The sequence below is a fragment of the Rutidosis leptorrhynchoides genome, chromosome 1 (assembly GCF_046630445.1).
Source record: "Rutidosis leptorrhynchoides isolate AG116_Rl617_1_P2 chromosome 1, CSIRO_AGI_Rlap_v1, whole genome shotgun sequence".
Classification (NCBI taxonomy): domain Eukaryota; kingdom Viridiplantae; phylum Streptophyta; class Magnoliopsida; order Asterales; family Asteraceae; genus Rutidosis; species Rutidosis leptorrhynchoides.
In genome coordinates, this window is record NC_092333.1 from 36,604,129 (window position 1) to 36,676,217 (window position 72,089).

At 32.7% G+C, this 72,089-nt stretch overlaps 1 protein-coding gene across 1 annotated transcript; it reads left to right on the forward strand.

Annotated features, from left to right (window-relative positions):
- The first annotated feature begins 31,613 nt into the window (after positions 1-31,613).
- On the forward strand, positions 31,614-42,984 carry LOC139859013 (outer envelope pore protein 21B, chloroplastic-like). Its single transcript, XM_071847835.1, has 6 exons — positions 31,614-31,633; positions 31,714-31,879; positions 41,707-41,781; positions 42,049-42,201; positions 42,325-42,423; positions 42,616-42,984. Exons 2-6 carry the CDS (start codon positions 31,724-31,726, stop codon positions 42,697-42,699), a joined length of 567 nt encoding a protein of 188 aa, XP_071703936.1. The 5' UTR covers positions 31,614-31,633; positions 31,714-31,723; the 3' UTR covers positions 42,700-42,984.
- The last annotated feature ends 29,105 nt before the right edge of the window (positions 42,985-72,089 follow it).

The window sequence follows — 72,089 nt, forward strand, 5'->3', positions numbered from 1 at the left end:
TAGTAATAGTAACAATTAACTTAATCAATAATAATAATAATAATACTTGTTACTAATAATAATAATAATAATAATAATAATAATAATAATAATAATAATAATAATAATAGAAAACTACCTCAAAGAATAAGTCTAAAAAAAAAATAAGTGCTCTTGCCCGGGCTCGAACCCGTGACCTCCCGCTAACCCATCAACACTCTTACACCACTCCTCTATTCCAATTTTTCTGCTTTATGATGCAACTTAAATTCATTTCAACCGAACCATTGACCCAATATTACAATCGGCCCAACAGACGAATGTTAGTTTTTGGCCCAGCAGCTTCGTTTGATATTAAAAAAAAGTACTATAGCCTGGGTTCGAACCCAGGACCTTCTGTTTCCCAAGCACATTTGCAAACCATCCCTCTGATTGTGTATTTCTGATTTAATTGTTGGATTAAATCCTTTTAACCCATGACTGACCTCTTCTTCTTCTTTCTAAACTAGAACCCAAATCATCATCATCATCATCTTCACGGTTCACATCATCATTCTCATCATCATCTATTTTCGAATTATTTATGAATCATCACCATATGTTACAACTCATCATTATCATCACGTCATAACATAATCATAACAGACAGTTTCGGTAATTAGATAATGATACTTTGTGTAAATAAATCAATTGTTAAGTATGATCATAAATAGCATCTTCTACTTTACAACTCATCATCCACCATGAAATATTTTCTAATATCCATTTCGTTATCTTTATTTTCATGAGGCCATCATAATCATTTCATCTATCTCGTCATAAACTTCAAACATAATATTCATCATCTTCTTTATAACCGAATACCATCATCATCATTTATATCGCATGTTCATCTTCATTCATCAAAAGAAAGAAGAAAGAAAAAAAAATATAAAACTATATCGAAGGTGTTTGATTGTGATAATTGAAACAGACACCAACGCTGCAGTAATCGAACAGGAACTAATGGTTTTGATTGTTGGTAAAAAAATTTTGGAGCAGCAGTGGTGATGGTAGTGAACGGTTACAGGTTGTTCGATGGTATATGAAAAGAAAGGGAAAAAAATAAATAAATTAAAAAAAATAAAAATAATGGGTTAGCGATGGTTGAAGGGGTGATTCAAGATATTAGGTGTCATGGGGTTTAGGTTGTATGATAGAAGAATGATGTGGTATTGGAGATGATAGCCGGTGGTTGAAGAAAGAAAGACAAGGTGGTAGTGGTGATCATAGGTGATGGTGGTGATTGCGATGAAGGTGAGGTGGTTTGTGGCGACCAAGACAGCAGCATCAATGGCTACAGGTGGTGTTTCCCAGCTGCAAAGCGGCAGCAACATTGTGGAGGTGATGTTTGTTATGGTTGATGCTCGACCGACATGAAAGAGAAAGAAAAAAAATAATCGTTGCATATGATGAAAACGGTTTAGGTTGGCGGTGTTGGTTTGATCTTGTAATGGTAGTGGGTGATATGGTGATTGATGTTAATCAAAAAGAAGTAAAGTGAAGTAGTAAGAACATGAAGGAAGATGGTGATAGTAATTATCGTTTGTAGGTGTCGATTTTTCCTTGATCAGACAACAAGGATAGGGTAAAAAAATAAAAAATAAATAAAGGCATGAATGTGATAGCTAACAAATTTGTTTGTACTCAATTTAGATTCAAATAAGCTCAATCAATTTAAGAGAAAATAGCTGGCAACATGATATATTCTATTTGGAAGGAATCAAAAGGAGAAAAGATGATATTGACATTAACCGTTTGTTTGCATATATATGACTTTATCATTCAGTATTATTAACTAAAAAATTATAAATATTAATATTAATAAAAATACTAATAATAATAATAATAATAATACTAAATAATAATAATAATAATTATATTAATAATTAAAATTGTAATTGCAATAATGATAACAATATTAATAATAATTGATAGTTTTATATAAATATTGATATTGAATAAATAATATTACTAATAAGGGAAATGATAGTTATTAATAAAAATGTTATTAATGCTATTTTTAATAATAATTTTAACTAATAATATTTAAATTATAATTTGAGTCATTCTTATAATAATATTTGTATTTAAAAAATCTTTATTATGATAATCATGGCCTTAAAATTATATTAATAATAATAACATTAATAATAATATAATACTAATGTTTATATTAATGCCAATAATAATAATAATAGAAGAAATAATAATATTGTTATAACTATATTTTGGTTTGTGATTAAGTGTAATTTATTATTATTACCTATTATTAATTATGTAACACATACTAATTATATAATATATGTTATATAATACTTATATTGATTAATTACTGTTTATATATCTTAATATATCATAGTATCCATACAATTTATAATTTTGTATAGAGGATATATATAAACACAGATTCATTTTTATAACAGCTTAATTACTTTGTATATTACTTTATATTTTCAATTCAAATGATCCTTTTGTATTTTATTAATTTAAATTAATATATACACTTATATTCATATATATATATATATATATATATGTATATATATATATATATATATATATATATATATATATATATATATATATATATATATTGTTCGTGAATCGTCGGGAATAGTCGAAAGGTCAATTGAATGTATGAACATAGTTTCAAAGTTTTCGAGACTCCACATTACAGACTTTGCTTATCTTATCGGAAACATATAAAGATTAAGCTTAAATTTAGTCGGAAATTCCCGGGTCATCACAAATACCACGGCACCTAACTCAAGGTCGTGTGTGGTATAGTTCTCCTAGTGTTTCTTCAACTGTCTAGATGCGTAGGCAATAACCTTTTCACGTTGCATTAAAACACAACCAAAGCCTTGCTTTGAGGCATCGCAGTAAACAACAAAATTGTCAGTACCTTCAGGTAAAGATAGAAACGAGGCTGTGACGATCGCTCCAAATCCATATGGACGAACACATCATTCATTGATTTCATTGCGAGGTATTTGACCTCTATATGATACATTTTGTAAACATTGCATTCTTTTGAAAAGGCACACCATAAATGAATATTTAAATCAAAGGTTTTCGACATCTGATGATTTCTACATATAGACAATCACCATAAATAATAGTTTACAACAGTACTTCCGTTGACAATGCAGTCAAAATAAGATACATGGTGATGATTTGGTGAATGCAACGTTTCCTTGAAAAATATGTCATGTAAGATTCCATGCACATTGCTTGTCTAACATCTAAGCAAACAGCGGAAGACTTCTAGGAAACCTGAGAATAAACATGCTAACAAGTGTCAACACAAAGGTTGGTGAGTTCATAGTTTTAATGTTTCGTATAATCTGTATATAAAGGTGGATCACAAGATTTCAGTTGTTTCATCCAGAAACGTTTATCAAAATATTCTACAAAATTGAGCACCCTGGTAACTAAACTTAACGTATATATAATTTGTACTCTTTGTATAATCATCTTAATAATACACGCAAACCAACGTGTACGCTTCTCAAATAGCATACGCCCGTTAAAAGGCTAGTACTCTAGCTCAGACGGGGATATCAAGCCCTATGGATCCATATACAACTACTCGCGCCCACCAGTTCTTATAACTGGCAGTTACTAGTTACCAAAGCTAAGGGATTTTCGGTTCAAACTCAGTGTAGAATTAAGTATGTACTTGTATTCATTGCGTTTAAAATAAAGTGCATGTATTCTCAGCCCAAAAATATAGATTGGAAAAGCAATTAAAAAGGGAGCATATGAAACTCACCTTAGCAGCATATAAAGTCGTTCACCAAAATGTGATCGAAACACGGATTACCAAATAACCGTAGATCTCAACGTATCAATATTGAGATTCAATATTGTAGGAAAGTACGTAGACGTAACGGAGATGATAAACACTAGGTTTGATTCATAAATATACCCCCGAACATTACCCATAATTTCCTTAGCTCTATCCCGCATGAAAACCATTTTTGAAATCGTTTGGACATAACCTCGTCGTAGTATTTTATGTATATACTAATAATAATAATAAGATTAATAATAATATTAATAATAATAATAATAATAATAATAATAATAATATTAATAATAATAATAATATTAATAATAATAATAATAATAATAATATATAGAGAGAGATATCGATATAGATTAGAAAATGAAACAGAAATCGATCAATTTATAGGAACATTTCTGTCCCAGCACCTCATGCGATCGCATGAGGTTTGTATGGGATTCTCATGCGATCGCATGAGCCCCTCAGCCAGCTCACAATCGTTTGTATTTTTGCTTGTCGACATGATTATTTAATATAAATATAAATATAATATATTTAATTTATATAATTAATTATATATTATATTATATTCACGTGCATAGTTAACTTGTAATTTTTGTTCCGATAAGTCGTACGTCGTCACTCGACTTATGTCCCGGTTTCGGTTTTTCGAACGTCCTATCGTATACTGAGAAAACTTGTACTTTACGTTTCGTGAATCGTACCTTTGTCAAAATATAGTCTTAAATCATCCATAAACTATACCACTCGAGGTATAACTTATACATTTGAGTGTTTTGGTCATTTACTTCTATAAATCATCGTCTCGCTATTTGTTAATATATATATATATATATATATATATATATATAATACATACAGTTTCATTTTGAAATAGTGTTTTACTGTAGCAAAGTTACTGCAGCAAAGTCAATTTTTACTGTAGCAATTCAATGTAACAAAGTCAATTTCACTGTAGCAAATAGTGATTTTCGAAAACACTGTAGCATTTTGGGTACTGTAGCAATTTGAAAATACTGTAGCAAATTAGTGTTTTACTGGTTTGATGATGTAGCGTGAGGGTACGAAATAGTATTATTTTTAATACAAAATACTACAAAATATGACACAAGTTTTATTAATTTACGGATGGGATATACCTAAACCTTGCTACAACACTATAGGCAGTGTACCTAATCGTAGAGTAGTGTAGTTTTTAGTAAGTCCGGTTCGTTCCACAGGGAGCTGGTGAAACTTACTATATTTTTAACTATATTTATACAAAATATATATAATTATATAAGTAGTAATATTATTATAAAAGGGGGGTTTTACCGTTTAATGACCGGTTTGTCGATTCTATATTTTAAGCGTAAAGATAAATGATGATAATTAAAGTGCGTAAAATAATGACAATAAATAAAATGACAGTAAATAAAATTGCGAGTAATAAAATGACAGTAAATAAAGATACGATGAGAAATATAATAAAAGAATTATGCTTATTTAAACTTCCGTAATCATGATGTTTGACGTGTTGATTTTAATTTATTACCATGGGTTAATTGTCCTTTGTCCTGGTTTATTTGATACGTCTATCTGGTTTTTGTCCATAATAGTTCATCGGTCATAAATATAAAGTGCGAGTATCCTCGTCAAATTACCCTTATACCCGAAGTCAAATATTCCAACTGATTAAGGATTTAAACTGTGACGCAGTTATCACTTCTGTCAACAATTACACCAGTTATCACTGTATGTAATCCACCCCTGTTTTAATTAGTTTATGAATATTAATTCATCCACTTGATCAGAATGAATAATCAATTACCCAACCCAATTGATTAATTAAATGATTATAACAGATTCCATATGAACATCACTAAATAGGACAACCATAATCATTATTAATTATTAGGTTAATTAATTTGAAGATAGGTTCGACAGACTCCAATGAGTTGTCACTCAATTAGACAATACCCCCCATCTATTAATAGTCAATAGTTCAATTTCCACAAGTGTCGGTCTTTTGCCCAAACCTTAATTATGGTACAAAGTTCAATAACCCCGTCTTAATATTTTAGCCCAACATTACGATTACTTCGGCTCAAATAAGCATAATAATAACTTAGCTACGAGACATTAATGTAAAAAGGTTGAACATAACTTACAATGATTAAAAATAGCGTAGCGTTACACGGACAGAATTTCGACTTACACACTCAAATGATCTCTATCATAAATCTTATTATTATCATAATTTAAACTTAAAATTAAGATTATTGTTATATCTTATTACATTAACATTATGATAGAGATATAGAATATAGATATTGATAATTGATATTGATAATTGATCGAAGAAAAAAAAGATCGGAGAAAAATTCTCCTCCTCTCATTCATCGAACATAGATCCCTTTTATAGCGAAATATGAAAATTGAATTTTCATTTACGACCCCTGAACTATGCTCAATTAACAACTTTTTATTATTTAATATTATTCTTATTATGAATTATTTAAATATTATATTTTATTCTTGTGCATAGTTGACTCGTAATTTTTACACCGTTGCGTCGAGCGTTGAGAGTTGGTTCATGTCCTGGTTTCGGATTTTCGAACGTCCTTGCGTACAATTTTATATTTTGTACTTTGCGTTTTGTAACTTGTACTCTTGTCATTTTTAGACGTTCCTCATCAATAATTTGAACCTTTTTAATTGTATCTTGTACATTTGAGCTTTTTGGACGTTTTGGTCTTTCAAATCTTTGTTTTTGTCTTTAAATCTTCATTTTCGAGCGATTTGCGTCTTTCGTCTTCGCACTTATTTATTTAACTATTACAACTAAAAATAAGGAAATTACATTTAAAAACTTTACATATTGGAACGATATTGCTACTAAATATATGTTCATTTGGAGCACTATCAAATATCCCCACACTTGAGCGTTGCTTGTCCTCAAGCAATACAGAACTTGAAATAAAAACATACATGAATCACTTTTTTATTCATCACATTTTGTACATCAGTGATTTTGATATAGCGGTATAAACAATGACAGTAATGATGGTTAAAGGTGGGTGTGTCATCCACAGTTGCCTCGGGTTTAGGTCAACGACACTTGCAATCAAATAGCCGATTTACTTTCGGTTTCCAAAGCAAAGTGCACATTTGAAAGGCGGTTTACAGTCCCACATGACTATAAAAATTTAGATCCTTTAAGGAAATTGGATCTTTATGAAAACATTTGATCTTTTGAAAATTCAAGCTAGATTTTACCCTAGATAAGTTTTCTGATTTGATCCACCATTGGTGTTGCAAAATATATTTGTGGATCAATATTTTGGCTAAAAACATTTAGGTTCGTGTAATCCACTGCTATCCCGGTATCGGAAAGCACACATCCAGGTTACTTGTTCCGTATATTACCTTTCGGCAAACTACCGTCCGGTTGTAAAGGAAAGCGATGAACAAGAAACTGTTAAGGCAATGTCCCGTGACATGCAGATGATTATGGTCTTTTAACGTGTCGGATGCTAGAACTATCCTTGGTAGGAGCGATAGTAAAGATCATCCTATGATTTTTCGGTCTGGCACAAGGTCCTGTCTCCGACCATGCTATGCAACCACCGTTCTTACGGTTGACACCCGATTTAGTTCAGGTGACCTAATGAATTCCAGGTGAATTCCTAGGATTTTACGTTCAATGGTAATGAACGCATTGAAAATGGTTTTTCAGAAAACAAATCGGTTTGTAATTTTTGATCAAAATATTTTCTCGTTCAAGCTCGAGTTTAGATATCATTGAATTCCATGAGTTTGAATTCTCAATCTTTAAGGTCAATCTCAAGGATTGAGTAATATCAGGCTTAAAAGCTGATTTTTGATCTTTAAGGAGATTATCCTTTCTGGGGATCTGATTCATTAGTCTTATCAAGCTAATTTGCACGGTGCCTCCCCATTGTACGAGATAAATCCTTCTCATGGTTAGGATAAATCTGACCACATGGCGACCCTGTTTGATGCTGAGGTCCGTGGATTTCCTGCTGATTTTAGTGATGACTTTTCTAGATTTTTCGTCAACCTACAGCTGGTCTGGACGACAACTTCATGACCTAAATCAAGAAGCGCGTGTCTTTTTCGGAAGACTTTACTTCCTTTTAATGATGGAATTGATTCATCGTGTAGATCCATCTTTCTTTCAAATATATTACAGTAAACTGGGTAAAACTGATTAGTATCATCCAAAACAAAAGTACCTGCAATAATCTTGTACAAAGATATGTGATAGATAATTTTTAATTGAATAACTTGGTACATTCTCCCCACACTTAGTTTCTTTCTTTGCCTTTTTATTCTCCTTTATTCCATTTTAAATGAATTCAAGCATTTTAGGTTGTTTCTCAATTTATGTCCTTTCCGAGGTAACGATAATTTCGGTATTAACACCTAGTTTTCATCGTTCATAAATATGTATAAACATGATTTTGAGTTCATTTAGTTGAAAATTTTTCAAATTTTCACAAAATTTAGCAAATAAACCAAGTATAAACCTGAGAGAATTTATAACCCTTCCCCACACTTAAGATCATGCAATGCCCTCATTTGCATGAAATCAGACTATAATTTAAATTCATGAGGGTGATTAGCGTAGAAAAGTGATTAAAAATACCGAGTTTGTAATTACAAAGCTCGTCGAATGATAGATGGCGCCTCATCGTTCATTCCTTCATTTGTTATATCATATTTGTTGTTTTGCGTCTTGTCGTCAAAATTAGTACCTTTTGCTGAACTTTAATGACAGTCTTTGAAAGTGCGTTGTTTTACCCTGCTTTGTACATAAGATAAAATACAAACATATATATATATATATATTTTTGAAGTTTGGTTTATAACCCCACTTTTCAAAAATTTATAAAGTATAATATTTTTGGCATACTTTAAATCAATAAAATTAAAAATAATGATAACAAAATTTATCGCCCCGCCCTCGGGTAAAGTAATTTCGGCTTAATGACCTAGTCTTCAACTCACGACGAATTTTAGAAATTATTTTTTCAACTTAATGAATTAAAGTAAATTTTGTTTTTTAAAATCACAATAAAACATAAATTAAAATGCATATTAATTTCAAATAAAATCTAAAAAAAATAAAAATTCAGAATGGAGGGAGAAAACTAGTTCTTTAGTGTCTGCTAGCGGAAAAGACCAATCGGATTCCATTCTTGGAACTACACGAGAACAGAACAAATAACTTTAGACAGCATTATCTTTTTAGAACATTCGAATCTCCCCACACTTAGGTAGCTGTGGTGTTGAAATTGTGATTAACTTCATTGTCAATTTCTCTTGGTCCATAATCAACTTGCCTATCTGTGACTTTTTCTTTAAGCCAGTGCCCGGCTTCTTCCGTAATATCCCAAAATTCAACTAGTTTCGCCTTTTCTTTAGGCGACAGATTGGATACTAACCGGTTACATAACTTAAAGTTCCCCTTACTTCTAGCATCGATAGCCCATTTAAAAAGTTTCTTCATTGAACTGTTAATAACGGGGTCATTTAATTTCGTATCAACAACGGGGTTCTTTGTTATCAGGTCATCATTAGGTGTTACTTCATTTTCCCCACACTTAGGCGTTTTATTATTATTAAGCACTACCGTTGGAGTTGGTAAAACAACATGGTTATTACCAATCGTTTTTATTGGTTCAACGGTTTTGGTTGGTGGAGGTTTAGATTTTCGAATCATAAAGGTGATCGATTTGTCACCACTTTTAAGTGTCATTCTTCCATTTCCTACATCAAATAACGCCCCGGTGGACGCAAAGAATGGTCGACCTAAAATTAGAGGAACGTTTGGGTCCTCTTCTATGTCAATAACAATGAATTCGACTAGAAAGGTTAAATTGCCTACTTGAATGGGTAGGTTGTCAGCAATTCCAACTGGGTGCTTAATGGTTTGATCAAATAGTCGAACACTCATATCCGTTGGAGTTAACTCACCTACACCTAATCTCTTATATAAGGAAAGAGGCATAACACTTACACTCGCACCTAAATCTGCTAGTGCATCATACATGACACAATCACTAAGTAGACAAGGAACAATAAATTCACCCGGATCACCTACCCTAGGTGGAGGTTTTGGTGGAACTGTCTTCACCGGGTTTATATTTACGGCTTTTGTTTCTTGCACTTTCTTATTCTTTTTCTTCTTCTTCTTTCCAGAGGTATCACAATCTTTATTACCTATCACTTGCTCATACTCAACTCCTTTTCTTGGAAACGGGATGGGTGGTTTGTATGGTGCCACCACTGGCTTTACATACTCGGGTGGTGGTGGTGTAACTTCTTCATTGTTACTCTCATCTAAAACCTTCCCATCTTCTGATGCTGGTTTTTCAGAATTCGTTGACACCATATTAACATTCTCATTCCGAGGATTTACTTCAGTATTACTCGGTAGCTTTCCTTGTTCCCTCTCACTCATCATGCTAGCAAGAGTACCTACGTGTTTTTCTAGATTCAAAATGGAAGCTTGTTGAGTTCTTAATGACTGATCAAACCTCTCGTTCGTTTGGGTTTGAGTTTCAATAAATTGTGTTTGAGATTCAACTAGCTTAAATACCACTTCTTCCAGATTTGACTTTTTCTCTTCGGTTTGTTGTGGTGGTTTATACAAGCCAGGTCTTTGTTGATTGAAAGTGTTGTTTTGAGTTGGTTGGTTATTCGGACCTTGTTGGTTATACCAGTTATTTTCGGGTCCTTTTGGATTGTAAAGAATGTTTTGATTTCGATTGAAGTTTAGCCTTGGCGGTTGATAATTATTTTGATAATTATTTCCCGGCCTTTGGTTCATATAGGAAACATTCTCTCGTTGTTCCATCGTTGGTTCAATGTGACAATCTTTCAATAAGTGTGGTCCACCGCATTGCTCACAACTGATTCGTATTGCGTGAATATCTTTATTCATCTTTTCCATTCGTCTTTCGAAAGCATCTATTTTTGCGGAAACGGAATCAAAGTCAGGGCTAGAATCGGCTCTAGCCGCTTTAGATGATCGAAAGATATCTTTTTCTTGGTGCCACTCATGCGAGTGGGAGGCTGTGTTATCAATAATTTTGTAAGCTTCAGTTGCGGTTTTCTTCATAATGGATCCACCAGCGGTTATGTCGATGTCTTTTCGTGTGGCGATGTCTACGCCTTTATAGAAGATTTGTACTATTTGAAAAGTATCTAATCCGTGTTGAGGACATCCTCTCAACATCCTTCCGAATCTTGTCCACGCCTCATATAATGTTTCATTTGGATTTTGCGCGAACGTAACAATTTCTCCTTGAAGTCTCACGGCTTTGGATGCCGGAAAGAATCGTTTAAGAAATTTTTCAACTAAAACATCCCATGTGTCAATCGCCCCTTCAGGTAACGATTCTAACCAATCTTTGGCTTCTCCCTTTAAAGTCCAGGGAAACAACATGAGATAGATCTGCTCATCTTCCACTTCTCGGATTTTGAATAGTGTACAAATTCTTTTAAACGTACGAAGGTGTTCGTTAGGATCTTCATTCGGTGCACCACTGAATTGGCATTGGTTAGTTACCATGTGTAGAATTTGTCCTTTGATTTCATAATCTGGCGCATTAACTTCTGGCTTAATAATGGCGTGACCTTGGCCAGTGCGCTTAGCTCTCATTCGTTCTTCCATACTTAGAGGTTCTAGATTTTCCATGATTGGAAGTGTTGTATCTGAATCACTAGAGGTTTCTGATTTAATGGTTTCTTCCTCAACAATCTCTGTTTGAATGATTGGTGGTTCCGGAGGAATAATTAATGGATCAGGGTCTCGGAATTGTCCCTGAGTATTCTCCGGATTCTCAATTGTGATATTGGTTTCAAAAACTGGATTATCGGAAATTTGAGTTGAAGTACTCGGTCGACTTGATGACGAGTCTAAAGAAAAATCAACGGCAGCTATATTTGTTAAACGATGTCTTGATCGAGTTACAGGTGGTGAACGTACAAAAGGTGGTGAACGTCTTGCTCGGTGCATTCACTGAATATCCTATTAGTTTTAAAAAGGAAAGAAAAATTATAATAAGTTATCCAACCAATAGACTTTTCTGATTTTGCCCACGTTTCGAATAGCCAAAAGATGCAGCAGAGGGGCAGGATTCGTTTGGTCTCAATATAATTGAGGACTGTTTGGCTCCAATAACCCGGTCCACGTACAAATCCAACTATTACTACGAACCAGAAAATTTTGATGTCTATCAATTTAACCACTTAAAATAAATTTTCGTAATTTTAAGAAATTTAGAGAAGAAGTAGAAAAAATTCTAAGTCCTAAAAACTAGAATGGCGAGAAATAAGAGAGAAATAGATTGCGCGCCGAAAAATGTCGAAAAATAAAAAATGGTTGAAAAATAAAAGGTGACGGAAAAATAAAAAAAACTTATCAAAACTTAAAAATACTTAACTAATTTAACCTTATTACTACAACTAACTTAAAATTATAATCGCAAATTGAAATTACTAATTGGAATGATAATTGGTACATAGTAAAAGGTCTAAAAATATTAAAGCTTACAAGAAAAAAAAAAAAAAAAAACTAAATCCCAAATGGAAATAACTTAAAAAGAAACTAAAACTTAAAAAGGCGTCGCAAAATTCTAAAGCACCTAAATCTTAGTCTAAAGAAAAAGCACTTAAGGAATTCTACGGCAAAGCCTAAAAATATAGGAGTAAAAATAACTATAACAAAAACTAAGTTTAAAATTAATTATGAGCTAAAAATACAAAAGTTACGCTACAACGATTAAAAAGGTACAAAATATAAAAATATACAAAAAGTTGTAAAAAGTACAATTTTTATAAAAAATATTATTTTTATATTATTTATTTATTTAAAACTACTAATTTTATAATTTAATAAAAACTAATTAAAACTAAATACATAAATATAAAGTAAAAAGTAAAAATAAAACTAAAATTAATAATAATAATAATTATTAGGTTTTAATAATAATAATAATTAAAAATAACCCGTGATTAGGGTTTTTGTCCGTGTGTCAGAAGGCCTCCGCGAGTCGCGGCAAATAAAGAGGAAAACTCCGCGAGTCGCGGGGTTCAGGAATTCAGTTGACAGCTTTTGTTTTTACGCGTTTTTCTTTTTTTTTTTTTTTTTATTTTTTTATTTTTTTTTTATTTTTTTTTTATTTTTCTGTTTTTTAATTAAATAAAAGATATTAAAATTAAAACTTATATTTTTATAAACTAAAATAAAAATAAAGAAACTTTTAAAACTTAACTATTTAACAAAGTCTTAAAAATACATATATTTTTTTTTTTTTTTTTTCTTTTTTATATATTTTTTTTTTTTTTTTTCGTTTTTTTTTTTTTTTTTTTTTTTAAAAAAAAAAAAACGTTTTTTTTTTTTTTTTTTTTTTTTTTTTTTTTAAACGCTTTTTTTTTTCTTTTAAAAAAAACGATTTTTTTTTTTTTTTTTTTTTTTTTAAAAAAAAAAAAACGATTTTTTTTTTTTTTTTTTTTTTAAAAACGATTTTTTTTACAAATTAATAATTTTTTTATAATTATAATTTTTTTTAAAACTCTTTTTTTTTTTTTTTTTTTAATTCATTTACTATTCATGAATAGTAAATGAAAATAAATTAATTAATTTACTATTCACATGAAAGCGACATGATAGCAATTATTAATTATAAGTTACATAATATACCCCTGAAGTATTTAATAAATACGACTTTTTTTTTTTTAAAAAATTTACGTAAAGATTCTTAAATATTTTTATATTATTATATTCTATTTCAATATTATTATATTATTATATTCTATTTCAATATTATTATAATTAAAAATATAGCGTTTTAGCGCTCCCCGGCAGCGGCGCCAAAAACTTGATGATGTAGCGTGAGGGTACGAAATAGTATTATTTTTAATACAAAATACTACAAAATATGACACAAGTTTTATTAATTTACGGATGGGATATACCTAAACCTTGCTACAACACTATAGGCAGTGTACCTAATCGTAGAGTAGTGTAGTTTTTAGTAAGTCCGGTTCGTTCCACAGGGAGCTGGTGAAACTTACTATATTTTTAACTATATTTATACAAAATATATATAATTATATAAGTAGTAATATTATTATAAAAGGGGGGTTTTACCGTTTAATGACCGGTTTGTCGATTCTATATTTTAAGCGTAAAGATAAATGATGATAATTAAAGTGCGTAAAATAATGACAATAAATAAAATGACAGTAAATAAAATTGCGAGTAATAAAATGACAGTAAATAAAGATACGATGAGAAATATAATAAAAGAATTATGCTTATTTAAACTTCCGTAATCATGATGTTTGACGTGTTGATTTTAATTTATTACCATGGGTTAATTGTCCTTTGTCCTGGTTTATTTGATACGTCTATCTGGTTTTTGTCCATAATAGTTCATCGGTCATAAATATAAAGTGCGAGTATCCTCGTCAAATTACCCTTATACCCGAAGTCAAATATTCCAACTGATTAAGGATTTAAACTGTGACGCAGTTATCACTTCTGTCAACAATTACACCAGTTATCACTGTATGTAATCCACCCCTGTTTTAATTAGTTTATGAATATTAATTCATCCACTTGATCAGAATGAATAATCAATTACCCAACCCAATTGATTAATTAAATGATTATAACAGATTCCATATGAACATCACTAAATAGGACAACCATAATCATTATTAATTATTAGGTTAATTAATTTGAAGATAGGTTCGACAGACTCCAATGAGTTGTCACTCAATTAGACAATACCCCCCATCTATTAATAGTCAATAGTTCAATTTCCACAAGTGTCGGTCTTTTGCCCAAACCTTAATTATGGTACAAAGTTCAATAACCCCGTCTTAATATTTTAGCCCAACATTACGATTACTTCGGCTCAAATAAGCATAATAATAACTTAGCTACGAGACATTAATGTAAAAAGGTTGAACATAACTTACAATGATTAAAAATAGCGTAGCGTTACACGGACAGAATTTCGACTTACACACTCAAATGATCTCTATCATAAATCTTATTATTATCATAATTTAAACTTAAAATTAAGATTATTGTTATATCTTATTACATTAACATTATGATAGAGATATAGAATATAGATATTGATAATTGATATTGATAATTGATCGAAGAAAAAAAAGATCGGAGAAAAATTCTCCTCCTCTCATTCATCGAACATAGATCCCTTTTATAGCGAAATATGAAAATTGAATTTTCATTTACGACCCCTGAACTATGCTCAATTAACAACTTTTTATTATTTAATATTATTCTTATTATGAATTATTTAAATATTATATTTTATTCTTGTGCATAGTTGACTCGTAATTTTTACACCGTTGCGTCGAGCGTTGAGAGTTGGTTCATGTCCTGGTTTCGGATTTTCGAACGTCCTTGCGTACAATTTTATATTTTGTACTTTGCGTTTTGTAACTTGTACTCTTGTCATTTTTAGACGTTCCTCATCAATAATTTGAACCTTTTTAATTGTATCTTGTACATTTGAGCTTTTTGGACGTTTTGGTCTTTCAAATCTTTGTTTTTGTCTTTAAATCTTCATTTTCGAGCGATTTGCGTCTTTCGTCTTCGCACTTATTTATTTAACTATTACAACTAAAAATAAGGAAATTACATTTAAAAACTTTACATATTGGAACGATATTGCTACTAAATATATGTTCATTTGGAGCACTATCATGGTTCATCTTAAACGCTTTAGTTAACTTATCTAAATATCAATCGAATCAATAAACGAATGTTACTATCGTTTACTAAATAACTTTAAATTATATATATGTATATATCTTTTTAATATACATAAATCAGTTTTTAAATACACATTGGAAGTTATTTATAAATAAATTTTAATAATAAATATTTCAACTTATCATATATATTCAAATAGATATTTAAACCAATAAGTTTAATGTACGGTATCAAACAATTAATACATTGTTACCTTTTTAAGTTATAGTATATATGTATCTATTTACATATAATTGTTCGCGAATCGTCGAAAACAACCGAATGGTATTTAAATATATAAAAGTAGTTCAAAAATTTTGAGATTTAGTTTTACAGACTTTGCTTATCGTGTCGGAAATGTTAATCATACAAAGATTAAGTTTAAATTTGGTCAGAAATTTCCGGGTCATCACAGGGCTGTGGTCAACTTTTCCTTCAGAATCTTGAAAGCAGATTCTTGTTCTTCCGACCACTCAAATTTCTTCCCACTTTAGCTTCGTAAGAGGTTTAGCAAGAAGTGAAAAATCCTTTATAAATCTACGATAGTAAAAATTGGCGAATATGCTTCGCAGTCTTTGGTATCTCCCAGTTCTGAATAGCAGTGATTTTAGCAGGATCAACATGTATTCCTCTTCTATCAACAATCAACCTACTTATTAGCCGACGCTCTTCTTCTCTTGGACAACATCAGATTTTGTGCCATGAGAATCACAGCATCAAGAGTAACCTTCTCGGCAGCTATAACATTCCCTTGAACATCCTCGGGTAGACCTCCAATATACCGCTCAATTCTTCTAGCTTCGGTAGGAAACATCTCAGGACATAGAGTAGAAAGCTCCAGATAACGATTGGTATAGTTCTCAATGTCAGTACCCTTGACCTTGAGTTCCCAGAACTCAGCTTCAAGCTTCTGGACTTGACTCCTTGGGCAAATTTTGTTGACCATCATGCTTTTGAGTTCGTCCCATGGAATTGCATTAGCATTGTCAATTCCTACGGACTTGGCATGAGCAGTCCACCAAGTTAAAGCATTACCACCCAATGAGCTAGTGGCATACTTTACTCGATCGTCATCTCCACAGTTGCAAATACGGAAAATAGATTCCATCTTCTCGAACCAGCGAACTAGCTCAACAGCTTCTCCATTTCCTTTGAACGCAGGAGGGTGACAGTTTGAAAAATCCTTGTAGGAACAAGGTTTCGGTTGAGGATTATCATTGTTAGCTTGATTGTTGCCTTGTGCGGCAGTGAGTAGTTGTTGGAATTGCTCTATAATCAATACGATATTGTTAACAGTAGGTGCAACTGGACGAACCATGATGTCGCTACATAAGTGGATAAGTTAACAAATTATAGGGTTGAACAATTACAAGTAGGAATAAGATAAAGTATTGATATCACATGATATATATAAAACACTTTATATTATTAAGGAACGATGCATTAAATAAGCCTTTTTAATACACGATTCGAAAATAGAAATAGTTTTAAGGCATAGCCTTTACATAGATGGAAAAATAGGAAAGATAACTAAAGAATATTAATATTGAAATAGTTTTCATAATTCTTCTTCTCATCCTCAAACTGCTTCATCACTTTTTCCATGTTATCCTTCACAAGTTTCTCTAACCTTTCGGTTTGAGAGTCGAGAGACTCTTTGATAAACTTATCATATCGCTCGTTCTTCCCTTTTTGTTTTTCGCAGAGATATTCGAGATTGTCGTAGAGGTTGGTAACACGACTGTTAATGGCATTGGTGTCGTATTCCCTTAAGGCAAGTTATTTGTCGACTCGGCTTCTCTCCATTTTCATTCGGAAGTTAACATCCTCCTGGAGATGAGCAAGTGATTGTATCCCCCAACGAGTGTTGCGTTCTTCCTCGTACTTTAGGAGCCTTAACTCTTTTCTTAGTTCAACATTTTCCTCTACCAACTTCTTAATTTCGCGGTCCTTCTCATCCATACGGACCTCCACTCTCGCCATGTGGCGAAGCAAACCCTCATACTTAGCAGCATCATTATAAGAAGGAGTCCGAGCTCTCTTCCTTGAGGGACCGGCTTCTTCATGATGTTTTCCTTTATCTTCGATTCTCGGAGTTGGATAATATTGAGGAGACCTTTGTGAATTTCGCAGAGTATTTGGACTATAGTTTGGTGAAGCAGGACTGTAAGAAGGACTTCGAACAGGTCTTGATGTTTCAGAGTGTCCAACACCTACTTCGGTAGTAGGGTTGTGAGTTGCCTTGTTAACGCTTGAGCTTGACATCCTATCATTAGGAAAGAGACTTTGATTAGAATCTTTTAGTCAAGTTTAGGAAAGCATAAACGTTAAGATTATAGGGCAATCCTAAGTGCTTTAAAGTCTAAGGCAGGAAAGGTTATAGTTTCCTAGATTGCTAAGGCATCCTAGCTAACACATAAGGCACACAAAAAAATGCAATCCTGGTTCTCTATAACAGCCTGGTTATGCTCTGATACCAATCTATCACACTCCCAGTTAGGGCCTGGGCGAAATGTGACTTAATATCAAAATATACCAACATATTATAATAACATGAACAATACTAAATGAGAAAGTTAAACTTTATGGAGTACGCAGCGGAAAATGAAATGTCGTTATAAAGGAGTAAAGTAAATGTTTAAATGCAATAGTAATAAATGCGATAATCTCTTGATCCTATGTCCAAGTAGCATCACATAAGCAGTAGATAAGTAAGCTTGAATCAAACAGCAACTGAGACAAAACATGCTAAAGTGTCAACCAAAAGGTTGAGTGAAGTTCATAGGTTTAACAAAAGTTTGACCGTTGTTTTAGACCACAAGATTTAGTTTGTAAAGTTGATCTCCCGCAGGATCAAAAAGTTATGCTAAAGCGTGATATTTAGACTAAACGTTCAAGTTTGCCCCATGACAAGTTGTGTCTGTCCTTGTCGGTTTAATTTTATTATCAAGTAATACAAAGACTTAGTCAAATGTATCGGGGACGTTACTCCCGATAGGCCTACCCCCAATAATTAAGCATGCAGCAGCAATTAAAAATATCACTGTAGGGACTTAGTCGGACATAGCCGGGTATAGCATAGTTTAACAGTTTGGTACTTGTGTCTAAATTGTAAAAAGTAAAAACAGCATGTGTCTCACCCCAAGTAAAGTAAGTAAGTTTGCTAGCAATAAAGAGGGGCTATGAATTCACCTTAAATAGCAGTTGAAGTATTCAACGCAAGAAGGAAAGTAAAGCAAGTAAGTGATCTGGATATCAACCTAGAGGTATAACGTTTGATTAGTTAATGTCTAACTGACATAAAGTATGTTTATTAATATAGCAACTATATTGACAGTGACGATTTTCGAGAAAAGTTCCTATTTCTCAAAAGTTTCTATTTTTGGAAACTTACTATTTATGGAAAGCTTCCACTTATAGTAAGCTTCTAGTTTAAGAATGTTCGTGTTATAATTCTTAACAAAGATGTTGTACAATCTCGCCCAAACTTCGTTGCTAACATGCAAGTCACTCGAATGATCTATTGTTACCGAGTGGCCCATGATCTCTTGACCAGAATCTAAGTCTTGGTATTCGAGATCCACAAGCGTCCCATAATGGTAACAAGGATCACCCTAGGCCATAAGTAGCGGTGATGTTTGTAGTCTTTTAACGCTATCTTTAATTATAACCTTCACGTTAGGTGCGTATATACATATATATTCATTAATTCGATTTTAATTATAATTCCTATATATTAATTCATAAAAATACTTTTATAATTTTTAGTAACATATATTACTAATTATAACATGTTATTTATTTTATTTTTTAATTGCATATAATTTATAACATTATTTACATGTTTTGGTAAAAAAATAATAAACCGAAGTAAAAAGTAAAAAGTAAAAAGTAAAAAGTAAAAAGTAAAAAAGTAAAAAGTAAGAAAAAAATACTTACTAGTAGTAATTCTTCAAAGAGAGAATGAGAGAAATTTTGGTGTGAGTTTGAATGAGAAATGCGGGGTATTTATACTTGAAAAAAATTAGGTAAAAAGAATAAAATAATTAAAAGAAAAAAGAAATATTTTAATTTTTAATGGGATTTTAAAATTCAAAAGTATTAAATGTTAGGTCATGGGATAATGCACAAAATAAAATAATAAAAGTTGTTTTTCCATTATAATTTTTAATTAAAAAGTAATTTTTTTTAAATTCATTTATTTTAAGGAGTTTTTTATATAAATAAATAAATTGATTTAGTTCTTTTCCAAGAATATTTTGTCAATATTTTTTTATTTATTTTTTATTTAATTAATAAATACAAATTTTGCATAAAAATAATAAATAATTCGGTATTTTGTATTTTTAATAATAATTATGATTTTAATTATCAAACTATAGTTTTAGTAAGTTTGTAAATATTATTACATTTACATATAATTGGATTTATTATATAGTTAAATATATAATACATTAACTAAATAATAAGAGTGATACAAAGTTTATATACTTAGTTAAATTATGTCAAATTATATAAATTAATAATATATTATTTATTTAAGCGTACATTGTTGACTAAAAATTACTATACAGTCAATATTTAATTGTATATAATAACCCTTAATATATATAGTCAGGCAGATAACCCTAGAGTTAATTCAGTAAATTTAAAAGTCGAAAAGTGAGGGTTGTTATACTTCTTATATAATCTTATTGTTGTATGTTGATGACATGTTACTTGCAGGTTCCAACATGTCTGAAATTAACAAGTTGGAGGGATTACTTTCCCTTGAATTCGAGATGAAAGATCTTAGTGGTGCTAGGCAAATACTTGGTATGAGTATTGTGCGTGATCGTGTGAAAGGTACTCTATACTTGTCTAATCCAAATATATTGAGAAAGTAGTAGAGAGGTTTAATATGGAGAATTCAAAGGCTCGTTCTATGCCTTTGGGTAGCACGATTAAGTTATCGAAAAGTCAATCACCAAAGATGGTAAAAGACAAAACGGATATGGAAAAGGTTCCATATGCATCGGCTGTGGGTAGTATTATGTATGCCATGGTTTGTACAAGACCCGATATTGCTCAAGCAGTGGGAGTTGTAAGTCGTTATATGTCTAATCCGGGGAAAGAGCATTGGGAAGCGGTCAAATGGTTGCTTCGTTATTTGAAAGGTACTTCTAATATGGGATTGTGTTTCTCCAAAAACAATCTCATACTTAAGGGTTATGCGGATGCTGATTTGGGTGGATGTGATGATTCGGGAAAAAGCACTACGGGTTATGTTTTCACAATAGGGAACACGGCGGTTAGTTGGATGTCTCGACTACAAAAGAGTGTTGCTTTATCAACCACCGAAGCCGAATATATGGCTATTGCAGAAGCTTATAAAGAGCTTGTTTGGTTGAAAAACTTCTTAGGTGAGTTGGGTAAAAGACAAGACTATTGCGTCTTGAATTGTGATAATCAAAGTGCGGTTCATCTCGGGAAGAATCCGATGTTTCATAGTCGTACGAAACACATCAAGATAAGGTATCATTTTATTCGACAACATATAAATGATGGTACTTTATTATTGGAGAAAATCCTTGGTACGAAGAATCATGCTGATATGTTTACTAAGGTTGTTACGACAGAGAAATTGAGGTTTTGCATTACCTCAATTGGTCTTCTAATGAATTGATGAGAGAAGACCCTAACTAGAGAATTATAGAGTTAATGTTTCAATTCTAACAAGTAGTGTTGAAGACCTTGTATCGAAAGTCTGCTCATCCGAAGTATGTGTTGAGTGTGCGTGTCCCAAATGGAGTTTGGCGGTATAATGGTGGTTTAACGTTCTTGGTTAGATCGTTGATATTTTGGGTTGACGAAGGTTGGGTTTGTTCAAAGTCTTCAAGTGGGAGATTGTTGGAGATATGGAGAACTTTAAACAATTAGAGGGAAGATTCCAGGAAACTCACACGAAGCTTCCACGAAGTTGTTTGGAAACTCACATGTAGCTTCCACGAAGTTGTTAGGAAACTCACATGTAGCTTCCATGAATGTAACGTCCTCCCAATAGGGTCTGGAAGAAACGTTACTAATATCAAATAAACCAACATATTATAATACGAGAACAATACTAAATGAGAAAATTTAACTTTATTGAGTACGCAGCGGAAAATGAAATGTAGTTACAATAATGGAAATAACGATAAAGTAATTGTTCATATGCAGAAGTAATAAATGCGATATCTCTTGATCCTAAGTCCAAGTAGCATCACATAAGTAGTGGATAAGAAAGCTTGAATCAAACAGCACCTGAGACAAAACATGCTAAAGTATCAACCAAAAAGGTTGAGTGAAGTTCATAGGTTTAACAAAAGTAGTTATCGTTGTTTTTAGACCACAAGATTTAGTTGTAAAGTTGATCTCCCGCAGGATCAAAAAGTAGATCTCGCAGATCCAAAAGTAGTACTGATTCGTGATATTTTAGACTAAACGTTTGTTTTGTTGCCCCGATGATAAGTTGGCAGTACCTTATCACCATGTTTAAATCATTATTAAGTAATACAAAGACATCACGGTCAAATGTATCGGGGACGTTACTCCCAATAGGCCTACCCCCAATAATTAAGAATGCCTTATCCTGAAAGCAATTAAAAAATATCACTGTGGGGTCTTAGTAGCATAAGCTAGTCATAGTACAGTTTAGGTTCGTACTTGTGTCTAAGTTGTTTAAAGTATAAAAGCAGCATGTGTCTCACCCCAGTAAGTATAAAAAGTGCTATAGCAATAAGAGTGGGGCTATGAAAGTCACCTTAGTAAGTAGAGAGAGAGTTATTCCTCGGAATAAAGAGTTGAACGAGTGAGCAGGAAAGTCAACCTATTGACATTTAAGAGTAGTTAAGTGTTTTGCCCATGTTTAAGTTTAAGTATGTGTTTAAGTATAGTTTGTTTTACTAAGTTTCTATTCCTAGTAAGTTACTATTTTTATAAAGTTTCCATTTTTAGAAAGTTTCTTATTTTACTAAGTTTCTATGACTAGAGAGTTTCTACTTTTATGAGTGTTTTTCATTTTAGGATACTTGCCATATTAGATAAGCTTCCAATCACCCCTTTCCATTCGAATGGCTAATTTAGATCTAGGGGCTTGAGCCATAGGACCCTTTAAATCGGAAATCCAAACCCTCTACCTAGAATCTCGTAGAAACCATTCGTCAAGAAAGTTCGAAGATCTATACATCTCTAATACATATCCCAAAATGTTTTTGTGCTACAATATAAGTAGTAGGTTATAGGTGCTAGTAATAGTAATAGTGTATACATGTTAAGTACTAGTATAAGTAGTATTAGGGTTTAAGGTTTTAATATGTATATGTATATATAATTCGTATATATACATAAAAATATATTTATTTTTTTACATGTATATATGTATATATAAATCTAGGAGTGTTTATGTATATACTTATGAATAACAAGTTTATAATATGAATATGAATTAACAAAGATTAAAGTTTATGTAAATAGTTTAGGGTTTATGTTATACCTTTGAAGATTCAAGATAATTAACAAAGAAAAGATGAACATGATGAAGATGGAAGATCAAAGCCTTAAAAATCTTGAAGAACTCCTTGAAGATTCTTGAAGAATACGAAGAACAAGCTTGAAGATCCGAATACCACAAGAGAGGGAGAGGGAGAGATTGTTTTTGAGAGAGGATTTTGGTGTGATTTGTGAATGAGAAACTAGGAGTCTAGGAGTGTTTATATAGTGCAAGTATTAGAGTGTTAGTCAACATAAGGATGTTCTAATTAATGATTTTATTTTGTTTTATAATTTTTAGTCAATAAAAGGTGGTACTAGTTTATAATTAGTCAACATAAGGATGTACTAGTTTATACTTTATTTTTAGTCAACATAAGGATGTAATTGTTTAAGATTCTTTAGTCTCATTATTATTACTATTATTATTATTATTATTATTATTATTATTATGTTTATTATTATTTTTACATTTACTACATGATAAGTATTATTTTCTTTTTACTAATTCATGACTTGTATTTATTTTTATTTAGTTCCCAATTGTTTTATTATTTATATAAATGTCACTTTTTATTTATTACTTATAGATTAATAGTTATAAATAATATTATTGAAATACATAAATTTTAATTAGCAGTGAGTGTCGAATAAAAGTTTATTATTTGGTCAACGTTAAATTGATTGTGTATATAACAACCCTTAAATAATTAATACGTATAGTCAGACAGTAAACCCTAGGGTCATTTCAGTAATTTCAGAAGTCAAAAAGTGAGGGTTGTTATAGTACCTCCCCGTTAATAAAAACTTCGTCCCGAAGTTTTAGGTAGACTTCTCGGATGCATCAGCAGTTGAGAAGAGATGGGGATATTTCCGTTTCATATGGTCTTTGCGTTCCCAGGTATATTCGGGGCCTCTACGCGAATTCCAACAGACTTTAATGATAGGTATGTTGCTTTTACGCGTTTGTTTGACCTCTCCTTCCATGATTTCTATAGGTTCTTCATCGAAGTGCATTTTATCATTAATGCGAAGATCATTCAAAATGATGATGTTATACAAGTCATTTCAGTAAATTGGATACATGAAATGTGTTATGAATGGTATTGAGCTCATTTAAAACCTTGAGCATTTTATGCCACAATATTAGGGCAGACAAACAGAGAGGAGTTCGTGAAAATCACAGTCATGAAATTTGATAGAGATCTTCATTGTTTACAACAAGAATATTTTAATGATGAATATAAGTTGAAAAATAAAGTTTTATCATTATTGAATAATATGGATAAAACGATTCGTTTATAGGAAGAGTATAAACGAAGCTATCATAAAAGAGTGAAATGAGAAAATTAAATGTTCGCCTTAACTTTTGACGTAGTCACGATTGATTTCCGGAATTCAAGGAATTAAAGGAAATCTTCGTAATCTATAAGATTTGATTCTCCAGTATTTACGAAATTTTGAGATTTGTTTGATTAAATGCGGTGATTTGCCTCGATTGATGTGTTTGGAATTTTGCTATAAATTAGCTTCTTCCGTTTCATTATCTTCACCACTTCTATACTTTTTTTCTCAATTCAAACTTCCAAAAGATTAAGAAAATGCTAAATCCAGTTCTAATCCTGGTTATTATATTGACCATCTATGCAGTCATTCTTCTTTTTCTTTTACCGCCAGAGGAATCTGTTTACTTCTTCTATGCTCTTGGGGTTATAGTGTTTTTAATTATTCCGTGTCTTTATATTGCTATACGCATTGATATACACGGTTTGTAATTTCGGAGTCGTTATCGGGCTTTATATTTTCCCTTATATGTCGGAGCTTTATGTTTTTGTTTCTTCTTCCTGACTTCAAGTCAAGCGAGTAATGGTCCAGAATTCATAGGTATGAAGTTTTGAATGATCATATTATATAAAGTAGAAAGGAAAGGTAATAGCACGATTTGATTTGTCATATTACCAGAATATCCGAAAAAGACCGAATCATCAAGAAAAATATTTTCTTGATATGTTTAGAGGTTAAATAGAATGTAAGAGTCGTGTAACATGGAAAATGATGATTATAAAATCTATGAATCATCATCTTCCATTAAAAACTGAGCATGACTTACTGTAATATAATCACGTTGGCCTGACGTCATTATATTATATTAACTCATGCTTCAATTCCCAATCACTTCTTCAAAGCATTTATAATTTAAACTCGAATTTTAGAGAATATAGAAACTAAAACAGTTTCCTTTATAAAGATATCGCAAAGAGATACTTAATTGCGGACATGAATCGTTATGAAGATATCTTCCGAAATATAGAGGATATTTATGATGATATTTTGGAATTTCTAAGTTCGAAAGTTGATGAAGAAAAATTTTCCGCAAGCTTTTAACATGACTTTGGAGCAAGATATTCTCTAAAGATTTCACCGGATTCAGAATTTCCTGGATTCTTTGAATATAGGGTTTGGCCCTTGTGTTTGTCCTTGGTCTCCTCCATGGTTAGCTCAATCCATTTTTCAGTTCCAAATTTTCTTTTGGGCTTTTCCAACGTACCATTCTTTATTATCAAACTGTTAGCCCTTAAGAACATCTATAGCATTTGCTGCTTCGTCAGCATTCTCAAGGTTAACGAATCTGAATCATTGATTGACAACCCGAGATGGTTTCAAGAAATTTTATTTTTAGATGATTAAACGCTGATTGAAATCGTCAATGGATCTAATGGTTGACGAATAGGCGTTGTTGATTTCAAAAGTAATGAATGATAATTTTGGTGGTTTGATGTGATAATTCATCATAGAATACGAATGAATATAATTCATGAATGTAGTGATCTTTAGGAAGATAACATCTGCTATAGCTTTACTTGAATTCTGATATGTCAAATTCAGAATATGTAATTTGATTTGAATGAAAATGGTTGTTCTTTGGTGCGCGGATACATATGTGGATGTAAGTATTATAGTTACTGATTATTGAATCAGAATTTGAAGAATGTACAATGTAACATATTAATATGAGATATAAATATTTCTCGGGTATTACCTACCCATTAAAATATTTTCACAATTAACAGTTTGTACAAAAGAGAAGATATACGTTCATATATGTATTCTTCAGATATAATATAGATTTAATGAGTTAATATAATATTAAACTCATTTGATTTGCGGTTGAAACGAGAATAAATAATCTCCAAAACCTTAGAGATTTCATAATTGTCGCGAAATATTTCGCTAATGAAGTTATGAATCAATACTTCATCGTTCATTGTTATTGATATACCTCAGTATATGATGTTGGTGCTCGTGGAATTCTTGTGAAATTCATAAGGCACGAATGATGTTTTCTAGAAAGTTTCGAGTACATCGAAAATGAAAGTATACAATCAATCATGTATTTGAGTAATACACTTGGTTTATTATGAAATGGAGTTTATTGTGTTGAAGCAGTGATTAACGATTGTTAAGTCATTAACGAAGGATGTACATCATAGCATATTAATGATATGAATTAATCAAGTAGTACATACTAGTTAAGATTCACACGTAATAGCTTAGTATGAAAAGATTTATTATTGTTCCAATCCATATATATAAAGTATACATATGTAATTCTTCAGGAAGAATGATTCAATACATCTTAACTCTTTATTACTAATATTCCTTGGTATCTATGGGGCGTATGATGTTGATGTTTGAGGTACTGAGTGTGATGTTGAGGCGTGGAATGCGGATGTTTTCGTTGGTGAAGCTGGTGATGTTGGTGGTGATGCCGATGGTACTGGTGGTACTGGTTATGCTGCTGGTGCTGCTGCTGGTGTTCGTAGGTTTCGCACCATATTCTCCAGAGCCACTACTCGAGCGCGAAGCTCGTTGACTTCTTCTATTATTCCGGGATGATTGGCGGTTCGGACAAGTGGATGAATAAGATCTAAAATTTTAGATATTATATATTCGTGACTGGATATCCTGGAAATGAGGGTGAAAATAGTGTTCCGAACGGGTTCGCCAGTAAGTGCTTCAGGTTCTTCACCAAGAGGTGAATTCGGTTGGTGGAAGGGATCACCTTCTTCTTGTCTCCATTGATTAAGTTTACTACGAACCCATCCCCAATTCATCCAAAATTGATGATGGCTGATTGGTTGGTTCATTCCGGTTACGCTGCCATTGGAGCTCGAAGAGTTCGAGGAATCCATATTATGTGTTTGGAATTAGGGTTTTTGATATGAGATTAGTTTTGAATACTGGATGATATATTCGTCTCCTCGAATACGTGTATATAGCAAAAAGATTTCCGTAATTTATGGAGGGAATTTAGGAAAAGTGTTAGACAAAATCTATTAGGATAGATACGATAAGATATAATAAGATATGATGTGTCTTTACTTTAATAATGGCAGTATGACGTGTCGAGATCATAAAGTGATAAGTATGTAATCTAATAATCTTTTGATTAAATACTTTCAATTCGTATACTGTGATAACCCAATGACATTTTTCAATTCGCAAACCGATGCATAAAGGCATAAGGCATATAGGTATGTGATATAACAGAGAGTTATATACGTTTGAGTGTGAGTAGTAACAATTATAAGAATTTCAAAATCATGGATAATATTTCATGTAATACATATGTAATACACATAACCATGATAGATGACTTATGAATGTCAAGAATTTCTGAAATCATTGTGTCACATTTAGATGCGGTGGTGTAATTGGATAGTACTCAGGAAAGTGAGCAGAGTTCTTAGATTAGCTCGGCATTCTAAGATAAGTAAAGTTTCTAAAGTATAGTGTAGCATTTAACAGTTAACGGCAACTATTAAAGGCACTATGGTCAAGGAAAGTTGTAGTCCTACATTAGGAAAGAGACTTTGATTAGAATCTTTAAGTCAAGTTTGGTAAAGCATGATTGTTAAGATTATAAGGCAATTCTAAATGCTTTAAGTCTAAGGCAGGAAAGGTTATAGTTTCCTAGATTGCTAAGGCACCCTAGCTAGCAAGTAAGGCACACATAAAAATGCAATCCTGGTTCTCTATAACAGCCTGGTTATGCTCTGATACCAATCTGTAACGTCCTCCCAATAGGGTCTGGAAGAAACGTTACTAATATCAAATAAACCAACATATTATAATACGAGAACAATACTAAATGAGAAAATTTAACTTTATTGAGTACGCAGCGGAAAATGAAATGTAGTTACAATAATGGAAATAACGATAAAGTAATTGTTCATATGCAGAAGTAATAAATGCGATATCTCTTGATCCTAAGTCCAAGTAGCATCACATAAGTAGTAGATAAGAAAGCTTGAATCAAACAGCACCTGAGACAAAACATGCTAAAGTATCAACCAAAAAGGTTGAGTGAAGTTCATAGGTTTAACAAAAGTAGTTATCGTTGTTTTTAGACCACAAGATTTAGTTGTAAAGTTGATCTCCCGCAGGATCAAAAAGTAGATCTCGCAGATCCAAAAGTAGTACTGATTCGTGATATTTTAGACTAAACGTTTGTTTTGTTGCCCCGATGATAAGTTGGCAGTACCTTATCACCATGTTTAAATCATTATTAAGTAATACAAAGACATCACGGTCAAATGTATCGGGGACGTTACTCCCGATAGGCCTACCCCCAATAATTAAGAATGCCTTATCCTGAAAGCAATTAAAAAATATCACTGTGGGGTCTTAGTAGCATAAGCTAGTCATAGTACAGTTTAGGTTCGTACTTGTGTCTAAGTTGTCTAAAGTATAAAAGCAGCATGTGTCTCACCCCAGTAAGTATAAAAAGTGCTATAGCAATAAGAGTGGGGCTATGAAAGTCACCTTAGTAAGTAGAGAGAGAGAGTTATTCCTCGGAATAAAGAGTTGAACGAGTGAGCAGGAAAGTCAACCTATTGACATTTAAGAGTAGTTAAGTGTTTTGCTCATGTTTAAGTTTAAGTATGTGTTTAAGTATAGTTTGTTTTACTAAGTTTCTATTCCTAGTAAGTTACTATTTTTATAAAGTTTCCATTTTTAGAAAGTTTCTTATTTTACTAAGTTTCTATGACTAGAGAGTTTCTACTTTTATGAGTGTTTTTCATTTTAGGATACTTGCCATATTAGATAAGCTTCCAATCACCCCTTTTCCTTCGAATGGCTAATTTAGATCTAGGGGCTTGAGCCATAGGACCCTTTAAATCGGAAATCCAAACCCTCTGCCTAGAATCTCGTAGAAATCATTCGTCAAGAAAGTTCGAAGATCTATACATCTCTAATACATATCCCAAAATGTTTTTGTGCTACAATATAAGTAGTAGGTTATAGGTGCTAGTAATAGTAATAGTGTATACATGTTAAGTACTAGTATAAGTAGTATTAGGGTTTAAGGTTTTAATATGTATATGTATATATAATTCGTATATATACATAAAAATATATTTATTTTTTTACATGTATATATGTATATATAAATCTAGGAGTGTTTATGTATATACTTATGAATAACAAGTTTATAATATGAATATGAATTAACAAAGATTAAAGTTTATGTAAATAGTTTAGGGTTTATGTTATACCTTTGAAGATTCAAGATAATTAACAAAGAAAAGATGAACATGATGAAGATGGAAGATTAAAGCCTTAAAAATCTTGAAGAACTCCTTGAAGATTCTTGAAGAATACGAAGAACAAGCTTGAAGATCCGAATACCACAAGAGAGGGAGAGGGAGAGATTGTTTTTGAGAGAGGATTTTGGTGTGATTTGTGAATGAGAAACTAGGAGTCTAGGAGTGTTTATATAGTGCAAGTATTAGAGTGTTAGTCAACATAAGGATGTTCTAATTAATGATTTTATTTTGTTTTATAATTTTTAGTCAACAAAAGGTGGTACTAGTTTATAATTAGTCAACATAAGGATGTACTAGTTTATACTTTATTTTTAGTCAACATAAGGATGTAATTGTTTAAGATTCTTTAGTCTCATTATTATTACTATTATTATTATTATTATTATTATTATTATTATTATTATTATTATTATGTTTATTATTATTTTTACATTTACTACATGATAAGTATTATTTTCTTTTTACTAATTCATGACTTGTATTTATTTTTATTTAGTTCCCAATTGTTTTATTATTTATATAAATGTCACTTTTTATTTATTACTTATAGATTAATAGTTATAAATAATATTATTGAAATGCATAAATTTTAATTAGCAGTGAGTGTCGAATAAAAGTTTATTATTTGGTCAACGTTAAATTGATTGTGTATATAACAACCCTTAAATAATTAATACGTATAGTCAGACAGTAAACCCTAGGGTCATTTCAGTAATTTCAGAAGTCAAAAAGTGAGGGTTGTTATAATGAAGTTGTGAGAAAATTCACATGTAGCTTCCACGAAGCTATCAGGAAACTCACATGTAGCCTCCATGAAGCTGTCAAGAAACTCACATGAAGCTTCAAGGAATTATTTTTAGCTTACTCCTTAAACCATTCTATAAATAGACCCTCTTGTAACTCATTGTAAACACACCACAAATATTCAGTAAATACATTCTCTAGTTGGTCCGTGAACTAAAGCAATCACAACGATTGCATATAACCACGTTATCTCTTGTGTCGATTTACATTTCTTGCATTTATAATCTTTCGTTCATTAAGTGGGTTAGTAATCTTGTAGAATTACTATCGGTGAGTGATCTTGTTGAATCACTTGCGTTGTTTTGGGTCCTAATATCCTTACATGAGGCACATTGGACAGTTTGGGTTAGTTGTCCTTTGTACGTACTTATATATGAATTTGGTGTAATTAAATGTAAAGTTAATAGCTAGCCTCATTTCTTTTCTTCTATTAGTTTGATCTCGGACTGAGTTTCCAACTCGTTTTTCAAGCCGACTAATCTTAAAACGACAACTTGCTTCACAAGCAGTTCTGATTCGTGCATGGTGGACCTTTGTGACCGTGAGGGTTTTTTTTATGCTCGCGCACAGATAGAAATGATACAAAACTACTTGTCTAGCTAACTAACTCATGTAATTTGTAAGTGTATTTAACTTTTTTTCATTTATTGTTTTGTAGTATAATACGGAGTATTTGATAAGTTTACATGAGTGGATTAAATTTTAAACATGTTTTAGTAAAAAATATTTGAATCACAAATAAAAATATTTAAAGTCAAAATTGAAAAGGAAACTTTTAAAAGTGAAGTTACTTTGGGATGAGCAGTTTATTTGTTTTAACCAAGCAAGATTGCATCAAAATCTTACTCCTATAACTCTAAAATTCTTTAAGATATTGAATATTTTTGTCAATTATAATGGTAAAGTCTAAAATTTGAATATCTAAATCTAAATCAAAATATAATTATAAGTTTTAAATATTATATTATTTAAATTTAAATTTTAAATTAGATAAGACAAATGTTCTTTTTATTCTTTTTGTCTTTGATTTATCAACAAAAATGGAGATTCACAAGTTTGCTTAAATCTCAAGTACAGTATATATAACTCCAAAGCTAGGGTTTTATTTTTACCTAAAATCTTGATCTTGATAAATTTACTCATCTCAACAGAAACAGAGAAATGGACACTTCAATCAGATATGGTGGCGAATCAAGTGCTCTGAGAAAACTTACCACCAACAACAACTCTCCGACAGTTAAGTACGCCGGAGATGTCGGCTCCATCAAAATTCATGCCAAGCAAAAACTGCAACTTGATTCCAATACTTTACTACAGGTTACTACCTGACTTTTACTTCATATCTTTTTTTTTTTTTTTTTTTTTTTTTTTTTTTCTTTCTTATATTTTAATAAAATATTTTGTACTCCTGTTATGTACCACTTGAACTCTAAGAATCGAAGTAGTACTTGTTACTTACTGAAAGCTATGGAAAAAGAAACAAGCTTTGAATATAGTTTCATTGAATTGAATGCTCAATTACAAGATTAGAGAAAGGAGGGAGGAGAGAGTGTTTACACACATACAAAATCTAAGCTCATCTATTGTGTACTTGTGCTACTGTATTTATACTACAATTACTAATACTTAGCTATCCTATTGTAACTAATTATGTTATAATGACTTTCTGTTATTTGGGTTAGAGACCACCAACATGTGCCTTGCACACTTCAAGATTTACACACATGACAATCCATCTTCCTTGAAACGATTCTTGTCCTCAAGAATCTAATTTGTTTCGAGTCCCATGTGTTTCCCTTATCAACATTCAATGTTTCACTATACCCGCTGTAACGATTATTAGGACACTTTCCAACAGCACCATATTCAAATAGTGAGTTTTCCCTTGTATCGTATGTAACGATAACCCTATCATGGTCAAACTCTAAGGTAGCTATTCCACTTTCAACCTTACTCCACCGCGGAACATAAACCATATGGTCATCGTCCCCTTGAAATGACCCATAACCTGTACCCCATCTAGCAGCAAGAAGACCTATTTTCTCAATGAAGCTCTTCAATGCAAATTCAGTTGGTATCTCAATTGGGACATACCTCTTGTCAGATTGTTCAATGTTTGCATTACTAGCCACAACAGTTAACTTTACAATTTTTTGAAGGTTAACATCCATTATCCTATTTAACCAGTCAACGATTTTCCTCTTCCGAACTTCTAACATAACTGTAACCTCTTTAAAACCCTTAGGACCATCTACATCCACCAACTTTCTTATCTTAATTATCATTTCCATCAACACATTCATCACCTCAACAAGATCAGCAGCATCTTCTTTTAACTCAAAAAACACCTTTTTCAGTCTAAAAACAGACTCCATTGACCCCTCAACTGAAACCTCAAATTCAACATTCTTTTCAACAGATGTTGAACACACTAAATCAGTAAAGGCAATATCAGCTACCTGACTTAGCCAAAAAAATGACAAATATTTTTTCCTTTTAGGCCATCTCCATATGTCAAAGTTCACCCTTGCCTTATTCTTTTCATACCACTTCCAATTCCAGTTATTAAGAAATATACATTGTTGTTTCGAAATAGCCATTACATGTAAAATCAAGATCTCTTGACCCACTTTATGCAAATAACAAGTTGTTATCCTTAAATTGATAGAGTAAAATGTTAACTTCTCTTGGCGAACAACAACTTTCGAATTATCTACCATCGACTGTTTAGACTTCCATTTGGCCCACAAGTGCATCATTGCCTTCCTTTTGAATCGATCCTTTAAATTTCGAATCCAAGCTAACTCTTCATGAGTGGTACTATAACATGAAAATCTAAACTTGTGAGAGCTATCATCCTTTGCAACGTTTGTTTCTAAGAGGAAATTTTTGATGTTACTGTAGGAGCCTAGTGACAAGGTTATTGGAAAAATCCATTGACCTTCACGTTGCAATACCGCTGATTTATATTGCATCTGCTCAGAATGCACGCTAGAATCTTCACGAGTTACAACACTAGGAAATCCTTGTGTTTTAGCTATTGCTGGTACCGTTGAATGAAATTCATAATGAAGCAACTCAGTTTCTTGAAAAGTGATCAAGCTGTGACTTTCCTTGACCCCACCATAAAAATCATGAATGTCACCATTTTCAGTCACAGTTTCAGATTCGATACCTTCAGCAGCTGTACTATCTGTAACACAATATATTCCAGGTTCACCCTTCTGCTCTAATAATGTCAAGCCATGTGGGTTAGGATGTGAATCATTCTCCTGTTCAACCAACAACCCCTCTGCCTTGCATTTTGATTTAAGATCAAGATCATGACTAAAAAGTGTTCGCGATTCTTGAATACTATTTTCTACTCTGACCTGCTCTGTATTAGCTATGAAATCTGCCATTAACTCTTCAGAGTTGATGCATACCTGCGCTTCATTACATCAATTGTATCTTCTTGTACTCTAGCCAAACAACAAGCATCATGAAGAGATTTGGGTTTGAACAAGCTAACACCTTTCTTAATTTCTGGTTTCAACCCCCAAACAAAGATATCTATAATATATGATTCATTTAAACCCATATTTTTGAATAGAGAACTAAATGCTTCATAATATTCTTGAACCGTCCCATCTTGTTTGACAACATTTCTATTTGACATTTTATCAAACACCTTATGTGCATCATGATCATTTACCATTAAACTTCTTGAATTGCCAACAAAATCTGAACAATATGCAGAATCATTAGAAAAATAGCATGAGGAAGGTGAATTTCGATTCTTACCTTGTTTTTTCTCTATTAGGTTTTGTGTTTCACTAATCAAGAATTCTTGACTAGTTGCCAATACATCCAATTTCATGATCACTTCCTTTGTCATATTCCTGATAGAATCAAGAATTTCCTGAAGAGATTGCTGAATTGAATCGCCCATTTCTTTCCTGTTATCTTCAATTGCAGCAGTTCCCGTAGTATTGATCACCGTAGTTGTATTACGAAATAAAATTTCAAAAAATTTGCCTAGGAAAGAGCTCTGATTACCAATTGTTATGTACCACTTGAACTCTAAGAATCGAAGTAGTACTTGTTACTTACTGAAAGCTATGGAAAAAGAAACAAGCTTTGAATATAGTAACAATGGATAGTTTCATTGAATTGAATGCTCAATTACAAGATTAGAGAAAGGAGGGAGGAGAGAGTGTTTACACACATACAAAATCTAAGCTCATCTATTGTGTACTTGTGCTACTGTATTTATACTACAATTACTAATACTTAGCTATCCTATTGTAACTAATTCTGTTATAATGACTTTCTGTTATTTGGGTTAGAGACCACCAACATGTGCCTTGCACACTTCAAGATTTACACACATGACAACTCCATTGTTTTAGTTACTTCAAACCCTAATTTAGTTCAATTTTCCCTTTTAAAGTACAAAACTTTTTAGGCTTTTATTTGTGTATTTTGTTGTTAAGATTGCTTTGGTCATAACCTAGGGTTAAGAAGGGGCCAGATGTGAAAATGGGTTTTTGTGAAAGCTCTATTTGAATAGCTGATGGCTTATTACGTTTTTTTAAAAGCTAGAAAACTATTGTTTGTGGAAAGCTTATTTTGGTCAAGTAAAAAATTGCGTTGCTTTCAACTTCCTCAAATGATGCTTATTTTGAGTGCAATATGCCCCAATTTGGCACACAATTTAGAAGCTCTCCCAAACATCATGTAGGTTACTAATTCATGGCTAGATGATGAAGAACAACTGAGAAATTGATTTATTGATAAAATGATAATTTAGTACAAGTTTGGTTGTTACAATTCTAGAGGTTTTCATAAAGATTCTGTGAATGTGAATTGGTCTATAAGATGAATTCTTAGAGAGCATTTGGGGTAATCACACCTATTGTGTGTGTTTATAATGAAGGCTTAATTACTGTACGATGGTACTTAATATTTATAGTTCTTACTAGATACGTTACACATCTTATGTACATCTCAATGCACATCTCATTATTAGGAATTCTATAAGTCCTAACAATCTCCTCCTTAGATGTGTGTTGTGATAAGTGCTCATCACTTTTCTTGATCACATCACGAATTGATATCACCGTTGATTGTTGAATCCTAACAATCCCCCCCTTGATATTAGTTGTGATGGATTGTCTTCATCTTCGGTATAATCTAGAAACACTTGTGCTTATGGAGTTGATATGTAGGTTGGTCCTGACATTCTTCCTCCTTAAACGCTTGTAATTTCTTGATCATTAAAGATGAGTTTGATTTTTTGAATGATCTTGAAAGTCTTGTCACCTTTGAAGTGGATTAGGGATGAGCCTACTAATATTCTTCTTTGAAACTGAACCGTCTTGATCATTTCTTGAATACAATGTAACACGAGTTTTGAACGAAGATGCTCCAGAATCATAATCTTTTCTTGAATTGCTTGACTTGAGAGGAGAAATAGGGATTTGAGAGGATTAAATCTTGACATGAATTATCTGCTCCCCTCAAATGAAGAATCTTCGTTAAGTTCCCTCTTTACTCCCCCGCAAACAAACAATCATCTTTTAAAGATATTTAAACTTTTTGATGTTGCGAAGCAAGAGTCTTTGTTTAAGCTTTTTTGACGCCGAGTTTCTAGTCTTGAACTGGTATGAACAAGAATCTGTTATGGCTGAACCTGCACTTTGATCAGAGTAACAACCCTAATCGATGAAGCAATCACACACACAATCACAGTAGCAGAGATTAATGAACTCAAGAAATAAAATAACACGATACAAGAAATTATAGTGGTTCGGTCTCGATGTAAGACTTAATCCACTTTGGAACTAGAGAGAATTCTTATTACTTTTGGAGGTGATGCAAAATACGTACAATATGAGAGAGTATTTATAGACTATGAATTAGACAAACCCTAGTCTAATTAATCCTAGATCCGGCCCATTTGAGTTAAGGTTGGCCATACCCTAACTTAACCACATAGCAAACCTCTGCCGTTTTGTTTAACTTAACAGCTAAGCATTGATCGAAATTAGGGTTTTGGGTTTAGAAATTAGGGTTTAGGGTTTAGAAATTAGGGTTTAGATTGAATATTTTAACACGAACGGTTTAAAGTTTAGGGCTTTGGGTTTAGGGACTAAACCCTAAACTCTAAATCGGGTTGAATTTCGAAAAAACACTTCACACAAGATGAAACCAAAACGATGCAAATAAACTCAGAATCAAAACATTCAATGCATTGAATGTTTTCATTTTTTTCTTCGAGCGTTTTACCGCCAAAATAATAACATTCATCACAAGGTGTCTTTCAAACGTTCATATTTTTACCTAAACTTGATGACTGAAAAGACGAAAATAAATTTACTTCCCCCCACTTCCCCCCAAAAAGTGCTTCCCTCTTGATTGACCCTATATATATATATATATATATATATATATATATATATATATATATATATATATATATATATATATATATATATATATATATATATAATGGTAGGATCAAGGGGGAAGCGGGGGGAAGCAAATTTTTTTTTTTTTTTTTTTCGTTTTTTGAAAAAACTTTGTTCACGAACATTATAGATTGGATGAAAATATGAACATTTAATAAAGACACTTTGTGATAAATGTTTTTATTTTGGCGGGAAAACGCTCGAAGAAGTAATATATAACAATTATCGTGTTTTTCGAGCGTATGTTGAGGTTTTAGACATTAGAGTTTAGATATTAGGGTTTAGATATTTGGGTTTATAGGGTTTAGATATTAGGGTTTAGAAATTTAGGGTTTAGATTTAGGATTTAGATTGAGTTTTTAACACGAACGGTTTAGAGTTTAGGGTTTAGGGTTTGGTGTTTTGGGTTTATTCTTTTTTCGAGCGTATGTTGAGGTTTTAGACATTAGGGTTTAGATATTAGGGTTTATAGAGTTTAGATATTAGGGTTTAGAAATTTAGGGTTTAGGGTTTAGATTTAGGATTTAGATTGAGTTTTTAACACGAACGGTTTAGAGTTTAGGGTTTAGGGTTTGGTGTTTTGGGTTTATGGAATAAACCCAAAACACCAAACCCTAAACTCTAAATCGGGCTAAATTTTACTTCACAAAACATGAAGAAAAAAAACGTTAACATTCTTCACGAACAATATTATCTTGAATGTTATTTTTGTCGATCGTTTTCCCGTCAAAATAATAACATTCATCACGAAGTGTCTTTTCTAAATGTTCATATTTTCATCCAATCTATAATGTTCGTGAACAAAGTTTTTTCAAAAAACGAAAAAAAAAAAAATTTTGCTTCCCCCGATTGGTTACTTTCCCATTGATCCTGCCCCTATATATATATATATATATATATATATATATATATATATATATATATATATAGGTCATAATCAAGAGGGAGGCACTTTTTTGGGGGAAGGGGGAAGCAAATTATTTTTTTTATTTTTTCGTTTTTTGAAAAAACTTTGTTCACGAACATTATAGATTAGATGAAAATATGAACATTTAAAAAAGACACTTTGTGATGAATGTCATTATTTTGGCGGGAAAACGCTCGAATAAAAAAATTAAAACATTCAATGCATTGAATGTTTTGCTGCTGAGTTTATTTGCATCGTTTTGTTTTCATCTTGTGTGAAGTGTTTTTTTTCGAATTTAGCCCGATTTAGAGTTTAGGGTTTATGGTTTGGGTTTTAGGTTTTCGGGTTTACTCCGTAAACCCTCAACCCTAAACCCTAAACTCTAAACCGTTCGTATTAAAATATTCAATCTAAACCCTAAACCCTAATTTCTAAACCCAAAACCCTAATTTCTAAACCCTAATAGCTAAACCATAATTTATAATCCCCTAATTTCTAAACCCTAATTTCTAACCCCTTAAAAAAAACTCAGCAGCAAAACATTCAATGCATTTAATGTTTTTATTTTTTTCTTCGAGCGTTTTCCCGCCAAAATAATGACATTCATCACAAAGTGTCTTTTTTAAATGTTCATATTTTCATCTAATCTATAACGTTCGTGAACAAAGTTTTTTCAAAAAACGAAAAAAAATTACTTCCTCCCACTTCCCCCAAAAAAGTGCTTCCCTCTTGATTAATATATATATATATATATATATATATATATATATATATATATATATATATATATATTCAAAAATGTATATTTATATTAGAATGTCAACGTTAGTCAACAACCGAGTTCTCAGAGAACTCCCAAAAATTGTCCCGCCGAGAACTCCCCGAGTTCCGAGTTCTTCAACCTTGCATCATGTAAAGATGGTTGATACACACATTACAAGGAAATGAACTAATTATTTTTAGAATGCAATTACAATGGAATCAATAGAAATTCAACGAGTGACGGTGTAATTACAATTGAAATTCAATTTGAGATGAGACAAACATTTTTAAACGGAATGTGCCAACCACAGTTATTCCTTATATTTTAGGAAAGCGGCACGGTGCAATATCAAGCTCTAAAAAAATCATCTCTGTGAGATGAGATGAGAAAGATAAAGGATTTAGAATATAAGTAAATTTAAACATTGTGATAGAGAATCGGCCAAGCCCCCCACTAATGTACATCTTTATATAATGGTGGTGTAATATTAGGGATTGATTCAGATTGTGTGTACGTGTTTTGGTAGTCGAGTTTTAGGGCTTAGGAGGGAAGTTACTAATCTTTGGTTCTTCTTTGATTAGATAGTTGATTTCTCTGAAATATTGAGTTATCAATTTAAATTTGCTTTGTGTAATTTCATTTTCATATTAATAAAATTTCATTTTCTTCATTTTATCTTTTCATCATTACTTCGATTATTAATTTCTGTTATTAATCATTTACTGCTGTTATTTGTTATTTGATTAAGTCTGTTGGTTATTGTTGTTATTTGATTCAAACTCTGCTATTTATTTCGTGTTCTTAATCGGCTGCTATTATTAGTTCCTAATTGGTTCCATTGTCGTTAATCGAACCCAGGTCTCTTGGGTGAAAGCCAAATATCCTAATCGTTGGACGACAATGGAACTGATAGGAACTGATAATAGCAGTTGGTTAAGAACACAAATAAATAGCAACAATTGTTTGAACCAAATAATAACAGTAAGCAACAAATTGAATCAAATAACATCATTAGGTAGGTGATTAATAATGGAAGTTATGATGAAAAGATTGAATGAAGAAGATGAAGTTTTATTAATATGAAAATGAAATTACATAAAGCAAATTCATATTGATAATTCAATATTTTAAGAAATCAGTTGCCTAATCAGAGAAGAACTAAAGATCGGTAACTTGGTGCCCAAGCTCTAGAGGCCAACTATCAAAACACGTGCACAAAATCTGAATGAAGCCCTAATAGGCTTACACCGCTATTAAATAAATATGTACATTAGTGGGCCTTCCATGTATTGGGCTCACATTCACTTTTCAATCAATGTTTAGTTTGCACATTTGGAAAACATATTTTCAGTGCAACAACTCCCGGATCACGAAGAGCACTGTGGTTGATACTAGCATTGATTCACGAAGATCAATTTGGTTAGCAACCTACTTTTGAAAGCATGATTTCCACCTATTAAAGAAATACTTCTTTGTATAGTCCGAGTGTTTTGGCATCTAGTTAAGATGCAATTGGGTTGGTTGTGTCCCACAACTAATCCTTGGTTTTAGGATAGCGATGTTGGAGCTAATCGGTTCATTGTGTTCTTCATCGAAAAGTGAAAGAAACAAATGTGCATATATAAGTTTATGAGAACCTCTCCCTATCACCAATTGGTTTTAGAGTACTAAGAAACTCTTGGGCTTATATGCATGACATGGTGGTGGACCTAAAGCGATCCTACAAATGGTATCAGAGCCTGGTTATAGCCCAGATGTGTGGACGGTGCAGAATAGTAGCGGAGGTTAAAACCGAGCTGACTGTGGACGTGACCGGAAAGAGGTCGGGGGTCCGGGTGAGTCTAGATGGTTTTGAACGCGTTTGTTGGAGTAGCGTGGAATGAACTGATTAAGGGGGTAATTGTTGCAGCTAATCGGTTCAATGTGTCCCATTGGAAAGTGAAAGAAACAATGTGCATATATAAGCTTATGAGAACCTCCCTCTATCACCAATTGGTTTTAGAGTACTAGGGAACTTTTGGGCTTATATGCATGACATGGTGGTGAACCTAAGGCGATCCTACAAGCGACAAAATGCAATTGTCTTACTCGTTATCAAACCAACCGGGTTAAAAGGTTGGTTGTTTTGAATATATGGGTGATCGAGTTTCGACCCATATTCAAAACCGGGTCAGATACCTAAGGTAAGGGAACCGAGAACTGTCATTTTCTTCACACTTTACACAAATTCATCTTAGAAGATTCAAGGAGCTCTCAACCGGAAACTTTTTCTTACGACCGAGAACTTTTCATCTCAATCAAAATCGTTCAAAAATTACTAGATCAATCGGTATGTGTCAATTTTCGTGTTTAATATGTGTTCTTATTCATTAATACATGTTAGTGATCCTTCGTATCTTTTTAATTCGTGCTCAAGAATGCGAAAATTGACGATTTGATTATGTTGGGGTTCGAATGATATGAATGCTTGAAAAACATTGATTATAATGTTGTTTGTTTGAATTGATCAGTATATATGTTCGATTCATGAGTAAATGACATGATTGTTTAATAGCTTAATATGATGTTTAATTGTGTTAAAACGTGAGATTTGGGTTAGATAGGTTCGTAACTGATATGTTCTAGGTTTGCTCTCAACCGAAAACTCTTCAACAGGGAACTCCTTAACCTTGAACTTTTCAACCGAAAACTCTTTGACCCGGAACTCCTCAACCTCGAACTTTTCAACCGAAAACTTTCGACCGGAAAGTTTCGAACTCTTCAAATAATATTAGTTCTTTGAAAATGATCCTTTTCCAGGTTTATATAAATCATTTATGAACTCATAAATCCAAGCAACTTTTTTTTAGTTTGTTTTTGTTCTTTTAGTCTTTTGTTTTTTGTTTTTGTCCAAGTCCAAGAAGTTAGAGTAATATTACTCTAATTACGTTTCCTGAAAATCCTAGAATCGAGTGGTATTTATGTAATGAGTTTTAGCTTGAACTTATCCGTTCTTTTACATTTTGATTTGCTAATATTGCAGCTTAATGGAGAGCTTGATACTGGGACTGGGGCTCCAACTTTCTTTTGTGCACTCGTTAGACACTTGTATCCAGATGTATGTTATTATTTATATGCTTAAACTAGGCCTTAAGGGTTACAAATTTTGACCCATTGGTTTAATGTTTGACTTATAATAGGTCAAATGGGTCAAAAATCTTCATATATAATATAATTTTTTATTTTATAATTGTATTATGACTTGAAGCTAGAAGTTTATGGCTGATTGTCCTGATTCCTGAATGAACGGGTCAACCTGTTATGAGCCACCCGCCCACCCATATATCCATCTCTATAATTTAACACGTCCAATTACTGGATATAGCTGTCAGCTAGTCTTGGAGCTGGATTGCATTATGATAAAAACAACAAACTCCAATGTACCCTGCGTGGGAAGAAGGCATATCCAGTGGCGTCTAATCGGTTTGTAAACTTTGTTCTTAAAGGAAGTTGCGATATTGATCAAGATTTGAGTCAGGTGGGTTTATAATTTGATGGTTTGAGCAATATACTTTTAGATTCTGTACGTATAGAACGTCTCTTGGTACTCTACTTGTGTATCTCAACCACTCATCTTAATGAAATGGTGTATCATAACCAGCCAACGCCACATGGAGCTGTCGAGTTGGTATGGAACATTCTAGAGTTCCAGAAAGAGCAAGATGTAAGGCTCAAAGTTGGCTATGAAATCGTTGACAAGGTATACTTTTGTTATAAGCAGTGTTACTTGTTACTAATCCAGTTGACATATTTACTGAAATTTTCTTATTAGACAAGCCGTCATGGCTCTGTTTATAAGCTTCTTACGAACTTAACCTTTTATTTAGTTTCATATCCCAGATTAATAGAAATCTTGGTAAACTAGTGTCCTTTCCAAACTTTTTTTTTGCAGATTCCATATGTACAGTTTAGGGAAAACAACTGGACATTCAATGCTGATATCAATGGAAGATGGAATGTGAGATACAACCTATGAGATTTTGAACTTGTCATGATATTTTCTAAATATCAGATTTTGATTGCTCAAAAAGAAGGAAGGGTAAAAGAAACGGAGAATCAGTCTTAATGTTCATAGAAGCAGTAAGCGGAAGTATTACAGAATTTAGGTATTATATGCTTATTTATATAAAAATCTAGAAGGCTGAAGGCTTTTGTCATTTGATTGATTTATTGCTTTGAATCGTTATAACCGGTATTAATTAGATTGGATAGAGACAACTGTCTGCTGACCTCCTGTAATTGATCTATGACACCTTTTAGAACTGACTATTAGAAACTGTTTATGATTGTGTTGCAATTGACTGATTGTTGGAGTTAGGGGGTGGCAAAATGGTCTGTGGGCGGGTTGCAATTGACCGCTTGTCAATTTCGTCTATCTTTAAACTTTGATAATAAAAAAATATTATAATCAACCAAAATGCTTCCCTTGTTTAACATTTCTTTTCTATGATTGCACTTTTGGTTAATCTGGTAAAGCCAAATAGTAACAATCATCAACCAAGTGCTTCCCTTGTTTAACTAAAGAGAATTTACTAAATTCGCTATATTGACGCTTCCCTTTTAATTTGCGAGGCGAGACTCGAGTCTTATACCCAAAACATACAAAAGTAGTCTCTTAGCGCTTTCTATTTCCAAATGAAATAGACAATGAGATAATGAGTAACTGCAAATTTGGTTGAGAATCGACGATGAAACCCAATGTGAAAGCTCAAAAAGGGTTTATCTGAATAACCCTAATGCAACCAAACATATGTTTCATTGAAAGAGTGCATTCCGTTAAAAGAGGTTTTAAGTCAAAGGTGGGCTTTATCACCGATCTCGAGTTGAAATGCATCTGGTGCATGGAAGCGGATGAATAGGTGGATCACCTCCTAATTCATTGTTCGCGCTCGCTGCTCTTTCAAGGTTTGGTCACTTCGTATAAATGGTGGATTCTTGTATGAGTAATGCCCGCCTCTTTAGAATCAAGTTTCATCGGAATGGTTGGGGGTTATATGGGTATAAAAGCTTCGTCCTTTCGGAAGCTTTATCGGCCGGCTACAATTTGTGCAATGGTTTCAATAAATTACACGTGCGAACTCTCCATTGACATGTGTATACATTAGTTTAATAACTCTTGTAACAATCCCTTTTTCTTAGTGATCAGGGTTTAAAATTGTAAATATGTTAATATGGTGCGTGTGTTATTAGTATTACGTAGCCATTGTTGTACGCTAACGTGGTTGATCATTAGCCGTAAGGATTGCTTGCTAATTAAGTTTTTAACAATTAATTGGTACGTTGTTGACATTAAATGTTGGAAATTTAGTGTAATTGAGGGATTTAATCTACACTTGTAAATGGGTTAGGAGGTACGGAGTGTACACCCATTAAGTGATAGATTACCCGGACCCGAAAGTGGTTTTCCATTATCACAAATTTGAGTGATTACGGAAGTATTATTCCTGCACTAGGTAAAACATCTCTATCGTGGAAATAAAACAAACAACTTTATGAAAAGGATTTAATCGATTTCCTTGATTTGGTTGTTGGAAATAAAATAAACAACTTTATGAAAAGGATTTAATGGATTTCCTTGATTTGGTTGTTGGAAATAAAACAAACAACTTTATGAAAAGGATTTGTTTTAGATTTGAAAAGGAAATTAGTTAGTGAAACATCTCCATCGTGGAATAATACTTGTTTTTGGGTGCCTATAAATAAGGACTATCATTCATGAGAAAAAATAGATACAAAAACACCTTAATACTCTTATGCAAAAGAGTTCTTGTTTACTGCCAATAACAAGAACTAATCTCTGTCTTATCCCAAAGTGATATTCGTGTAACCTAGGCAATAAGGGTAGAATAATTACTTTCGGAAAGTGATACCACGATTCAGTGATTTATCCGGCTATCGATTATTTTACCCTAAACTTGATAAGTTTGAGGGAATTGATAAGTTTGAGGGAATTGATTTTAGGAGATGGCAAAAGAAGATGCACTTCTTTCTGAGCAGCATGAGTGTGGTGTACGTACTCAGCACACCAATTCCTGAAGATCATGGTGATGATGCCACTGTTGAACAAATTCGGAAAAGGTTCAAGTGGGAGAACGATGACTACATCGCTAGAGGTTTAATCCTCAATGGTATGGCTGATTCCCTTTTTGATATTTACCTAAATGTTGAATCTGCTAAAGAACTATGGGACTGTTTAGAAACCAAGTATATGTCTGAGGATGCTTCTAGTAAAAAGTTCCTTGTGAGTAATTTTAATAATTACAAGATGGTCGATTCTAGACCGGTCTTGGAACAATACAATGAACTCATTCGTATACTTGGTCAATTCACACAACATAAGATGAACATGGATGAGTCTATTCAAGTCTCAAGCATAATTGATAAACTACCTCCATCTTGGAAAGAATTTAAACATTATTTGAAACATAAGAAGGAGGAGTTAACTCTTGTTGATTTGGGTAGTCATCTGCGTATTGAGGAATCCCTCAGGTTGCAGGATAATGACAAGCCAAAGAGCAACGAAGTTGCTGGTACGTCTGTTGTCAATATGGTGGAACATAAAAAATTCACTAGTAATAATGACAAAAACGAAAAACGTAAACATCAAGGTAATAACAAAGTTGATCCTAATAAGAAGTCTAAATTGACTTGTTGAAAGTGTGGTAAATTTGGACACTTGAAGAGGGATTGCAAGGTTATTTTTGGCACTAACAATGCTAAGGGATCTAGCACAAATGGTTCGGGCAATGGTTCGAACAACCAAGCCCCGAAAGGTCAGAATATATTTAATAATTCAATTGAGAATTATTATATTTCGTATATATCTGAGATTTGTTTTGTGCAGGATGATGATGTTGCGTGGTGGGTTGACTCTGGAGCTACTATTCATGTATGTAAGGATAGATGTTGGTTCAAGACTTACGAGTCGGTGACTAATGGATCAATTCTTCATATGAGAAATGAGTCAACAGCCTCTATTCATGGACGTGGTCGTGTGGATTTATTCTTTAGTTCTGGAAAGATTGTTTCTTTGTTTAATGTATTGCATGTACCACAAATTAGGAAAAATTTAGTTTCAAGTAGTATGTTGAATAATTGTGGTTACAAGCAAGTTATTGAATCTGACAAATTTGTTCTATCTAAAAATGGTTTATTTGTTGGATTTGGTTATTTAAGTAATGGAATGTTTAGACTAAACATTGAACATGTAAGTGTTGATATTGCTTGTATGTCTACTACTAGCATAAATAATTCTATTCTTTGGCATGCTAGACTAGGACATGTACACTTTAAAAGAATGCAAGATATGTCTAAAGATGGATTAATACCGGCCTTTAATATGAACAATGAAAAGTGTAAAACGTGTATGTTGACAAAGATCACTAAGAAACCTTTTCAAAATATACATCGTGATACTGAGATTTTGGAATTAATACATAATGATTTATGTGATTTGCATGCAACTCCTACTTTAGGGAACAAGAAATATTTTGTGACTTTTATTGATGATGATTCTAGGTTTTGCTATGTTTATTTGTTACATACTAAGAATGAAGCATTAGATAAATTTAAAATATTTAAAACTGAAGTAGAATTACAACAAAAGACATTGATTAAAAGACTTAGAACGGATAGGGGAGGTGAATACATTGACCAATTGTATTTCCAATCCGTTGGTATTATCCATGAGACCACAGCTCCTTATACTCCACAACAAAATGGTATATCTGAGAGGAAGAATAGGGTCCTCAAAGAGATGGTTAATTCCATGTTATCTTATTCGGGTTTAAGTATGGGATTTTGGGGAGAAGCTATATTAACAGCTTGTTATTTGCTTAATAGAGTTCCTAACAAAAGGAACAAGATTACACCTTATGAACTTTGGAATAAAAGAAAACCTAACTTGAACTATCTTCGGGTATGGGGTTGTAGGGCTGTTGAAAGACTGCCTGATCACAAGAAGAAAAGTTTGGGTGAAAGAGGTATAGATTGCATATTTATTGGATATGTTGAACATTCCAAGGCGTATAGGTTCTATGTTATAGAGCCTAATGAGTTTGTCTCAATTAATTCTGTGATTGAATCAAGGGATGCAATCTTTGATGAAAATCGATTTTCATCTATACCTAGACCAAAGGATATGATTCCAAGTAACAATGGAATCAATAAGGATTGTAATGATGAAGTCTCTGAAAAGGTTGTTGATCAATCACTTGAGATTCGAAAAAGCAAAAGAAAAGGGAAACCTAAATCATTTGGACCTGATTTTCAGTTATACTTAATTGAAGGTTCTAGGGATGATGTTTCTACCCAATATTCGTATTGTTTCAATGTTGATGATGATCCTAAAACATATGATGAAGCAATGAGGTCTCAGGATGCTGCATTCTGGAAAGAGGCAATTAATGATGAGATGGATTCTATCATGGGCAATAATACTTGGGTGTTAGCTGATCTACCTCCTGGTTGCAAACCTTTGGGTTGCAAATGGATCTTCAAAAAGAAGATGAAGGTAGATGGAACTATTGAAAAGTTCAAGGCAAGGTTAGTCATTCAAGGCTTTAGACAAAAGTCTGGAATTGACTATTTTGATACTTATGCTCCCGTGGCACGTATCACTACCATTAGACGGTTGATTGCTTTGGCTACAATTCACAATCTGGTTATTCACCAGATGGATGTGAAGACATCATTCTTGAATGGTGAATTGGATGAGGAGGTTTATATGAACCAACCTCAAGGCTTTGTCATGCCAGGTAATGAAGGCAAGGTGTGCAAACTTGTGAAGTCCTTATATGGTTTGAAACAAGCACCTAAGCAATGGCATCAGAAATTCGATGAAGTGGTTTTATCTAGTGGTTTTAAATTAAACCAAGCAGATAAATGTGTATATAGCAAATTTGATGATTCTGGTAAAGGAGTTATAATTTGTCTATATGTTGATGACATGTTAATCTTTGGGACTGACCAAAGTCAGGTTGATTTAACAAAAGAATTTTTGCCATCAAAATTCTCCATGAAAGATATGGGGGAGGCTGACGTTATCCTTGGCATTAGGATCAAACGTGAAAGCAAAGGAATTTCGATTTGTCAATCTCATTATGTTGAGAAGGTGTTGAAAAAGTTCAATTGCTTTGAATGTCCTCCTGTGAGTACCCCTGTTGATCCAAGTGAGAAGCTTATGCCTAATCAAGGTGAAGCTGTATCACAACTTGAGTATTCTCAGGTGATTGGCTGTTTGATGTACGCCATGACTTGTACAAGGCCGGATATTGATTTTGTTATGGGAAAACTGAGTAGATATACTAGTAATCCTAGTACTCATCACTGGCAAGCAATTAGGCGGGTACTGAAGTACTTGAAGAAAACTATGGACTATAGTTTATCTTATAATGGGTTTCCTTCGGTAATAGAAGGATATTCTGATGCGAGTTGGATAACCAATATTGAAGATCATTCTTCAACGAGTGGTTGGGTGTTCTTGCTTGGGGGAGGTGATATTTCATGGGCTTCTAAGAAGCAGACATGTATTACCAACTCAACGATGGAATCTGAGTTTGTTACTTTAGCTGCTGCTGGTAAAGAAGCAGAATGGCTTAGAAACTTGATCCATGAAATACCATTATGGCCTAAACCTATAGCACCCATGTGTATCCATTGTGATAGTGCTGCGACATTAGCAAAGGCTTATAGCCAGATGTACAATGGAAAGTCTAGACACTTAGGTGTCAGACATAGCATGATTCGTGAACTCATCATGAATGAGGTGATTTCTATAGTGTTCGTGAGGTCACAACAGAATTTAGCTGATCACTTGACGAAGGGATTGGCAAGAGACTTGGTTGACAAGTCTGCTGTGGGGATGGGTTTAAAGTCCACATAAATGTCTAATTATAAGATACCCAATTCCCTTCCAATGAAAATTAGAAGTTGAATTCAATGCGGAAGGCTTATACTTAGAAATTTAGAGTACATAAATTTTATATCATCCCAAGGTGATGTCATAGCGTGGGGGTACGTGATAGTACTATATTTTGCTACGAAATACGTTACAAATTACACAAGTTTTAATTATTTATTTACAAATGGGATATACCTAAACCTTGCTACAACACTATAGGCAGTGTACCTAATCGTAGAGTAGTATAGTTTTTAGTAAGTCCGGTTCGTTCCACAGGGAGTGGGCTTATTGCACACTATATTTTTAAACAACTATATTTGTACAAAATATATATAATTATATATAATAATATATAAAAGGGGGTTTACCGTTTAATGACCGGTTTGTCGATTTATATTTTAAGCCAAGCGTTTAGTAAATGACGATATTTAAATAACAATATAAAATAAATAAAAATAATTAAAATGACAATAAATAAAAGTACGGGGAAATATGAAATAAAATATATTATGCTTATTTAAACTTCCGTAACCATGATGTTTGACGTTTTGATTTTAATTTATTGTCCTGGGTTAATTGTCCTTTGTCCTGGATGTATTTGAAACCTATCTGGTTTTTGTCCATAATAGTTCATCGGTCATAATTATAAACTGCTTGGCAAATTTAACCTTATACCCGAAGTCAGATATTCCAACTAACTGGGGATTCGAACTGTAACAAGGTCTTAATACTTTGTTTAATGAATACACCAGGTTATCGACTGTGTGTAATCCAAGGTTTTAATACTTTGTTAACAATTACACCAATTACCCTTGAATGTAATCCACCCCTGTTTTAATGAGTCCATTGACTATTAATCCATCCCCGTGTCCGGTCAAATGAACAATTATTAGTATTTATAGATATCCCGCCCATCGTGTCCGATCGAGCGTATGTGGTTATTTATATCTACGTCAAATTGTAAATCTCTATATTAATTTAATGAGGTATCATTTAGTTAATATAAATCCCATTAATAGCCCATAGTCTAATTTCCACAAGTGTCGTTCTTTTGTCCAAACCCCAATTATGGTACAAATCCCAATAACCCCATCTTTAATATTTAGCCCAACATCATAATTACTTCGGCTCAAATAAGCATAATAATAACTTAGTTACGAGACATTAATTTAAAAAGGAGAACATAGCTTACATTGATTATTTATCGCGTAGTGGTACACGAACAGAGCTCCGACCTTACAAACCCGTAAAAATAACTTTTACATAACCCAAACTAATCTAATATAACACTAACCTATACTATATATATATATATATATATATATATATATATATATATATATATATATATATATATATATATATATTATATATATATTATATATTTATTTATTTATTATCTTACGGAGTATTATTATTATTATTATTGTTGTGTGTAACTCGGCAAACTTCGTGGCCTTTTATAGGCAGATTTGAATTTCAATGCTCCGCGAGTCGCGATGATTTTGCCCTTTGAACTCCGCGAGTCGCGGAGTTCCTGATTACAGCTCACATCCTTTTGGATCTACTTTGCCGACGTTTTATATATATAAATATAAAATATAAATAATTAATATAATTATTTATATATTATATTATATTCTTGTGCATAGTAGACTTGTAATTTTTAGTCCGTTGCGTCGGGCGTTGATAGTTGACTCATGTCCCGGTTTCGGATATTCGAACGTCCTTGCGTATAATTTAATATCTCGTACTTTGCGTTCCGCAACTTGTACTCTTGTCATTTTTAGACGTTTCTTATCAATAAGTTGAACCACTTAGATTGTATCTTGTACATTTGAGCTTTTTGGTCATTTGCGTCTTCAAATCTTCGTTTTCGCCTTTTGTCTTCGCACTTATTTAATATAAACGATTACAACTTAAAATAGAACAATTACAACTAAATAATTTACATATTGGGAGGATATTGCTACTAAATATATGTTCATTTGGAGCACTATCAAATATCCCCACACTTGAGCGTTGCTTGTCCTCAAGCAATACAGAACTTGAAATAAAAACATACATGAATCACTTTTTTATTCATCACACTTTGTACATTAGTGATTTTGATATGGTGGTATAAACAATGATAGTAACGATAGAACCATGGTTAAAGGTGGGTGTGTCATCCACAGTTGCCTCGGGTTTAGGTCAACGACACTTGCAATCAAATAGCCGATTTACTTTCGGTTTCCAAAGCAAAGTGCACATTTGAAAGGCGGTTTACAGTCCCACATGACTATAAAAATTTAGATCCGTAAGGAAATTGGATCTTTATGAAAACATTTGATCTTTTGAAAATTCAATCTAGTTTTTACCCTAGATAAGTTTTCCGGAATAACCCTTCACCGGTGTTTGTAAATTATTTTTGTGGGTTGTGTGGGTTTCAGATTTGAAAATTTTAGCTCAACACTTGTGGTTTTGTGTTACCCACTTGCTAACCTTGTATTGGGAAAGCAACACGTCCAGTATACTTGCTCCGTATATTACCTTTCGGTAAACTACCGTCCGGTTGTAAAGGAAAGCGATGAACAAGAAACTGTTAAGGCAATGTCCCGTGACTTGCTTTTGATTATGGTCTTGATAATGCTAAAAACGAACATATATTTCATAGCATTATTCCTCAAGAAAGACAAGCTTTTAGTTCAATTGTTCTATTTAAAAGTGATATTCGTTTAAATAATAAAAGGTGAAGACAAAAGACAGATTCGACGAATTGAAGACGCAAACGACCAAAAAGCTCAAAAGTACAAAATACAATCAAAGAGGTTCCAATTATTAACAAGAAACGTCTCGAAATTACAAGAGTACAAGATTCAAAACGCAAAGTACAAGATATTAAATTGTACGCAAGGACGTTCGAAAATCCGGAACCGGGACATGAGTCAACTCTCAACGCTCGACGCAACGGACTAAAAATTACAAGTCAACTATGCACATAAATATAATATAATATAATATTTAAATAATTCTTATAATTATTTAATATATTATATTTATTTATAAATCCGTCGGCAAGAAAGACTCTAAGTTTGTGAGCTGTAATTTCAAACTCCGCAACTCGCGGAGTTTGAAGGCAAAAAATGCCGCGAGTCGCGGAGCCCCAAGTTCTGAAACTCCCTATAAAGCCAACCGAATTCTGATCATTTTTATCATCCTTTTTCTTCTTCTCTCATAAACGTATTATATATATAATTTATATTTTAATTTTAATTTTAATTTTAAATTCTAATAATAAAGGTATGTTAGCGAATATTGTAAGGGTGTAAGTCGAAATTCTGTCCGTGTAACGCTACGCTATTTTTAATCATTGTAAGTTATGTTCAACCTTTTTAATTTAATGTCTCGTAGCTAAGTTATTATTATGCTTATTTAATCCGAAGTAATCATGATGTTGGGCTAATTACTAAAATTGGGTAATTGGGCTTTGTACCATAATTGGGGTTTGGACAAAAGAACGACACTTGTGGAAATTAGACTATGGGCTATTAATGGGCTTTATATTTGTTTAACTAAATGATAGTTTGTTAATGTTAATATAAAGATTTACAATTGGGCGTCCCTATAAATTACCATATACACTCGATCGGACACGATGGGCGGGGTATTTATATGTACGAATAATCGTTCATTTAACCGGACACGGGAATGGATTAATAGCCACTAGAATAATTAAAACAGGGGTGAAATTATGTACAAGGACACTTGGTATAATTGATAACAAAATATTAAAACCTTGGGTTACACTCAGTCGACATCCTGGTGTAATTATTAAACAAAGTATTAAAATCTTGTTACAGTTTAAGTCCCCAATTAGTTGGAATATTTAACTTCGGGTATAAGGATAATTTGACGAGGATACTCGCATTTTATATTTATGACTGATGGACTGTTTTGGACAAAAACCAGACGGACATATTAAATAATCCAGGACAAAGGACAATTAACCCATGGGCATAAAACTAAAAATCAACACGTCAAACATCATGATTACGGAAGTTTAAATAAGCATAATTCTTTTATTTCATATTTAATTTCCTTTATTTTATATTTAATTGCACTTCTAATTATCGCATTTTTATTGTTATTGTATTTAATTGCACTTTTAATTATCGCACTTTTTAATTATCGCAAGTTTATTTTATCGCACTTTTATTAATCGCAATTTCATTATCGTTATTTACTTTACGCTTAAAATTAAGTCTTGTATTTATTTATTATTTTACATTTGGTTTTAACTGCGACTAAAGTTTTAAAATCGACAAACCGGTCATTAAACGGTAAAAACCCCCCTTTATAATAATAATATTACTTATATCTATATTTGTATTTTTATAAAAGTAAACTAATATAGCGTTAAGCTTTGTTTAAAGATTTTCCTGTGGAATGAACCGGACTTACTAAAAACTACACTACTGTACGATTAGGTACACTGCCTATAAGTGTTGTAGCAAGGTTTAAGTATATCCATTCTCTAAATAAATAAATATCTTGTGTAAAATTGTATCGTATTTAATAATATTTCTTGTAAAATTTAATAGTATTTTATATACACCTCGCGAAACATCAGGTCTATAAACGTGTCGGATACTATTACTATCCTTTGTAGGAGCAATAGTAAAGATCATCCTATGATTTTTCGGTCTGGCACAAGGTCCTGTCTCCGACCATGCTATGCAACCACCGTTCTTACGGTTGATACCCGATTTGGTTCAGGTGACCTAATGAATTCCAGGTGAATTCCTAGGATTTTACGTTCAATGGTAATGAACGCATTGAAAATAGGTTTTCAGAAAACAAATCGGTTTGTAACTTTTGATCAAAATATTTTCTCGTTCAAGCTCAAGTTTAGATATCATTGAATTCCATGAGTTTGAATTCTCAATCTTTAAGGTCAATCTCAAGGATTGAGTAATATCAGTCTTAAAAGCTGATTTTTGATCTTTTAAGGAGATTATCCTTTCTGGGGATCTGATTCAGTAGTCTTATCAAGCTAATTTGCACGGTGCCCCCCATTGTACGAGATAAATCCTTCTCATGGTTAGGATAAATCTGACCACTTGGCGACCCTGTTTTATACTGAGGTCCGTGGATTTCCTGCTGATTTTAGTGATGACTTTTCTAGATTTTTCGGCAAATAAACCAAGTATAAACCCGAGAGAATTTATAACCCTTCCCCACACTTGAGATCATGCAATGCCCTCATTTGCATGAAATCAGACTATAATTATAAATTCATGAGGGTGATTAGTGTAGAAAGTAGTTAAAGATACCACAAAATTGCAGGATGATAGATGGTGCACCTCATCGTTCATTCCTTCTTGTTTTATCACACATGTTTTTCTTCAAAAACGGTTGCTTTTCTGAATTGTTTGATAATTTTTGAAAATGCGTCTTTGTAACGACCCGGATTTTCCGATCGTTTTATACTTATGAGATTAATATTTACATAAAATAAACCTTACCAACATGATAAGCAATCCAAACTGTTGAGACTTATGTTTTTGAAAAGAGTTTCACACAACGTTTGACCGTCCAATTTGACCGATGATATCACGAACCATATAACACACGATAATTATACGATTATGTATATGTACGTATCTATACATATTTAACATGATTTAAGGATGGTTTAACATTTCATTGTGAACTAACAACAATGAGTTATAAGTATACTTTGAGACCACAAACTTAAGTTTTCAAAACGATAACTATATGTAACGTTCTTTGACATATATACTTACAATCTATAATGTGTTGGTGATCTATGTCACCAATATGATTTAAGTGTAATGGGATTAATTTGTAACCAAAATAATCTTGATAAATATCGAACAAGTTTGGGGAAGTGTGGAGTGCACACTTGTTTGAACTTATCTTGATTATGACGGGGGTTCGGGGGCAGCGCCCCCGATAAGCGGGGTCCAAGGGGTGGCAACCCCTGGCGGGGTCTAAGGGGCAGAGCCCCTGGCTGGGGTCGAGCTGCCAGGTCAGCTTGGAAATTTTTTTTTTTGGGCTAACATTGCTTTATTAAAAATGTCTTAAAATTTTATTTTGGCCCGGTTTGACCCAAAAATAAAAGCCCAGTTTTGAGCCTCTTTTACAGTTATAAACCCGTCCATATTTGAATTCTCGTTCCGATTCCTCAAAATTTCTACAAGTATATCTAGGGTATATGTAACCGTATCATACCCAGCTTCTATACGTATTTACTATTGGTATATACCAACAATAAACTTCAATGATCAGCCACTAGACATGATGTTACATGTGGGAACCAGCCATTTAACCTCATGTGTGACTTTTGTGCAAGAAAACAAACTAAATCTCCTATATATCCATCCCATAATCATGCTATTTTGCACACACACACACATACAATTTCATTTCCAATTTTCTTTCAAGTTAATTCACTCCCTAATCTCTCTTCATTTACCTACTCAAGAACGTATCAATATAGTCATCCGATTTCAAGGAGATTACTTCCAATCTTTAAATCCCACTCCACCACTCTTTTGATTCCAAGATTTTTCTTACCTTTTCTAGTAGCTTTGTCCAAGTAACTTGAGGTAGTAACCTTATTCATAACCTTATTCGATTCATATTTATATAGCTATCTTATTTTGTGTTATAAAATTTTAACAACAAGAACATAGTTTGAGTGATTTCAAACTTGTTCGCAAACTAAATAGATTCTTCTAATTTGATTTTTAATAACACTTCAAGACCTGTAATATATCATATTATGAAAAAATCGGATTAATCATATCTTGGCTAATTAACATAATATTTAATATATATTTACTTATGATTTTATTTTATATATTTCAGGACCACCCGTAAACAACACGAGAAGATTAATCATAAGACCTCATGATTGTACGCAACACGTCATTTGACAACACGATACTTTATGTACGCAACACGTCATTTGACAACATGGTACCATGGGTCAAGATTAATTCTGATCAACACGAATACGATGGGGTCTTTATTTATTTTATTTAAGCAACTAATTGTGGACCACTAACATCGGACTGCTAACTACGGATTAAGAAAATATTAAAAGTATTAAAAGTATATTGATAATGCTAAAAACGAACATATATTTCATAGCATTATTCCTCAAGAAAGACAAGCTTTTAGTTGCAATTGTTCTATTTACAAGTGATATTCGTTTAAATAATAAAAGGTGAAGACAAAAGACAGATTCGACGAATTGAAGACGCAAACGACCAAAAAGCTCAAAAGTACAAAAGACAATCAAAAAGGTTCCAAATATTGATAAGAAACGTCTCGAAATCACAAGAGTACAAGATTCAAAACGCAAAGTACAAGATATTAAATTGTACGCGAGGACGTTCGAAAATCCGGAACCGGGACTAGAGTCAACTCTTAACGCTCGACGCAACGGACTAAAAATTACAAGTTAACTATGTATATAAATATAATATAATATATAATTAATTATATTAATTATATATATATTATATATATATTATTAAAACCGTCGGCAGCCAGAAACTCCAAGGGTGTGAAATGAAAATACCTCTCCGCGACTCGCGGAGTTTTAAGGCCATTTTGCCGCGAGTCGCGGAGCCCCAAATTTCACTTCTGGCTATAAAGCCAACCGAATTCTGATCGAATTTAACATCTTATTTTCTCAATCTCTCTCAATATATACGTAATATATTTATATTTATAATTTATATTTTAATTTTAATTATAATTCTAATAATAAGGGTATGTTAGCGAATGTTGTAAGGGTGTAAGTCGAAATTCTGTCCGTGTAACGCTACGCTATTTTTAATCATTGTAAGTTATGTTCAACCTTTTTATATTAATGTCTCGTAGCTAAGTTATTATTATGCTTGTTTAAAACGAAGTAATCATGATGTTGAGCTAATTACTAAAATTGGGTAATTGGGCTTTGTACCATAATTGGGGTTTGGACAAAAGAACGACACTTGTGGAAACTAGACTATGGGCTATTAATGGGCTTTATATTTGTTTAACTAAATGAAAGTTTGTTAATGTTAATATAAAGATTTACAATTGGGCGTCCCTATAAATTACCATATACACTCGATCGGACACGATGGGCGGGGTATTTATATGTACGAATAATCGTTCATTTAACCGGACACGGGAATGGATTAATAGCCACTAGAATAATTAAAACAGGGGTGAAATTACATTCAAGGGTAATTGGTGTAATTGTTAACAAAGTAGTAAAACCTTGGTTTACACGCAGTCGATAACCTGGTGTATTCATTAAACAAAGTATTAAAACCTTGTTACAATTCGAATCCCCAATTAGTTGGAATATTTATCTTCGGGTATAATAATAATTTGACAAGGACACTTGCAATTTATATTTATGACTGATGGACTGTTATGGACAAAAACCAGACGGACATATTGAATAATCCAGGACAAAGGACAATTAACCCATGGGCATAAAACTAAAATCAACACGTCAAACATCATGATTACGGAAGTTTAAATAAGCATAATTCTTTTATAACATATTTTATTTCCTTTATTTTATATTTAATTGCACTTCTAATTATCGCACTTTTATTTATTGTTATTTTATTTTATCGCACTTTTAATTATCGTACTTTTTAATTATCGCAATTTAATTTTTATCGCATTTTTATTATTCGCAATTTCATTATCGTTATTTACTTTACGCTTTAATTTAAAGTCTTGTATTTATTTTATATTTTACATTAGGTTTTAACTGCGACTAAAGTTTTAAAATCGACAAACCGGTCATTAAACGGTAAAAACCCCCCTTTATAATAATAATATTACTTATATATATATTTGTATTTTTATAAAAGTAAACTAATATAGCGTTGAGCTTTGTTTAAAGATTTCCCTGTGGAACGAACCGGACTTACTAAAAACTACACTACTGTACGATTAGGTACACTGCCTATAAGTGTTGTAGCAAGGTTTAAGTATATCCATTCTATAAATAAATAAATATCTTGTGTAAAATTGTATCGTATTTAATAGTATTTTCTGCGTAAAATATAAGCTATTTTATATACACCTCGTTCGACATCAAGTATTTTTGGCGCCGCTGCCATGGACAACTCTTAAAAGCCGGAAGCGCAACGCTAATATAAAAAAAAAAAAAAAAAAGATTTTTATCTACTTTTATTAAAAGTCGTTTTTGTAAAAAATTACGTTTTAATTATTCAAAAATATAAAAAGAAAAACAAAAATATAAGTATTTTTAGGATTTTGTTAAATATTTAAGTTTTATAAGTTTCTTTATCTTTATTTTAATTTATAAAAATATAAATTTTATTAAAAATCGTTTATTTAAACTAAAAACAGAAAAAAAGAAAATAAAAAATAAAATAAAGAAAAAAAAAAAACGCGTAAAAAGTGAAACCTGTCAACTGTTTTTCTGAACCCCGCGACTCGCGGGGTTTTCCTCTTTATTTGCCGCGACTCGCGGAGGTCTTCTGACACACGGACAAAACCCTAAAGTTGCATTAATTACGGAGTTTTAATTATTATTATTATTATTTAACTTAATTATTATTATTATTATTAATTTTAATTTTTTACTTTTTACTTTATATTTATGTATTTAGTTTTAATAAGTTTTTATTAAATTGTAAAATTAATAGTTTAGTAAAATAAATAATATAAAAATAATATTTTTTGTACTTTTTACAACTTTTTGTATATTTTTATATTTTGTACCTTTTTAATCGTTGTAGCGTAACTTTTGTATTTTTAGCTCATAATTAAATTTTAAACTTAGTTTTTGCTATAGTTATTTTTACTCCTATATTTTTAGGCTTTGCCGTAGAATTCCTTAAGTGCTTTTTCTTTAGACTAAGATTTAGGTGCTTTAGAATTTTGCGACGCCTTTTTAAGTTTTAGTTTCTTTTTAAGTTATTTCCATTTGGGATTTAGTTTTTCCTGTAAGCTTTAATATTTTTAGACCTTTTACTATGTATCAATTATCATTCCAATTAGTAATTTCAATTTGCGATTATAATTTTAAGTTAGTTATAGTAATAAGGTTAAATTAGTTAAGTATTTTTAAGTTTTTATAAGTTTCTTTTATTTTTCCGTCACCTTTTATTTTTCAACCATTTCTTTTTCGACATTTTGCGACGAACTCTTTGTCTTTCTTATTTCTCGCTATTCTAGTTTTAGGACTTAGAATTTTTTCTACTTCTTATCTAAATTTCTAAAAATTACGAAAACTTATTTTAAGTGGTTAAATTGATAGACATCAAAATTTTCTGGTTCGTAGTAATAGTTGGATTTGTACGTGGACCGGGTTATTGGAGCCAAACAGTCCTCAATTATATTGAGACCAAACGAATCCTGCCCCTCTGCTGCATCTTTTGGCTATTCGAAACGTGGGCAAAATCAGAAAAGTCTATTGATTGGATAACTTATTATAATTTTTCTTTCCTTTTAAAAACTAATAGGATATTCAGTGAATGCACCGAGCAAGACGTTCATCACCTTTTGTACGTTCACCACCTGTAACTCGATCAAGACATCGTTTAACAAATATAACCGCCGTTGATTTTTCTTTAGAATCGTCATCCAGTCGACCAAGTACTTCAGTTCAAATTTCCGATAATCCATTTTTTGAAACAAACCTCACAATTGAGAATCCAGAAAATATTCAGGAACGGTTCATAGATCCTGAACCATTAAACTTTCCTTCGGAACCACAAATCATTCAAACAGAGATTGTTGAGGAACGAACTATTAAATCAGAATCATCTAGTGATACCGATTCAACAAATTCAATTATGGAGAATCTGGAACCTTTAAGTATGGAAGACCGAATGAGAGCTAAACGCACTGGCCAAGGTCACGCAATTACTCATCCAGACATTAATGCGCCAGATTATGAAATCAAAGGACAAATTCTACACATGGTGACTAATCAATGCCAATTTAGTGGTGCACCGAAGGAAGATCCAAATGAACATCTACGTACCTTTAATAGGATCTGCACACTATTTAAAATACGAGAAGTGGAGGATGAACAGATATATCTCATGTTATTTCCCTGGACTTTAAAGGGAGAAGCCAAAGATTGGTTGGAATCGTTACCTGAAGGGGCGATTGATACATGGGACGTTTTAATTGATAAATTTCTTAAACAATTCTTTCCTGCATCTAAAGCCGTAAGACTTCAAGCAGAAATTGTTACGTTCACACAAAAGCCAAATGAAACTCTATATGAGGCGTGGACAAGATATGGAAAGTTGTTAAGAGGATGTCCGCAACATGGTTTAGACACCTGTCAAATAGTACAAATATTTTACCGAGGATGCGACATCACTACAAGAAAAGACATAGATATAGCAGCTGGTGGTTCGATTATGAAGAAAACCGAAACTGATGCTTACAAAATTATTGATAATACTGCTTCCCACTCACATGAGTGGCACCAAGAAAAAGATATCATTAGATCATCTAAAGCAGCTAGAGCCGATTCTAGCCATGACTTAGATTCCATTTCCGCAAAGATAGATGCTTTCGAGAGACGAATGGAAAAGATGACTAAGGATATTCATGCTATACGAATTAGTTGTGAGCAGTGTGGAGGACCACATTTGACAAAAGATTGTCTCAGTATTGAATTAACAATGGAACAAAGAGAGAATATTTCATACATAAACCAAAGGCCTGGAAATAATTATCAGAATAATTATCAACCGCCAAGACCGATTTACAATCAAAACCAGAATTATAACCGAAATATTCCATACAACAACCAACAAGGTCCTAGCAATCAACAAGTATCCAATAATACTTATAATCAGCAAAGACCTAATTTTCAAAACAAACCACCACAACAAACCGAAGATAAAAAGCCGAATTTAGAAGATATGATGACGAAGCTAGTTGAAACTCAAACGCAGTTTTTCACATCTCAAAAACAAACCAATGAACAAAATGCTCAAGCATTTAGAAATCAACAAGCTTCTATTCAAAATCTGGAACAAGAAGTAAGTAACCTAGCAAGGTTAATAGGTGAAAGAAAACCGGGAAGTCTACCAAGCGATACAAACGCTAACCCCCGGAATGAAACAGCTAAAGCTATTACCACAAGAAGTGGTACAACACTTAAACCACCTGAAATACCTGTAACTTCTGATGAAACTATTCCTACTCCACAAGAACCACAACCTGATAAGGAAAAAGAACCAGTAGTTGAAAAGGTTAATGAAGATAACACAGTTAAGGATAAACCTTATGTTAAACCATACCAACCACCACTTCCTTACCCGAGTAAAATGAAGAAGGAAAAACTTGAAGCCGAGCAATCCAAATTCTTGGATATGTTTAAACAGATAAATGTAAATCTTCCTTTCATTGATGTGATTTCAGGAATGCCTAGGTATGCTAAATTCTTGAAAGATCTAATCACGAATAGAAAGAAAATGGAAGAACTCTCGGCTGTTACTATGAATGCTAATTGTTCAGCAGTGCTGTTAAATAAGATACCAGAAAAACTATCTGATCCAGGAAGTTTCACAATTCCATGTTTTCTGGGTCGTCTTAGTTCAATAGAAGCATTAGCAGATTTAGGTGCTAGTATAAATCTAATGCCGTATTCACTATACGCTAAACTAGACCTTGGAGAATTGAAACCAACAAGAATAAGCATACAACTAGCCGATAGATCAGTAAAATATCCTAGAGGGATAATGGAGAACATGCTAGTTAAAGTTGGTACTTTAGTATTTCCAGTAGATTTTGTTGTTTTAGACATGGAAGAAGATTCTCAAGTTCCTCTCATATTAGGAAGACCATTCTTAAACACGGCTAAAGCAATGATAGACGTGTTCGGTAAGAAACTGACCCTAAGTATAGAGGATGAGAGTGTTACCTTTTCAGTTGATAGAGCAATGCAACAACCACAATCTGCAGATGATACATGTTATTATATTAAAACTATAGATGCACATGCAGAATTATTAGAAGAATTTCCAGAATTACAAGGAACAGGAGAATGTTCTTTAGGAGAAGGTAATGAACCAATTGATGAAGCTGAAATGTTAGCTACACTTATAGCTAATGGATATGAACCAACAACAGAAGAAATTCAAATGCTAAAAGAAGAAGACAGATATCGATATAAATCATCGATAGAAGAACCTCCGAAATTAGAGTTAAAGCCACTTCCAAACCATTTGGAATACGCTTATTTACATGGTGAATCTGAATTACCTGTAATAATATCGTCTTCTCTTACTGAAAATGAGAAATCACAACTCATTTCTGTGTTGAAAGCTCATAAACCAGCCATTGCATGGAAGATTCATGATATTAAAGGAATAAGTCCTTCGTATTGCACACATAAAATCCTTATGGAAGAAGGTCATAAAACGTATGTGCAACGCCAACGAAGACTAAATCCTAATATGCAAGATGTAGTTAAGAAAGAGATTATTAAACTGCTAGATGCAGGTTTGATATATCCAATTTCTGATAGTCCATGGGTAAGCCCAGTTCAATGCGTGCCTAAGAAGGGTGGTATGACTGTCATTACAAATGAGAAAAATGAGCTTATTCCTACTAGGACTGTAACAGGATGGCGTGTATGTATTGATTATAGAAAATTAAATGACGCCACCAGAAAGGATCACTTTCCCTTACCTTTCATAGATCAAATGTTGGAAAGATTAGCCGGAAATAGTTACTATTGTTTTCTAGATGGATTTTCCGGATATTTTCAAATTCCAATAGCACCCGAGGATCAAGAGAAAACCACATTCACGTGCCCTTATGGTACTTTTGCTTACAAACGCATGCCATTTGGACTTTGCAACGCCCCTGCAACCTTTCAAAGGTGTATGATGGCGATTTTTCACGACATGATAGAAGAATGCATGGAAGTATTCATGGATGACTTTTCAGTCTTCGGTGATACATTTAAATCATGTCTAATTAATCTGGAACGAATGCTAATTAGATGCGAAAAATCAAATCTAGTACTTAATTGGGAGAAATGCCATTTTATGGTTAAAGAAGGCATCGTTCTTGGACATAAAATTTCAAAAGAAGGAATTGAAGTGGATAGAGCTAAAGTAGATGTAATTGCTAAACTTCCACATCCCACCAATGTTAGAGGAGTTAGGAGTTTTCTAGGGCATGCCGGTTTTTACCGACGTTTCATAAAAGATTTTTCTAAAATTGCCACTCCTATGAATAAACTCCTAGAAAAGGATGCTCCATTCATCTTTTCAGATGAGTGTATCAAATCTTTTAATATTCTTAAAGAGAAACTCACTAATGCACCAATCATGATAACACCAAATTGGAATCTACCATTTGAACTAATGTGCGATGCAAGTGATTTTGCAATGGGAGCCGTTTTAGGACAAAGGATTGAAAAACGATTTCAACCTATATATTATGCTAGTAAGACATTACAAGGAGCACAAACGAACTATACAACTACTGAAAAAGAACTCCTTGCTATTGTCTTTGCTTTTGACAAATTTCGATCATATCTAGTTCTAGCAAAAACGGTGGTCTATACCGACCATTCTGCTCTTAGATACCTATTTTCAAAACAAGATGCTAAACCAAGATTAATCCGTTGGATCTTACTCTTACAAGAGTTTGATATTGAAATCCGAGATAAAAAAGGAGCAGAAAATCTCGCCGCTGATCATCTTTCTCGTCTTGAAAATCCCGAATTAGAAGTTTTGAATGAATCGGCCATACAAGACAACTTTCCTGATGAATATCTATTGAAGATAGATTATAAAGAAATCCCATGGTTTGCAGACTATGCAAACTACTTAGTTTGTGGATTCCTTGAAAAAGGATTATCGTACCAAAGACGAAAGAAATTCTTCAGTGATATAAAACACTATTTCTGGGAAGATCCACATCTGTTTAAAAGTTGTCCCGATGGAATAATACGCCGATGTGTATTTGGAGATGAAGCTAGTAAAATTTTAAACCATTGTCACACAGGACCAACAGGAGGGCATTATGGGCCTCAACTAACTGCAAGAAAAGTTTATGAAGCTGGATTCTATTGGCCTACAATTTACAAAGACGCACACCTTCTTTGCAAATCCTGTGATGCATGTCAAAGGGCCGGAAAAATAAGTCAACGTGATGAAATGCCACAAAATGTCATCCAAGTATGTGAAGTATTTGACATTTGGGGTATTGACTTTATGGGTCCATTTCCAAAATCTCATAATAATCTATATATACTCGTAGCCATTGATTATGTATCTAAATGGGCGGAAGCACAAGCTCTCCCAACTAACGATGCACGAGTTGTAGTAAACTTTTTAAAACGTCTTTTTGCAAGGTTTGGAACACCGAAAGCTTTAATAAGTGATCGGGGTACTCATTTCTGTAATAATCAACTTGAGAAAGTTCTTAAAAGATATGGAGTAACTCATAAAATCTCCACCTCATATCATCCACAAACAAGTGGACAAGTTGAAAATACAAACCGAGCTTTAAAACGTATTCTAGAGAAAACCGTAGGATCAAATCCGAAGGAATGGTCCATTAAATTGGAGGATGCACTCTGGGCTTTTAGAACAGCCTACAAAACTCCAATTGGAACCACACCTTTTAGACTTGTTTATGGAAAAGCATGTCATCTTCCAGTAGAAATTGAACACAAAGCATTTTGGGCTTTGAAGACATGTAATCTTGATTTACATGAAGCCGGACGTCTACGATTAAGTCAACTAAACGAATTAGAAGAATTAAGACATGAAGCATACGAGAATTCGTTAATATATAAAGAAAGAACGAAGAAATGGCATGATAAAAGAATCAGAAATTCAAAAGAATTCAAAGAAGGAGACAGAGTTCTTCTTTTCAATTCACGATTCAAGCTATTTCCTGGAAAATTGAAATCAAGATGGTCTGGACCATTCATAGTCAAAAGAGTTTTCCCATACGGAACGATAGAATTAATAAATTCAAATGGGATTGAATTTAAAGTTAATGGTCACAGAGTTAAACATTACATACATGGTCCGATGGAAGTCGACAACGAAGTTAATCACAATTTCGACACCACAGCTAACTAAGTGTGGGGAGAATCAAGTCTTTAAAAGATAATATGTATTTCTGTTAGAGTTAGATTGTCTGTTTTCGTGTAGTTCTCGAAAATGGAACACGTATGGTCTTTCCCTAGCAGACCCTAAAGAACTAGTCTTCTCCCCCCATTCTGAATTTTTATTTTTTTAGGTTTTTACAAAATGAAGACTGCCTGTGAACTAAACCATGGTCTAATGCTACACGCTTTGATCACTAAAAGAAATAATGACATACTACCGAGTGAATTAGTATCAGTAATCAGAGAAAGAATGGACGGAGTTAGAAAAGGATCCAGATGCGAAGATAATAAGTTACAATTTGGTAAAGGAAAATCAAAATCCGCAGCAAAAAGAAGAGCACGACACCTAGAAAAATGTCACAAATGCGGAAAATGGTCACATGGAGGTAAATGTTCAAATAATCAAACCTATTCAAATACCGAATTTGTTACTTTATGCAGAGACGGACCGTTCATATGTTTAGAAGAAAAGACAATGAATGCTCGAGGTTACGCCTATGCAGCCATGGAAAACCAATTAAACCGACTATCTTATGAATATAATAGATCATATAACTAAGAAATCTATTTCACAGGTATGTCTGTACAGTTTTTATTTTTATTTTTATTTTTAACCTTTTGATAATAAACGCTAATTTGTTCGCTAAAAAGTATTAAATTGGTATTGAATAAAATTAGGTTTGGCGACCGAAATTATTGATATCATTCAAAAATTTATTACATCACTGCGAAATTTAACGTTTATTCTTAAGGTATAAATATCTTTAATCAAATCAACCCAAAATATTTCAAAAATTCGTCATGAGTTAAATTAGGTTTTGGAACCGAAATTACTTTACCGAAAAGAGGGGCGCATATTTTTGATAATATTTGATTGATTAAAGTGGGATAAAAAGACAAAAAAGATTTTTAATTTTATTTTTACCATGTTTTTAAAATTAATATTTAAATCTTAAATTAATATTGTAAACTTTGTAAAAACAATATTTTTAAAATTGTAAATATTTGAAAAATTAATATAAGTTTGGTATGAATTTATAAATTTTTAAATTAAGTTTGGTGTGAATTTTTAAGTTTTAAAATATGAAATTTTAATTTTATGCATTTCAAATTTTAAGTTTGGTGTGAATTTTGAATTTTTAATATTAATTTTGAATTTTATATTTAAGTTGTGTGAATTTAAAAACAAAAATTTACTTTATCTCATTAAGTTAAAAATATGATTTTTAAAATTCGTCGTAAGTTGAAGACTAGGTCTTTGAACCGAAATTGCTTTACCCGAGGGAGGGACGAGAACTTTTATTATCATTATTTTTAATCTTATTGATTTAAAGTATGCCAAAAACATTAAAAAACCCAAAAATCTTAGCTTTTAAAACAATCGCTACAAAAAGACGAATTTTAAAATTTTGTCGAGGGACGGACTAGGACATCGATCCGAAACGACCTCGTCCTAAATAACAAGGGAAACAAAATTTTAAAATTAATTTCTTAATTGTTTTATAAGTTAAAGATTATAAAAAAAAAAAAAAAAAAAAAAAAAAAAAAAAAAAAAAAGTAACTCCGCGACTCGCGGAGTTTTCAGTGAAAACCTCCGCGACTCGCGGAGGGACCAAATTACAGAAAAAAAAATAAAACAGCTGCACACGATCTGTACACACCACACACACATACTGCACTTCGAAAAAACCCGAGAAAACCCACGAAAATCATCCCAAAAACTCGATTTTTCACCGTTAATCTTCAAATTTTTCACTACAATCATGTTGAGAAGGATGATATCTAAGAATTACTCAAGAAAACAGGTACAATTACACCCCAAATAACCTTTAAATCCGAATTTTAGTGTGTTCTTGAGCATATTTTCATAATTTGAATTTTGTTAATTTTTAGTGTAATTAGTGTTAAATTGTTAGTATATTATGCATGTATAACCTAGATTGATGCTTGTTAACATGATTTGAAGCCAAAAACTTCAAAATCTTTAGAATCTAGGGTTTGTGTTCTTGAGCAAATTTGGGGCTTTTTGATATAAACAGGTTATGGCCGATTTTTGTCATGAATTGTTGCTAAATTGAGTAGTGTAACATGTCTAGGTAGTTAAATGATCCAAACTTTGAGCCTAAACATGATTTTGAGAATTAAAGTGGACTTTTTCAAGTCCAAAATTCATGAACTTGATTTTTGAAAGATAATGCCATTTGAGACTTGTTTATTTGCTAGTAATGATTATTTTGACATGTTATTTGAGTTGAATGCTTATGAACTTGGCAAAAAATTTTCGTATATGCTTATTTGAAAAAGTGTAGATTTGATAAAAATGTGAAAATGAGCTTAAGTTTGATATAAATTAATAATGTCATTGTAATTATTTTGATTGATGATTTTGCTGACACTAATGCATATTTGGATGCACAAAATTTGTGTTTGATGTGTTTTGCAGAATGAAAGGGGTGAATCTTCATCCCAAGCCCGCCATGCTCCTGCAGAGAACTTGGAACAACAGGAGGTAGATAACTACTACAAGCAGGATGTACCTCATCCAGTCATGACCTTTTCAGATATGCACTTGGAACAGTTGCACCCGAACCTGCGATTTGACAGACTTTGGATAGATTATCCAAAATATCAACGGGGTTTGCATACTCTTCACTCAAAGGTTGTTGAGGTACCGAGGGTCATAGAATGGGGACCCTTGGAAGCTGTAGAATTGGCCGGGCCAATTAGGGAATTACTGGTACAGAGGTATGGTAATTCTTCTTTTAATGACTGGATATGTTTATTCACCATACGCAGACCTGTATATAAAGTATGGTGTGAAGAGTTGTTATGTAGTATAGAGTTGAATGATCGGGTAGCTAGTTTAACCGATCGTTCTTTTATTAGATTTTTGTTAGGCGGTTCGATGCGCCACATGTCTTTACTGGACATGGCTCAGGCTTTACGTATATATACGCCTGAGGAATTAGCGTCTGCCGATTGTAGAGGATTGATACTAAACGGTAGGAAAATAGATGAAAATTTTGATACACACGGTGTGTGGAGTCAAATGACAAGCCATCACCGTTTCAAAGGGGGAAACTACTCTTATTTGGATATAGATAGAGCCGAATTAAGAGTAATACATAGGTTTTTAGCTAATTCGATTACACAAAGGGGTAAAAACAAAGAAAAGGTAAATGAACAAGATTTGTTTTACCATATGTGTATTCGAGACCCACACAGCGCTGTAAGTATACCATATTGTGTGGGTTATTATTTATCAGCTATGGTTCGAGGGATGCGTCCACATAGCATAATAGGAGGTGGTATTTTTATTACTTTGATTGGTGAATATCTCGGTGTGGATATAAGTCGGGGGGGATTATTAGTAGAAGAGCCGGAACCCCGCGACACTATAGGTTTAAATGTATACCATGGTGCGAAAGTGTTGAAGCGGCGAAATAACGCCGCAGTACGATACAATGGTAGACATCCACAGGTAGAGAGAAACCAGGAACAAGGTAATGTAGGAGGGGGGAATCAGATGCAAGAAATGCATAGGTTTATAGCTTCTCAGGAATACGAAAATGCTAGACAGAGAGCATTTGAGGATTGGCAAGTTCATCAGAACCAGATCATAGCGCATTGCCAACATATAGGTAGAAACTATATTCCTACACCGAAACCCGTCTTCCCTCCTTGGTCGATAGAGATGCAGCCACCATATCCTACGTATGACCCTGCCGAAGCATTCTATAGCACTTATGGTTATGCGTGGAACCCCTATTGGTACCAATATCATCCTTAGTTTACTTATTTTATTTTTTATTATTTTGTAATTTGTAATTATTGATACATTTAATATTTTTGTTTATATTGTAATCATTTTTATAATTTCTAACTTTTATTCTTAGATTTTAATAATTTTTGAATGTGGGGTAATAAACCAAACTTCAAAAATATGTATATATGTTTGCAGTTTATCTTATGTACACAACAGAGTAAAACAACGCGTTTTCAAAGACTGGCATTAAGTTCAGCAAAAGCAAGTAATTTTGACGACAATGATGCAACATGTATGTGAAATAACAACAAGACGGAATGAACAAATGATGTGCACCATTTATCATTCAGCAAACAAACGCCAATATATTTGGAAACTTTGGTAAAAATTTAATCATTTTCACACAAATCACCCTCAATAATTTAAATTGTTACTGATTTCTTGCAAATGAGGGCATTGCAAGATCTTAAGTGTGGGAAGGGATTAAATTCTTTCGGATTTTAAAATTTTTATATTAAACACTTGGTTACCATTAAAAATACTAGTAAAGCAGTAGTTGTATTAGAATCTAGTGCTCTCTGATAAAAAAGAACAGCCCTAGTCTTATATACTGACTACCCAATTCTAGTAAAATTTTTCAAAATTTTCAATTAAATGAATTCAAATCATGTTTATACATATTTATGAACGATAAAACTAGGTTTTAACACCGAAATTATTGTTACCTCGGAAAGGACATAAATTGAGAAACAAACTAAAATGTTAAAATTCATTTAAAATGGAATAGAGGACGATAAAAAGAAAAATAAAAAGCCAAGTGTGGGAAAATTTACCAAGTTATTTTAAACATATGTCACATATATCTGTAACAAATAACTGAAAATACTTTTGCTTTGGACTAAACTAAACTGTTTTACCCGATGAAAGAAAAGAAGAGATGGATCTACACGATGAATCAATTCCATCATTAAAAGGAAGTAAAGTCTTCCGAAAAAGACACGCGCTTCTTGATTTAGGTCATGAAGTTGTCGTTCAGACCAGCTGTAGGTTGACGAAAAATCTAGAAAAGTCATCACTAAAATCAGCAGGAAATCCACGGACCTCAGCATTAAACAGAGTCGCCAAGTGGTCAGATTTATCCTAACCATGAGAAGGATTTATCTCGTACAATGGGGAGGCACCGTGCAAATTAGCTGGATAAGACTAATGAATCAGATCCCCAGAAAGGATAATCTCCTTAAAGATTAAAAATCAGCTTTTAAGACTGATATCACTCAATCCTTGAGATTGACCTTAAAGATTGAGAATTCAAACTCATGGAATTCGATGATATCTAAACTCGAGCTTGAACGAGAAAATATTTTGATCAAAAATACAAACCGATTTGTTTTCTGAAAACCCTATTTTCAATACGTTCATTACCATTGAACGTAAAATCCTAGGAATTCACCTGGAATTCATTAGGTCACCTGAACTAAATCGGGTGTCAACCGTAAGAACGGTGGTTGCATAGCATGGTCAAAGACAGGACCTTGTGCCAGACCGAAAAATTATAAGGGTGAGCTTTACTATTGCTCCTACCAAGGATAGTAATTGCGTCCGACAAGTTATAGACCATAATCAAAAGCATGTCACGGGACATTGCCTTAACAGTTGCTTGTTCAACGCTTTCCTTTACAACCGGACGGTAGTTTGCCGAAAGGTAATATACGGAACAAGTAAACTGGACGTGTTGCTTTCCAAATACAAGGTTAGCAAGTGGGTGACACAAAACCGCAAGTTTTGAGCTAAAATTTTCAAATCTGAAACCCACCAAACCCACAAAAATATTTTGCAAACACCGGTAAAGGGTTATTCCGGAAAATTTATCTAGGGTAAAAACTAGATTTAATTTTCAAAAGATCAAATGTTTTCATAAAGATCCAATTTCCTTAATGGATCTAAATTTTTATAGTCATGTGGGACTGTAAACCATATCGTTACTACCATTGTTTATACCGCCGTATAGAAATCACTGATGTACAAAGTGTGAAGAATAAAGAAGTGATTCTAGTATTTCAAGACAATATTGCTTGAGGACAAGCAACGCTCAAGTGTGGGAATATTTGATAATGCTAAAAACGAACATATATTTCATAGCATTATTCCTCAAGAAAGACAAGCTTTTAGTTGCAATTGTTCTATTTACAAGTGATATTCGTTTAAATAATAAAAGGTGAAGACAAAAGACAGATTCGACGAATTGAAGACGCAAACGACCAAAAAGCTCAAAAGTACAAAAGACAATCAAAAAGGTTCCAAATATTGATAAGAAACGTCTCGAAATCACAAGAGTACAAGATTCAAAACGCAAAGTACAAGATATTAAATTGTACGCGAGGACGTTCGAAAATCCGGAACCGGGACTAGAGTCAACTCTTAACGCTCGACGCAACGGACTAAAAATTACAAGTTAACTATGTATATAAATATAATATAATATATAATTAATTATATTAATTATATATATATTATATATATATATTATTAAAACCGTCGGCAGCCAGAAACTCCAAGGGTGTGAAATGAAAATACCTCTCCGCGACTCGCGGAGTTTTAAGGCCATTTTGCCGCGAGTCGCGGAGCCCCAAATTTCACTTCTGGCTATAAAGCCAACCGAATTCTGATCGAATTTAACATCTTATTTTCTCAATCTCTCTCAATATATACGTAATATATTTATATTTATAATTTATATTTTAATTTTAATTATAATTCTAATAATAAGGGTATGTTAGCGAATGTTGTAAGGGTGTAAGTCGAAATTCTGTCCGTGTAACGCTACGCTATTTTTAATCATTGTAAGTTATGTTCAACCTTTTTATATTAATGTCTCGTAGCTAAGTTATTATTATGCTTGTTTAAAACGAAGTAATCATGATGTTGAGCTAATTACTAAAATTGGGTAATTGGGCTTTGTACCATAATTGGGGTTTGGACAAAAGAACGACACTTGTGGAAACTAGACTATGGGCTATTAATGGGCTTTATATTTGTTTAACTAAATGAAAGTTTGTTAATGTTAATATAAAGATTTACAATTGGGCGTCCCTATAAATTACCATATACACTCGATCGGACACGATGGGCGGGGTATTTATATGTACGAATAATCGTTCATTTAACCGGACACGGGAATGGATTAATAGCCACTAGAATAATTAAAACAGGGGTGAAATTACATTCAAGGGTAATTGGTGTAATTGTTAACAAAGTAGTAAAACCTTGGTTTACACGCAGTCGATAACCTGGTGTATTCATTAAACAAAGTATTAAAACCTTGTTACAATTCGAATCCCCAATTAGTTGGAATATTTATCTTCGGGTATAATAATAATTTGACAAGGACACTTGCAATTTATATTTATGACTGATGGACTGTTATGGACAAAAACCAGACGGACATATTGAATAATCCAGGACAAAGGACAATTAACCCATGGGCATAAAACTAAAATCAACACGTCAAACATCATGATTACGGAAGTTTAAATAAGCATA

Coding starts and splice junctions, on each gene's coding strand:
- LOC139859013 (XM_071847835.1), top strand. CDS start 31,724: ATGGACACTTCAATCAGATATGGTGGCGAATCAAGTGCTCTGAGAAAA. Junction 31,880..41,706: donor ATTCCAATACTTTACTACAG/GTTACTACCTGA, acceptor CTAATATTGCAG/CTTAATGGAGAGCTTGATAC. Junction 42,202..42,324: donor TTGATCAAGATTTGAGTCAG/GTGGGTTTATAA, acceptor TATCATAACCAG/CCAACGCCACATGGAGCTGT.